At 41.8% G+C, this 72,089-nt stretch overlaps 1 long non-coding RNA gene across 1 annotated transcript; it reads right to left on the reverse strand.

The window, feature by feature from the left end:
* Positions 1–18,831: 18,831 nt before the first annotated feature.
* On the reverse strand, positions 18,832–35,883 carry LOC135455614 (uncharacterized). Its single transcript, XR_010442354.1, has 3 exons — positions 35,776–35,883; positions 19,973–20,008; positions 18,832–18,876 (listed from the first exon to the last, which is right to left on the reverse strand). It is a non-coding gene; the product is annotated as an uncharacterized LOC135455614 (long non-coding RNA).
* Between the last annotated feature and the right edge of the window lie 36,206 nt (positions 35,884–72,089).

The raw sequence follows: 72,089 nt of genomic DNA on the forward strand, positions 1-72,089 counted from the left end.
GCTTTCCTCAGTGTAAGTTTTTGTGATAAAATAAAGCAGAATAAAATGTTGCTTCAATGTGTGACTGGATTTACATCCTTCAACAGGAATCCTTGTGGAACCCTGGCAATCTGTCTGTGAAAATAACCCACCCTGGCTTTCAAACACTCAAGTACTGGTGAGAGAGAAGGAACTCCAGTTCTGGAGGCAATGCAAAATTACCAGTACATCAGAATAAGGACACAACAGAAATGAAAATGCTCTTTTATGAACAGGACACAATTTGTGTCTTCTCCAGGCAAATACTCCTCTCTGGTGCCTCTGGCAGTTCCTTAAAGTGCTGCAGCTCAGGGCTAAATCTGGACACCCTCAGCAAGCAGAGCAGGGGTGCTTCACCCCAGCCACCTCACCTGAGTATGGCACAGGTACCTACACGCAGCAAAGCCTCTAAAACAGGGAAATTCTTCCCACAGGAAGCAAAGCCTCCTTTGTAAGAGCCTAAATGAGAGATGTGGGACTCCAGGCAGCTCTCCACAATGCAGTTGATTCCATCCAAGCTATTACAGCAGTCCAGGGTCATGGGTGACAGAGCTGTGCCCACAGCTGTCAGCTCCAGGCAAGCCTGGAGACCCTGAGTTTAGGTTACAATGCTTTATAGACTTTAATTTTGGTTACAATGCATTATATACTTTTCTTTGCTGAGCATCTTCATACAGCAGAACCAATCTATACCTTAACTTGTATCTGTAGCCTATCACAACTACTGTAATTGCCATATTCATGTTACTGTTCTCCAATCAGTAAAAGTCAGTACATGACAGTTGAAGCTAGAAGTTGTTTCTCAGTTTTCTTGCAGTGGAAAATTCCGAGACCTTTTTTCTACTTGCCACATTTGCTGCCTTGTTTGCCTGTGCTCTCTTTCTGCTTGGTAAAAACATCTTGTTTGGGGTGGGTTTATCCTTTGTTCTAAGGCATAAAACCCCTTCTAACTCACACACCCTTTGTCTCCTTGGTTATCCAGTGAGACTGGCTCAGCAATTCTTTTCTTCTATATCAAAACTTGCTTCCATCTCTATTCCTTCATCAGACTCTACATTTAAAAATCTTTCTGCCAAGCACACACAAATCTGTGAGACTTTCTTGTCCAACTTTCATCCTTCCCAACACTCCTTGAAACAGGGAAATTCTTCCTACAGGCAGAAAAGCCTCTTTGAAACAGGGGAATTCTTCCCCAGTGGCACCCTGACTGCAGATGTACAAACAGATCCCAAGGTCCTGTGGTGCTCTAAGTGCAATGAGAGGACTTTTCTCTGGTATAATTCCTCTCAGGGTGTATTTATTCAGAAATTTTGGGATGTGAAAAATTCTGTGTATGAAAAAACTCCTTCATCACAGATGACTAATTCTTAATTTTATTACATTAACTTCCTAAATACGATTACCAGTAATGCATTTGCTCTTTTGAATTAGAATCTCTCTCAACACCCAGCCCAATTCTCCAGTGAGTGTTCAGCATTCATGCACTGCTGCTGATATGGAAAAGCATTTCTAGTATTGCCAAGACAGAAGTGCTTACTACCAAAGAAATGTTTCAAAACTGTACTAAAATATTCTCTGTAGAGTTGACAACAACGTGTTAGGACTAAAGAAAATATTACATGTGCCATAAGTTGAATTAAAACTCAAAGATAAGCACAAACCTGAACACTCAGTTTCCTACAATTTGAGGTAAAAGCATGACTTATAATCAAACACATCTGGCAAATGACACCACTGAGATTTGTCACCCTGAGGAAGAGTCTGTAAGGACACATGTTGTTAGCATAATGCCAAGCTTCCTTTAAAGTGGGTACAGAGACATTCTTGAGGTCTACAGCATAATTTTAAAAAGTTATATCTTTTACAGTCTCTTTTACTGTAGGTTCTATAAACTTACTATCACAATAAATGAGCAGCCATCATGGATTAAAAGACCACTCTAGTTTCAACTCTCATAAACCCCACTTTAATAAACCCCATTACCTTGTAATTTATTCTAATGTGCTATGGACTTCCTTTTAAAACCACTTGCTTTTCCTTAGACATGTCTCAATGACTTTTGGTTTAATTCTTGGATCAAAAGCCCACATAGCTCAAACAAAATCTTTCCATTTACCTCAGCAAAGTGTATCTGTCTCTCCTCTTCAGAAGCTGTGAGGAGCTGGGTACCATAACAGCATTTTCTTTCAGGGAAAGCTTCAGATGAAGCAATGGTGTGGACTGGATGCTTGAAGAAAGCAAATGAAATAAATTCTGCACTCCTGGTGATCATGAGGGACTGCAGCACCAAAGAGGAGACATTTCTGAGCAGCAGGATTAGTGAACTAACATCAACAGAGGTATCCTCTCAGATCTGTCAAAAACCCAGTGTGGCCAAGGCACAGCCCAGCTCTGGATGCCCCTGCCCTTGAGGCAAGCACAGCCTGGATGTTACAGCTCAACTCCTCCTGTAGAAGTCAAGCCTGTCTGGTTTCTGTCCCAGCTGGAAAATGGCTTAAAACTTTTGTGATAAATGCACATTTCTGGAAGGAAAAGTTAAAAATTTCCCAAATGAAAGTGCTGTGAGTGGAGAACTTCCATAGGGTGAGGTCTGGCTGATGGGAAGGGAATTTAAGAAGAGACAGAATGCAAAGGATGCATTATGGTTACACAAACAGCATACAGAGAAAGGAGGCTTTGTGCAGGGTAAATCAGTGCCTGTGCAACACTGAAATATGAAATTGAAAGCCTCGCATTTCAAGTGTTTGAAAGGCTCCTCTTGTCTCTCCTACCTCACTTCCAAGTGCACAGATGGAGTCCCACCTCATCGGCTCTGAGGCAGAGTTTGACACTGAAGAGTTCCAACTGTCAGGGCTTGTCCTGGTTTAAACCTATTTCCATCATCTGCAGATTTCCTTCTCCCCAAAGATAGGTATCAGGTTTCCTTTAATTTCTGCAGATCACCTCATCATTTCATAATGCATCAAGAGAACAGAGAATGCACCAAAAGACAGGCCTAAAGTCTTCCTCACAATTTTCATTTACCAAACTTTGCTTTATTACCACCCTCTTGATGACTGAGTGTCTTCCACAGACACCACAGGCAGCCACACTGCCCAGGTGCACTTGTCAAATTCTATCGGAAACCTCAGCACATTGTTTTTGCCAGTGCTCCACTATGATTATTTGACCTGTGCAACATGAACCAGAGCACTTGAGTCACAGCTTCATCAGACCTGCACCTTTGAGGATTCAGCTGTGACCACAGATTTCAAGCAGCAACAACTGCCCAGCACTGAAGCTGCTCAATTATTCACTAAAATCCAAAGCCCAAACCACACAGCTCAGCCACTGGGCCATGGCTGCCCAACATGCTCCAGAGATGTCTAAAGAGTCTTTTGTCACAGATCTTTTCTTCAAGTAATCATTTATTCTTCTTTTCAAAAACAAAGTGAAGAGATTGAAAGTCTCTGTCTCCCTTTACATCACGATTTTCAAATCTTCCCTCTAACCCTTTCCCAAACTCTCCAATTTGCCAGGATCCATGCATCAAACTTGGGCACACATCTCTGCTACTCAAATGAGAGCACTTGGAAACTAATCAGCACAGTTTTGTGGAGCAGTTTTCCCTTTTTCAGCTCTCATGGGCTGCACACACTCTGTTTGTCTGTCCTTCCTTTGAAGTGGGCTTGCTTTGGTGGGAAGGAAAATAATGTAAATGCCTGCTTTCACATGGAGCTGAATTTGTGCTTGCAGTAGATACTACAATTCCATTACCTCTGCTCCCAAAATAAGGTGGTTTTAGTACCTGGGGATAAGGGAAGACATCAACATAAAAAAAAAAAAAAAACCAAAAAAACGTTGTCTAACTTGAGAAAATAAATTAATGCCCTCTGATCCGTTACAGGCCAGACCACTGATGGCATAGCTCTGCTCTGGCAAGAGTCTCCAAGAGCTCCATGCTCAGGGGCAGAGGATGCTGCATATGATGAAGAGGAATCTTGGCTGTGATCACTTTGGAGAGATCAGGTTACAAAATGGAAAATCTCTTTCCAACAGGCAGCATAATTCCAGTTGGCCATTACATCACAGAACTTCCAGGGATTACAGGCAATTTTAGGAGGCAACTGTGCAGCTGACATCTGGCTGTGTTTCTCAGGGTGATCATTCCCTTCCTGGGTTCCCCTTCAGAGCTGTGCATGAGCAGCCCTGCTTGCTGGTGGATGCTGCTGATCTCCAGAGCCCACATGGTGCTGTCCCAAATCAGAAATGCCACAGCAATCAAATCACCAGAGATATCTGTGCCAGGAATCACATCATGCACATTTTCCTTTCCCACAAAGCACATTTTCTATGTGTCTTTCGTGAGAATTCCCTCTGCACTGTCACTGCCAGAAGCAGCCAGGCTTATGACTGAGCACAGCAGAGCCCAGGCCCACAGGCTGCACTGACATGAGCTGGAAATGCTTTAATTGCATTAAATGCTTAACTCCACTCACTAGGATGGCTTAAAAAAAAAAAAAAAAGAAAAAAAAAAAAAAAAAAAAAAGAAAAAAAAGAAAAAAAAACCACCAAAAAACCTAACCAAACCAAAAAACCCAAAAAAACCCAAAACTAAATGAAACAAAAAAACCCCACAAAGCTTGCAGGAGAGAAAGCACAAGAGGAGGTTAAAACCAAGCAGTAATTTTAAAGAACCATAGCAATCAGTGACAGCTGGAGTCTCCAGGTGCCCATGTGGTCAGCACTAAACCTCTCCTCTTCCCTGTCTCAGACACAAGCATTTTCACACTCCCCCAGCAATGCAGTAAATGAGCATTACACTCATTACATGAGTGCAACAGTGAAAAACAATGAAAGCAGCTTGGCATTTTATAAGACAGTTCAAATAAAAATTAATGGTACATGTAATAATAATTCCAAGTGTATTTTGTTTCCATTTACATCCAACTAAGAGGCAATTTTTGGTGCATTTGGTTTTACAGCTCTGTGTATATGCAGCAAAGTAAAAATTCCGCACATGGGAAAATAAATAAGTGGCTATATGACTGGTTGACAGCAAGATTTGTAGAGCTAATTAGTTCAATGAATAGGAAAGGCACTCAAAACTAACAGCTCATCAAATAGTTCTTCATACAAGAGATATCTGTCACCCTGCCTGTAGTGAATAAATATTTTCACTGTCTCCCAGAGATCAATGCCAGCATAACCAAATAAAAACAGAACTAAACAAAACACTAAGGCCAAAAGAACCTGACACCCAGGCTTCTCAGAGTCTCTGTGGACAGGATGACCCCAAAATGTGTTAGAAAGTCTCTTCCCAGCCTGGCAGCCAAAGGAGTCAGGATTCTTCTGTTCTGGTTCTCAAGGTTGTTTATTTTCTCTTATCTATAACATTCTTTCTCTGACCCGTTGAGATCTGGCCAGCCGGTCAGTCCATGGCACACTGACACCCTCAGGGTGGTGTTATCTTTTTATACTAAAAACTACCTGCACTTTATTTACAATAACTTTCCAATACCTATCACCTATGTTAGACAGTCTGTCTCTACTCTAAACCAATCCAAAACTGACACCATCACAGCAGAAGATGGAGGCCAAGAAGAAGGAGTGTTGCAGACATCTTTTCATGAAAAATCCTTTCCTTAGGATTTTTCCTCCTGAGAAGCTGGGAGGCCTCAGGAACAAAATGTAAACATTGATTATCTGCTGCTGTGCAATGCAACAGGTGCATCTGTGATTGGCCTGGCCCATGTTGGATGTTTCTAATTAATGGCCAATCACAGTCAGCTGGCCCAGACAGAGAGTCCAAGCCACAAACTTTTGTTATCATTCTTTCCTATTCTATTCTTAGCTAGCCTTCTGATGGAATCCTTTCTTCTATTCTTTTAGTATAGTAAATCAGCCTTCTGAAACATGGAGTCAGATCCTCGTCTCTTCCCTCATCCTAAGACCCCTGTGAACAAGGTCACAGAGGTGGACCCTTAAAGAGGTTGGAAAAACTTCTCCCCTTCTTCAACATTAAAAATCAGCACTCCCACATCCTGAGCAGCTGCCATTGACATAAAACCTAAAATCTACAATGCAAAACACCTTGAAACTGGTACAGGGTTGACTGAACTGCCTGTCCTGGCAGCCAAGGGCTGTCCTCAGTTCACTGTCCCAATCCAAAAACTGTTGTAAAGCCAGGCCAAATTCACACACCTCAACCTATTTCAGATCCCACTAGAAAGGAAACAGAAGCTATTTATTTATGTTTGCCAATTTTCTCACACCACAACATGTGAGTTGAGCCCAGCACCTCATTGCTATTAAGTGCCAGGAGGTTGTGGCTTAGCCCCCAGACTGGAGCATTTCAGATATCCACAAAACAGCTCCTGGGTGTAAGAACTGTGTGTGCTCCTTTTGGGCACTGAGTCCTTCTTTGTGTGGTTCTTTGCATTGTGTTGAAAATTATGATTAATTAGGAAGACAGAGCACATCCCCAGAGCACACTGTGGAAATGGCAACACCTTGTGTAGACATTTGAGGTCAACTAATTTTCCATGAGGGTTCTTTGCAGAAATGTTGCTTCATCAAACACAAACAGGTTCAAGCAAGTGCTTTTGTGTCAGGGGACCCAACGGGGCCGTGTACTGCAGATTAAGGAAACAATCAGGCTTTGAACTAATAACAGATGAAATGATAAAAATTGTCAGTGTTCTAGGAAGGCTACTGATAACACTGTGTCTCACTTGGGTTTCTAAAGCCCACAAATATCACCTTATTCAATACCTTTGTCTAAAAATTAGGCTCTCAGGGATAGTTTTATTTCTCAGAAGGGCTTGTATGAAATATATCATAGTAAGAGACAAACTAAGTTACAAGATATTGTTCTGGGCAGAACAGTTAGTTACAGTTAGCAAGTAAAGAAAAGAAAGTACTTGTCTACCTGTATTTTATAGTCCTTGAGGCAGAGGAGAAACTAACATCCTAAATAACAAAGGTGAAAAAAAGGAGAGGAAAAATAAAGCAGCAATGAGCACACACCTGAAATCAACAGCAAGGACCCAAATCTCTCATCCTTCTGGCAGCAAGTACTGAGTGGGACAGAGGAGGAAAAGGACAAACTTAGGAGCAGATGGTGGGAGGGAATCCTCCCACAAATACCATGAGACAATGAAACTCCCTCAAAAGGAGTGGGAAAGCTCCTGCAGCTCCCAGCAGCCAATACCAGCAGCACTGGCCCTGGTATGGAGAAATGTAACACTGTTAAAGAGCCCAAAGTGATTCATGGCTTATCCAATTTTATTATTGACAGTCAAGTAAACCATCGGATCCTCTGGCAAGCGATGTTTCTAATGGATTTGAAATTGTGATATAGCTATTATTCAATCAGCTCAGTTTTGCAAACTACATCAATATCTGAAACTGTTCCAAGAGACATAATGAGACCGTAGCAGTTACATATTTAAAAGAGGAGAAAAAGTAAACCATCTGTTTGCTTATGTCTGGTAATAGAGAACATACCCTTGCCATCTCTTTTGATTTTGACACTGTACTCCTTTGAAGAACTACTCTGAAGAAAAATGCTCAAGCTGCAGCTGACTTTCATCATGCTCCCCAAATCTTAGTTTTCTTTTAAAGCAAATCATTACAATTCTCTTCATCTTTTTATGCCTGTAATCTAGAGTTCTAAGCACACTCTTGGATATAGAGGCCATTTGGGACAAACATAAATTGATGGAACATTGGCCTTGTCTTCTGAGCATTTCAAAATGATGATACATCATTTCAGTATTTGAATTCTTCTAAACCTGAGGCATGATAGTGAATAAAAGCAGAACTGAGCAAACTCACATCTGAACATTTATTTGTGATTTAACTTTGAGCATTTTATCAAATCTTCCTTAACAACAAAGCAATACAACAGGAGCATTTCCAGTGGGATATTGAAACTGGCTCTTGAAAGCACAGTAAAAAAAAGGTTACTCATAGTTTCTACTTTGCTTTCCTAGTGCTGACCCAGCCCACACTCAGTTCAAAAACCTTTCTCAGGTTGTCTAAGGTGACCAGCATGATGAAAGTCCACATTCACAACTAATGTAATTCATGACAACTTGTTTGTACTCTGCTCACCCTCCCATATTGAATTCTTCTTGTGTGTGAAAAGGTGGCCATGGCCAGCACCACAACTGTAATTAAGGTTCACAGACTTACTATTTCCATCATAAAGCCCAATTTCCAGGGTTTAAGAAGTCAGCAGTTCCAACTGCACATGTTAGCAGCAGAGTCACAGGTTGTTCTTATCTATTTATAAAAGCAGTTTAAATCCACTCAAATATTGCTGGAGATCTATAAATCATGGCCTGTGTGTTCCTCTTCAGATGTTTAGAACTTGAACACTCTGAACATGAAATTCTCCTCTGGAGAAAGCAAGCAGAGTTGTTTTTCAGGGCAGGCATTAAAAACACCTCTCTACCAAACAAATTCAGGGCTTATTCCCATTGCTTCCTGTTTATTCACAGCCTCCAGGATTTCAGAAGTTCAGTTCTGTTCTGTTCTCTTCAGTTCCCTTCTCTCAGAAGTTCGGTTCTGTTCTCTTGCAGGGGAACAGAATGTCACCATTGAGCAGGAAATGACACAAATTCACCAGAAGGCTGGTTTGCACAACAGCAGCTTTAATATGAAAATTCTCTTCTTTTAGGTTTGACACATTCTACTTGATTGGCTAATTAACAAAAACATCTTTCTCACAAACAGTCCTTGAGAAGAACAGAAAAACAGAGTAGGAAAACACCACCTGCAGGTTGTTTATACTAACAAGTTATCATTGTTTCCCTACAACTCCCTAAAAAGTCTTACAAGTCCACTGTGAGAAAACAAATCCTGTTTTCTTGCTCTCTGACCAGGCTGTCACATCCACAACAGAAAAAGATCTTTACTTAGTTTTGACACAAGTATGCAAAATTCAGAAACATGGTAATTCAGGGTGCACCAACCTTCATAACCTGATTGTGTCAAGCTCTTAGAACAGGCAAGAGCTGTAAGATGTGCATTGCACAGCTCTCAGGGTCTGTGCCTGGGTCCTGGAGCAAGAGGCGTGGCTAACAGTCTCTGCCTATTTTGGGGAAGATGAAACAGGAAAGCCTTACCAATATGATTGTCTGGCAAAAGATTTTGAGAATATGGAAACTGTAAGCGAGATTGAAATGAAAGCAAGCTTTGAGATCCCTCAGTTACTGAACAACTGGAAAACAATGGTGTGGCCAGCTGAAGGTGATCCCCTTTTGATGGAACAACACCCTCTGCTTGCAGACAGGCCCAAGGGTCAGAGCAGACCCTACAGCTTGGCAGAAGGGGCCCAAAGAGGAGTTTTTAGGGTTTAAAATGTAACACAGTGTGGTAATGTAATGATTCTTATAGGCTGTATGTAAATGCTATAACATTTGTATCTTGTACTAGATTGGTTAGTGAGAATGAGAATATTCAGCACAGAAGATTTATGGCATTGTAACGGGAACCTCGCTCTCTTACCCTTTTACTCTCTCACCCTCTCATCCTCTCTCCCCCTCTCTCCTCTGGGCCCTGCTCTGAGCTGTGTTTGGCAGCTCCCAGCAGGGCCCTGCACCCAGGCCCTTTGCAATAAACCCCAAGTTCCTGACCTGGCTGCAGAGATCTCTGCTCTCCATCCATCCCCACCATCCTGCCCCCATCACTCCTACCTGCCCACACCCAGGGCTTTGTTCCCCTGCCCCAGCACACAGCAAGAGGCACATGCAGCTGTGCTGAAGACAGATGCCTGTTGGAATTCCAAGCTCCTTCTTGCTCCAAGGCCAGGGTGAATAATACTCAGGAGATGTTTTTGAAGTCTCACTCTGAAGTTTATTATCCTTATCTATTACAAACTTACAAAATGGGAGCTCTCTCTAACAAGTAAAGAAAGTGCCCTAAAATGGTGTCTGTTCAAGGCTATTTAAGCCCAAGTTATCCAATAAACAGTTGACATTTATATTATTTATGTTTCTAACCCAATTATGATCACCTAAAACCTGCAATGTGGACATCTTTCACCCAATTAGAGAAAACCACCCAGACCCCTGAAGAAGAAGGAAGAAGGTGCTAAAAAGACATCTAACCCACACCCAAAATTCTCCATCTTGGCTCCCATATATCACCATATACTAAAACCCCGAATCTAAGTTTTTTCATCCTGTGAAATCACACAATACTATCCAAACTACACACACACTGTTTCTGTGCTATCACTCAAATTTTGAAGCCTTTTCCAAGTCAAATGAGGTGTTTACTTGAGGGTGGCACCCTTAAATTCAGAAAGCTCAAAGCTGTCAGCCATCAGAGTTCCAACAGATGCCCACACTGGAAAGCTCTGAGCTGGTACAACCTAACAGAACAAGCCCCAAGGAGGTGGGAAAAGTGGGAACCATTCTTCCACTTCCTCCCTGGTGCAAACACCAAATCTGCACCTGGTCCCCCAGTGGCCAACATTCTTACAATGAATGCAACCAGCTTGCTACTACTTCCCTTTATCACTGAATTAGGAGACAACTACATCACAAAAGGAAAAGGTGTAACTTGTCAGTTTGAAAAGTATTTAAAAATGCATAAAATTAGGTAGAAATATTAAATGTAATACATATATGTGCAGAAATAGAAAAGAAGTCTGCAAAATGGTGATAATCCTTGGTATCCCAAGTATCCAGCTCTGCTCCCGACACAAAACACACGAGCATCCCTCACAGTGAGGTTCTGGCATTGGGGGAGTCACTGACAGGTCACCACCCAGCAAGTTTGACTTACCACACTGCCCAGATCAGCTGGGCTTTGGCTGCACAGGTTGTTCTCAGTGCTGAGAGAAAATTAACTGTATTCTGTATCAGAAACAGTACAAGCACCTGAAATGAAGCACTGGACGAGATATGTCTGATTTTTTTTCCCAACAAAACCATTCATTTATAAAAAGAAAAATAAAGGAAAACCTTTATTTAAACCTATAAACCTTCATTTATGATGCTTTTTGCACCATAAAGCAACACTGAGTTCTTAACGACTGGAATTTTCAAAGCAGCAGCAACACAAGTCCCACAAAAATGCAACAACTTGGTGGAGTAATTTCTGAAACACCAACTCTGGAAGAGCAGAGATAAGGGCAGATTTTGAGATAGTGAAAGCCAACACAGACCCTTCCACTCAGGCTGTAACATCAGCTGGGAGTTGACAGGTTTCATCTTTTCAGGTGTCAGAGCTTTGGTCTCTGCAAAAAGGTGAAGTACATAATCCTCCTGCACAAAAGAGAAAATTAATTAGTTTCTCAGACATGATAATGAAACCTCAAGCCCTGAAAATGCTTATCCTCACAAGTGAGTCCATCTTGTCCCAGAGGTGTCTCAATGGCAGTGTCTGTCTGTACAAAAGTCAGGAGGCTTGGGAGAGCTCAGCACAGCTCAGGGAGGTTTTGTCCAGCTGAGTTTCTGCTGCTTTACCCAGGCAGGGCAGCCCTGGGCAGCAGAGGGACTGCACCTGGACCCTTCTGCACAGAGGAGCTGCAGAGGAACCCAGAGTGAAGCTGAGCCCGTGGGAAGGAGTTGTGGGCTGGCCCAGAGGGAGTGGAGGCAAGTGCAGCAAGTGCTCTGCAGGTTTTGTCAGGAAGGCACAGTAAAAATCAAATATCCCAAAACAACAGAGAAACAGTGCTCAGATTCTGGTTCATAAGATCATGGAAGAAAGAAAAAAACAGATCAAAACACTACACTCTGTATTTTTCTACAGTTATTACAGAGGCAGAACTTACTATTTTGGAGTAACTTTCACTACCTTACACTACTCTGGTCTTCAGATTACTTTAGTTTGGAGCAATTCCTGTAAACAAAATCAATCCAAACTGCTAGAGCCCAGCACTAACATATCTACTAGGGGTTGAGGAAAGCCTTCTGCAGTATGAAAAGGAGTAAAAAGTGATCAGTGAAATATTTCAAGAAGAAAAATGTTCAGCCTTGGTAGTGAGATTCTTAATATGGTAACAACCAATACTGCTGGTATGAGCAGCATGTGTGACCACCATCTACCTACAACATGACTTTTAGTCTTCAGTATTTATTCCACACTAATGAAGATTTAAAGCATCTTCTATCAAGCCAGTCTAATTAAAACAGTAAAAAACAAAATTAAATACTCAAACCCAAGGATTTGGCTCTCCTTCCCGCATTGACACCTTCTCTTGGTTATGATTGCAAAAGCCAACAATGATGAAGCTCATCAGAACTGAGACAGCGAGCAGTCTAACTTACTCCATCTTCACTGTGTTATGCAATGTTCAATATTGATTTTGATTCTGCTAGACTTCTATTGGAGTTATCTGTTCCAGCCAGCTGCCAAATATACCTGCTCAGTAATGTGTCCAAATTCATTAGCGATTTTGTTTTAATAATATTTCATTTTCAAGTTTAATTTTATCCACACATTAGCTTCATATTACTTATGCAAATAAAAGCTTTATGACTATATTAGCAATAATTCATTATCATTCCCTACTGGCTTAGTGAAGGAATTTGTAACTTTGGAGTACATCCAGAGCTTTTAATTGAAGATACTAAGGGAAGTCTACATTTAGTTAGAATCATTTGCACATACTAATTAAATATGATTAGCATAAGTCTCTCAATCTCTTTCCAGGCTCAGTGATTGATTGTCTAGGATAGGACTTCTCCTCGAGCTCTGTCTGAAGGATACTGTATGAAGATGGAATCCAGAGAGCACCCTGGGGAAGTGATGCCTAGAGAAGGCTGACCTAGAACAGAGGCTGGACTGAGCTAAAGAATAAAGCAGGGATTTATTAAAAGGATTTCCTCAATGGATCCACCTTGGGCAGCCCAAGAACCCAGCCAGGGCTACACCCAGGATGAACCAAAATGGTCCCAAAATGCACAAGCGCTCCCAGGGTCTCTCCCTTTGATCAGTTCTGCTCCATTTGCATCTTGCAGTTCATTGTCCAATTCCAGCTTTAGCCCATGCAGTCCCATCCTGCTTGTTTTTCTCTCTCCAGCCCACAGTGTTTGTGCTCTTGGGCGTGAGATTTGGATCATTTGTCCTTGGTGCCCAGCTAGAGAAGGAATTGTTTTGTCTCTCTGCTCTGTGCAGGAGATCACCATCCTCTCATATGAAGTCCAGACCCACACATTAAAGCAGCACAGAAAGTGAAAAATATAAAAGCTGAAACCTGAGGCATCAGAAAGAGGCTGTGACTGCTGGAGCTGGGATCCAGGAGAGGAAGGTGATCTATTTATTGGAAGTTACTCTTTCATCTTCACCATTACAGCAGAGGTAACACTTGTCCCTTCCTCATCTGTCCACCCCTCACCATCTCTAAGCAGTGGAAGACAGGAAATCAGTGGCTCTAGCCAGGGTTATTTTTCTCCCAGGGACTGACTCCAGGTGATAAGTGGTAGCAGGTAAGGAAGGAAATACCCAAACTGTATGATCTGGTTGCAAAACCTAAAATGTTTTAGTTACTGTGACCAAGGAAGACTGTCTGGTGCAAATTTTTTCTGTTTCATTACATGTTCATAACTGGCCAGAGGTAGGGATCTTATAGTGATTAATTAAACAAAAGAGTGCAAGCTTACAGAATGGATTGTAACTACCTGTTCCCTATTGCCACAGTGGTCCTACAGGGCTGCATCTTCTAAATTCCAGTGTTTCCATCTCCCTTCCAAAGACTGAACCCTAAATCACCTCAAAAAACTTATTAAGAAAATTGCAATGACTATATTCCCTTCTTTGTGCTCTAAATTATCTCCTGTTGGATCAGGAACTGTCTGCTTTAGTATGTTCCTAATCCCATAAGGACTGTGGGTATCTCCCCATCTCCTACAAAAGATGTTTTAATTGGCCAATTATATTAGTAAAAAGCAAGCTAATTTCTAGGCTAAAGAATGGCATGGCACAGATATTAAAATCAAATTAGCAAGACATAGCAGTGTTTTCCTCTGGCATGCAAAAGTGACCTCCTGCCCAGATAATCAGCATTGTGTTTGGGTGTGATCTGGAGCAGTGAAAAGCACACACAGTGCTGAGTAATGAACACGGTGACAGGTATATGAACTTCCCTCTACTATCTCCAGCCCTTTTAATTTGGTTTATTGGTAATCCCCATGTGTCCTTTCAATGTATGCTTTAAAAAACAAACAACAGTGTTTGCAAACCAGGAGCAAAGCACAGACAATAAAAATAGAAGGGGGAAGGAGGGAGGGAGTAGATCTTACAGCTCAACTTTACATTGACTTCTTCCCTCAAAATTACAAGTTTACATCGAAGGAGAGAATTAGAATGTTTGATCCAGGATGATGGGCACTTTTGATTGCCAAAAAGTGAAAGCTGAATCTTTTAAATTACACCTAGAATCTACCTTCTGAGGTGGAAACCAACTGAAAAACCATTTATTTGGGCATTGAAACCAGACATTCCCAAAACAACTAGCTGCTTTGAAAAATGTATTTCCACCTTTCCTCCCAAAGAAAACAGCAGGCTGCTCTTCCCTGCCCTGCTCCCAGAGCCCAGCTGTGCTGCACACTGAGCTGCTGCTTTGAAAAGCAGCATGGATTTGTCTGGATAACACTTTTATCCTTCAAAGGCCGGGGCAGCAGAGCGCCTGCCTTGGCAAAGCTCACACATCAGCTCTGCTTAACCCCTGAACTCCACAACCTTATCACAGCCTGTCACGGGTTCTGAGTGTAAAACCACCTCTGACCAAAACAGGGCCAGCAGGGCTGGGCAGGGAGGAGGTGAACAGGCAGAGATGGGCTCAGGTGGCAGCTTTAGGGGCTGGCCTGGCTCCTGTGGGGCAGAACATTCTCTGCTGTGCCATGTACTGCAGCAGCTCCAGCCCCATGTCAGGCTGCACTCAGGCTGGGAGTAACTGCTCCTCTCACAGCCCACAGATGCCCTGCACTGTCACAGACATCTTTTATGGAAAATCCTTTCCTTAGGATATTTTTCTTCTGAGAAGCTGGGAGGCCTCAGGAACAAAATGTAAACATTGATTATCTGCTGCTGTGGAATGCAACAGGTGCATCTGTGATTGGTCTCATGTGGTTGTTTCTAATTAATGGCCAATCACAGCCCAGCTGGCTCAGACATTCTGTCTGAGCCACAAGCCTTTGTTATCATTCCTTCTTTTTCTCTATTCTTAGCTAGTCTTCTGATGAAACCTTTTCTTCTATTCTTTTAGTATAGTTTTAATGTAATCTATATCATAAAATAATAAATCAGCCTTCTGAAACATGGAGTCAGATCCTCATCTCTTCCCTCATCCTAGGACCCCTGTGACCACTGTCACACTGCACTGGCATGACACACTCTGACCTGCTCTAACACACAAGGGGAATCATTTCCCTACATAAAATTGGAGCTCTGAAAAGTGCAGTGCATCCACATATCTGAACCCACATTTAATCTCTTCAAAATTACTGTAAGGGAAGGATTAGAAGGCTGCAGGGATCATTTCTGCCTCCCTGGCAGAAATGTGCCTCATGTTTCTGGCTGTATTTACTGTGCTGCTGAACAGAGATTCAGAGAAGATTGACAATCCAGAAGAAAGGCAAACGAAATACAAAGCATGTCAGTACTCTTCTGATGTTGCTGCTGTCAACACTGCTAGTTCCTCCTCTGAACAGAATAGAATTGTACGTATTTTATTTTGTCTGAAGGATCATAATGTCTTTGTACAAGTTTTGATCCATAATTTTTTCTCCTTACCTCACCTGGTGTCCCACTCACTTGCTACCCTGAAAAAACCATGCACTGGATTAAACCACATGATCCATCAGCTAAACAAAAGATTGATGAAAATCTCAGTTTGCCATGTGCTTTCTGACAAAAAGGCCCACAGGAATATCCATGTACTTCCATGTATTTTGGGAACCACAGATACTCAAACCCATGACCCAGGGCTCACTACATTTGCTCCTGCTGAATACTTGGCATCAGTGCCTTAATTGCTTGTGCCCAAAAAGAGACTAACATCTCTCATGAAGACCACCACATTTTTTGTATATATTGAAATGAACTTGTAATTTATTTTGCCATTTCCTACAGTAAACAAAATATTCTGAAATAGCTGTTCAGTAATTTTGCAGAATTTCATTCAAGGTGCCTGCTTGCCACTTTCCCTTCAACCCTATGATATTATTTCTACAATCACTCACCCAGAATCATCTTCAGTTCCACAAGGTGACTCCCACATTTTGGTTCATTTTTGTTCTTACAGTTTTGCTCCTCCACTGAGTCAAAATGGAGTTATGGACACCAAAACTGAGCTTTATGGCACCTAAAGCCATGCTCAGACAGAGGGAATGCTGCTGGAAGCCCAGTGGAGGCAGTGATTCCTGGCTGTGTTGGAGTCCTGTTTCTGAGGTGATGGAATCCTCTGGCAGGAACAGAAGGGGTGTTTCCAGCATTTGGAAACAGAATGTAACATGATGTCTCAGTTTGAAAAGGCAGGTGTCTGCTAAGGAAGGCAGCAGCCTTCCTTGAAATGGAGAATGTAAACCCACTCCCTCTGAATTATTATAATTTTGAAATTAAGGGGCTCTCAGCCAAAGATATGGGAAGAGGAATAACAGTTCTTTAATAGGAAAAATAAAAATACAAATGCAAGAGTACAAACAACAAAACCAACCCACAGCCAGAGTGAGAGCAGTCCCTGCCCCCTGTGTGCCAGGGCGGTGTCCCAGCCCCATCCATGGGGGCTCAGCCCTCCTGCAGTGCCAGCTGTGGCTCTGCTGCAGCAGGGATCCTGCACAAGGGGGGAGTTTTCCTCTGCAGCTCCAGGGCTGCTGCAGATGGGCCTGGGCTCCCTCTGGCCATGCAGGGCAGCAGAAAGCTGCTCCTCTGGCAATGCAGGGGGCAAAGGCTGCTGTGCTGGGCCAGGCTCAGATTGGATCCAGGTAGGAATGCTTGGCTCCTCCCCTGGGCGGAGCATCTCCCCATGGGATGCTGGGATTGGATCAGCCCTGCAGGGACACTCAGTGGCCATGGACAGCAGAGATCTCCTGGAGGGAGGGTTGGCCATGGGAGAGATAAAGAAAAAACTGCCCAAGGACAGCAGAGAACTGCCCCAGATCTGACAGAAGGGGATAGAACACACATCCAGTTAAATCTTTCAGCCTAAGACCCATGAGGATTTCCCAGCCCACCAGCAGGGTTTGCCCAGTGATCCTCACACACATCCAAAGGCGCTGACACTGCATAACTTCCCTGCCAGCACCTGCAGCCCTCTGGCACACAGGTGAGCTCAGGTGAGAGCACACTGAGATGGAGCTGTGCCACTGCTGCCACCTCCACCAACAGATGGACATGGGGAGCACTGGGGAAGAGCCACAACCACTGCTGGGCTGAGGAATCCAGAGTGACCCCAGCACTATGCCTGTGCTGCTCTTGGTAGCACAGCAATGTCCCTGTCACCATGGGCCTGGGTCACTGCCATAGTGAAGGATCTAACATGGGGTGCAGGGTGTGTGCATTGGCTCTGGGAAATCCCTTGGGGACCTGCAGCTCAGGTTTGTCATTAGCAATGGCAGCTCCTGCTGCAGCGTGGCCAGGCCTTACTGGGGGGAAAGGGGTGTGGAAAAAAGCAGGGATTTGTCACAGACATATTTTATGAAAAATCCTTTTGCCAGGATCTTTTCTCCTGAGAAGCTGAGAAGCTTCAGCTTCTGTATGTTTTGCTGCTTTGGAATGTGATTTGGAGAACTGTTTACCCAGCATGTGAAATTGTTTTTACTTGATGACCAATGACAGCCACCTGTGTTGAGGCTGTGAGCAGTCACAAGATTTTATTATCATTCCATTCTTTTTCCTCGCTAGCCTTCTGATGAAATCCTTTCTTTTAGTATAGTTCTAATATATAATTTTCTTTTAATATAATATATATAATAAAATAATTATTCAGCCTTCTGAAACATGGAGTGAAGATTCTCATCTCTTCCCTCTTCCTGGGACCCCTGTGAACATCACCACAGGGATTCACCAGGCCTGGAGCAAGGAATGCTTGTCACCATCAGAACAGTCCTTTGGGACTTATGGCACTCATCTGGGGCTTGTGCACCTCAGTACAGGACTGTGAGAGGAACAGAGACACAAACTGAGAGCACACCATGCAGGAGCAGTCAGTGGCTGCTCTGCAATCTACATTCTGGTGCCATGGTTTTGGGATGAACTTCCCTCCCCCAGTGTTTAGCTACAAAATGTATGAGTAAAGAATGCTAAATTATATGCAAGTCACATTAAGAACAATCAGTGGCATGTAATAAGGAATCTAATAGTTCATAAATGAGATGCAAATTCATTTTTATGGGTGCACTATAATAAGCCAATTATTTCAGAGTTCTTCAATTATGCAGTTTCAAAAAGCTGAATTGCTTTAAATTTTTTTAAGAAGCTTTAGGTTTTTCTGTAGTGTACAAAGAAAAGGAAATATATCTGCCTTGATAGCAACATTAAATAAAAAGCAACCAAAAATCAAAACCCAGCTCCCAAACATGATGCCAAGCTGCAAGCAGGAGCAATACAAACAGAAGAATAAGCCAGCTGGCAAAGCACAAGTGCAGCAGACATGCAGACATGGAGCTCTGTGCTGCCCCAATGCAGGTCCTGAGAGCCCAGCCTGCAGCTCACTGGGGTGAGTGTGAGACAAGCACTGGGAATTTCCAGAGCTGCAGGGATTCACCAGGCCTGGAGCCAGCAGTGTCACTGCCATCCATGGCAAAACAGTCCTTTGGGGCTCATGGCACTCAGAAAATTAAAGGACATCTTTTTCCTTTGAAAAAAAGACTCACTCTGAGATGTTCTTGAATTCTCCTGCAATGTTGCTCTTTCAAGAAACTGGATAGAAGAGAAAGTAGCTGTCGGTTTGGTTAAAAAAATACCCCAGCAAACTAGGAGAGAAGGTCATGTAAAGGCAGAACTTCTCTCCATTGTGCACTATGTGTAAAAAAGGGCAAGAACCCAGTCAGATTCCCTGACATGCATGATAGCACGAAATGCATCCTGCATGACTTTAAAAGATAGAACTTGTGAATGCCTCATCCCTGGAGGAGGTCAAGGGCAAGGATGGATGGAGTTCTGAGCACCCTGGTCTAATGGAAGGTGTCTCTGCCCATGGCAGGAGGTGAAAACAAGATGATCTTTGAAGTCCCTTCAAACCCAAACCATACCATGGTTCTATGATTCTATTGTTCTGTGGCTCAATTCTGCCCCAAGTTTGACCCAACATTTTTTTCAAAGTTAGTAAAGAAGCAAAGAGAGGCTTAAGAAGGCTTGAAGGAAAAACAAGCTACACAAGCCTCAAAGGGGTGAAGTGTTGCCAGGTGAACAATTTGCTTAGCTGGTACAGAAAAGGCAATGACAATTTGTCCAAATCACTAGCTATGGAATCATACAATCAAACTACAGCTAACATTAACCAAGAAGGGAACAAAACCCACACTTCATTGATCACAATAATCAATCACACCAGTTATGCCAACTTTTCTCTATATTTGGAAAGCAGCACTGAGTTCATTGGGTGGTCAGGTATAACTCTGTGGTCAGCAACCACCAAAGGGACCTCTGGGACAAGAAAAAACCTGTGCCAGTGAGAGGGGAAAGATGCTGATGACTTTGGGGAAATGATTATCATATGTATGTTCCTTCTGGGAAAAACAATTAATATTTATGTAAGCTACAGTATAGAAACACCAGCCTTGCCTGTATTCAGCATCAAGATATTTCAGAGGAAATTTCCTCTCATGCATCCAGGGTCAAATAAAGAGTGTCTGCTTCTTAATGCTACACTGCTGTTAAGGAGTTTTATTTTGCTGAATATTTGGTAACAAAGCCACAGCAGGAATGTGAGAAATATATCAACCCTGGCTTAACTTTTCTGGGTATATAGAGGCCATATAAAGAATAAAGCTATTCTTACTGCTGGAATACTTACACAAGCTTCTGGGCACATGGGCTTTTCTTTTCAGATCTGAAACAGAAGCAGAAAACGTGAAATCCTCATTGTGTGATTGCTCTCCAGTTAAATCTTTTTTGGAAGTGTGCTGCTTCTGATTCAAATTCAGCATGCTTCCATGCCTTAAGCACAGCAGCCAGCCTAGTAAAAGACACAGCTACTATTTGGTTATCTTGTCTTAGTACAAGTGCTCCCAAAAATATTTAATGGGTTTCCCTGCCCTCACAGAGAAGCCCTATGGTTTCAGGATGCTGAAAAGCAGGAAAATTCATTTTCCCCTTCCTCTCTATGCCCAGTGTAAGCTCCTATCAGTTTTGCTCTAGGTCTGTTGTCTCTGCCAAATCTTCTTGGCAAAAACATCCCAACAGATCAAGTGTCTGAGTAGCAGCAAAAGAGGCAATAAAGATAAATTATAATATAGTCTTCCACACTGCTAGAGTTGCCTAGAGATAGTACAAATTCAACATCCAGATATAGAATCAATTGTTTAGCTTTAAAATTGCTTTTAGACTAAGGTTTAGAACAATGTACATCAGAGTTTGAACACCTTCCTATAGAAATCCACATGTGTTGTTTGCAATGGAAAAACAAAGGCCACGATCAAAATCAGAAATATAAGAAAGTGCTGTGACACATCTGACTTCTGGATCAGGATTTTTGTGTCTAGAGACTGTGCAAGATTCCAAGGTGGCTTTGAAGAAGGAAATCACTGAGCAGAGCTGACTTGAGTGCCAGAATGTGCAGCCAGCTGACCTTCCAGGACAGAATAATTTTAATAGTATTCTGGCCTTATAATGCTATAAACTATATCATGAATACATACATCAGTCTTGGGTAAGAAGCTTAATAATAAATTAGTTAATTTTTTTTTCCTTTAGCCAAAAGCCAGTACAAGCCATAGCTTTATTTACAAAAGGTTAAACATTTCTTTAATTGGATTGCTGGCATTTAAGTGTGCAGCAGAATATCCTTCAGCAGTGTCCCTTTTATTTGTGAGTGGAGAAGTGCCTAGAGAAATGCCAAGGGAAGATTTAATTTTAATAAAAAAGAGAAGCTTAAGATGCCTTTGGAGGCTTATGTTACATCTCAAAACTACCATGAACTAATGAATTTAATCTAAAAGGTCCCCAACCACAGGACTGAAGGGAAATGGCAACCCTGGTGTAGCTTGACAAAGCTGACATTCTGTGTGTTAGCAGTGGTAGTTCTGTGCTTATGTTCTCTTATGAATACACACACACATCTAAAGTCTTTGTGATTCAAAATATATTTTTAAATGAGAAATATTATTGCCCTACAGCATCCTAAAGAAAGTTCAAAGAACCATTCGTGTCAGGAACTTGCAGATAAATAGAGGGAAAGGAAAATCCTCAGTCCCTCCTCTCCTGAGTCAGTCCTTTGGAAATCATTAAACACTGAAATTTTACTGCCTGGAAGAAAAACCCCTTGAGAAAAACATCCCTTTGTTGGCTCACACTGGGGCCAAGGAGAGGAGCCCATTCTGCTCAGTGCTGGAAGCTGAGTGCCCTCAGCCCCACCAGCTCAGATTTTATCTCACAGTTATCAGACACAGGGTGGGACTCTCCTGTGCATTTACCTCCCTAGAAAGGCAGGGTGGGAATTTATGAGTTAAAAAAAGAGGGTCTATAAATTACACAAAAGACCGGTAACTAGAGGGACAGGTTTCATTACTGGCATGTGTTACTTGATGGTCAGAATTAAAAACAGCTTCTAGAAAGTGGATTGCATTCAACTTTCCATTTAGGGGAACGGAAAACAAGAAACTATTTCAGGGACAGCCTCAGTTATCTGGTAAGGTAAAGCACAATGCCAAGTTTGCACCAACACAGCACGGCACCATCAGATAAACTATCATCAACCAGATGCCTGTACTTCAACATTGCATTTGGCCTTCCAAAATGTGATAATTGCAGCATTGCCTTAATGCTACAATGGATTTGAGAGCCAGAATTACCTATTTCACTGCCACCTTAGACAGCATGAGTCTCAAATGCTTGTGCAATGGTTGAGCTCCAACATTCAGAAGCTGAAGAGAGAGAAAAGTGAGAACTGGAGTGTCGAGTTTGTGAGGTTCCCCAGGACGAGGTGAGAGATGAGGAATCTGACTGCAAGTTCTCAGAAGGCTGGTTATGTTATGTTATGTTATGTTATGTTATGTTATGTTATGTTATGTTATGTTATGTTATGTTATGTTATGTTATGTTATGTTATGTTATGTTGTATTATTATATACTAAAACTACACTAAAGAAAGAGAAGGATACAGACAAAAGGCTTAACAAGAATAAATAATAACTCACGACTGACTCCTCAGAGCCTGACACAGCTGATGGTGATTGGTCATTAAGTAAAAACAATTCACATGAAACCAATCAAACATGCACCTGTTGGTAAACAATCTCCAGCCACATTCCAAAGCAGCAAAACAGGGAGAAACAAATAAGATAATATTGTTTTTTCTCTGAGGCTTCTCATCTTGCCAGGAGAAGAAATCCTGGCAAAGGGATTTTTCAGAAAATATGACAGTGACACTAGAGAATGTGAGCAAGGAAGATTTTGTGATGTGTCCTGACCTCTGCTGGGGCCAAGGGCAGCAGCCAGCCACCTTTACCTACTGGCCACCTGTAAGGCTCCAGATCTCACTCATTAAGTCTCTTAAAAGGGCTTAATATTCTTTTATGTACCCTGATTCAGACACACAGGAGAAAATACTGACTAGAGATTCCTCAAGAGGTCTAAAGAAGAAAATCTTTACTGGCAAATCAGAAAATCAGAGAACTCTGGCAAATTTTAAAGCAATACTCAATCAACATAAAGCACTTCACAAAGCATTAACTTAGCAAAGTCTAAGCCCATTCAATTTAGCAAACTCCAACTCATCCAATTTTAAGTTAATCAGACTTTGAGAAGAAGAAATTAGAAGAAGAAAGAAAAAGAGAGAAATAGAGGAGATTTTTTTTTTCCATAATTCTAAACCAACCTATTTGTTCTTTAAAGAAAGACACTTATTCATGCAGGGTTTATCCTCCTGTCCTGCTGCAATTCCATGGCCAGCTCACAGAAGACACAGCTTCTGCTTGTGGGACAAAATCAGCGAGGGAAAAGAACAACCACAGCAACAGCAGCTTTGGTTTCTTCTATTCTGTGGCCACAGATTTGTTCTTTGAGTCACCATTATTTGACTCCAGTCACCACACTCTGTACTGGATTTTTACATCTAATGAGGTTTCAGGCTGCTGCTTTTCACTATTATCCTTAATTAAGTTTTATTGATTACTGGGGGACAGCATCAATGGAGAGAACATTACAAACAAATGGAAAAGCTGCCCAGAAGCTACTGGGAATGTTTTCATGTTTTAGAAAAAAACACACCCAGTGTTAAAAAGTAGCACCATTGCCTCTCCTATTCAATCCTTGAACTGCCTGTGAGATATTCTGATATCCTGCATTCTATTTTCACCTCTAACCCAAACAGTCCCTGGCTGAAAACCTGCTGGATGTGAAGACTGAACCAGCTGAGCCAAGAGCTGCAGGCAGGAGGATCTCACATTCTCAGCTTGATGTGGGCAGTGAAAAAGTGTTTATTTATACAGCCTCTCTCCCACACAGGCAGCAGGAACCTGCAGAAAGCTGAAGGAAAGGTTGGTGGAACTCAGCAGTTATTTATCTTGTAGATTTTATAACCAACTCAATCATCTAAGAGTTAATGGTACAGAAGTCACCCAGCCAGGTAGCATCCTATCAGAGCTTGTAGAAAATTACCAGCTTAGAAAAACTGATCCATTATTCTCATTATGGTGTGTTAAATTAAAATGCAATTAGTATTCTAAATTACTTAAGATCCATGGTTTAAATCACCTAAACTATAAATCCTTCATGGCAGCATATGTATTATCAAGGTAATGCTGGAGTAGAAAATAAGGGATTTGGGGTATTTAGGATACACAGGATAGAAGTACCTGAGAGACCGAGCTAAATAAAAAAAAAATATCTGCTAGTTCTTAAATGACCATTATTATCTAGAGTGGCTGTTTAAATGGAAGCAGGGTGGCAGCAGTGACCTGCACTGACATGTGCATTTCCATGGACAGTGTTGTGAAAGGAAATGAGTCTGTTTGCAAGCCAGGAGCCCATTAAACATGGCAATCTGTTAACATGTAGGCCCCAGCTCATACTATCACAGAAATCTTCAACTTCTTCCAGTTCCTTTCTAGATACAAATTGCAATTTCCCAAGACAGTTCAAAGTAAGCAAAGAGCTGCTGCTACTCTGCCTCTACCACCTTCATCTCTCTTCTTTATTCCAAAGGATTACTTTTACCATGGGATATTCTATGCCTTGTAAAAATACCCTTCAAAGACAGTATGTTTGAACTCTTGATTTCTTGATCATAAGATTCCCTACTGTATTGCACAGGATTAATGAGTAACTGCTTTTTATGAAGAACAAACACATAACAAAGGGTTGTCTATACAGGATGGGAAAAAAAATTCCTTAATTTCATATAATTTATGATTGCCTTTTGCCATGAATAAAATGGATCTCTCCCTGTGCACCTTAGGAGAGTTCTACAGTCAAGAGTCAAGAAAATAAAAACATAACACCAAATTTCTCCTTCCTGCAATTACACTGATCTACGACGGATTCTCTTGTCTCTGCAATTCAGAATGATCAGTCACTACAGGAGAGAGATTTAAGTAAATAAATCTACCACAAACTGAAGTGCTTGTGAAATGGACCAAAATCTGTGTCATTATCTAGATTATTTCATCCACTTCTACACCCTTTCCTAAGCTTCTGGTTATCTTTCTGAAGAAAAGAAAGCTTTTATTTCACATTAGTTATAGATTGTAGATAGATGTGTTCCTTCCTGTGACACTGTTGGATAGGGATGATGTTACAGGGATGCAGATGAGTGGGAATGGGCTGACCCTGCTGGTGTTCCCATACCAGCATTCATCAACTGTGGTGGGAGAAGCTCTTGTAGGAGAAAAGACAACACTGAGCACTGGGCACTGAGTAAAGCCCCCAGGAGCAAACCCACAGCCATGCTTTGGTTGGGGGCTGGGATTTAGGAAATGTATTTTCCAGACAAGTGTCCCTGCTGAGACTGAACCACACAGCTGCTACCACTGACCACACAGGAATCCACACAGCAGCTTTCCCTTCTCAGAGTATCCCTACAACATGACAAGAACTGTCAGTAAAGACAGTAAAGAGAGTGTATCACTCTTCATTTTCTGGTAGCTGGTTGTATGGTGGGGCCTCCTCAGAACATGTCACCTTCTATTCAATGATTTTGATCCAAAATTTTCACCATCAGGCCAGTCCATGGTGACTCCCAGGATCCCAGGGTGGTTGGGATTTCCTGTTCAAGCTCTCTGTGTGATCAGTGCTATCCACACAGTCCCTGTAGTATCAGTGTGTGCTGCAGGGCCTTTCCCTTTGAGCACCCAGCCCAGCACTGGTAGCTGGGGTGCCAAAAGCAGCTCTGCTGTGGTGCCAGTCACTTCTGAGGCAGCTCAAACCCCTTCATAAGCAGGCAGTGTCTCTATCAGTTGTGTGTAGCTGATATTTCATATTCCCAGCTCCAGAGCCCAGGGGTTGTTCTGGAATCTCTCCAGGTACCTTCTGCCAGAGGCTCCAGGAAGGACCATTCTCCCCAGCTGTGGTGCAGAGCACATCCTTTGCATCCTGTCCTGTCCTGATTGACCAAGGGCTACTGCATGAACAATCTCCTGTTATTTGTTCAAAAACGTGTTGTTGCTCAGGACCCCACCTAAAACCATTCTTCCATGCCATGTGATAGAGAAGGTTTACAATCCTCCACCAAGAATCTGAACCATGCTCCTCTCTTGCTCCCCTGCTTTCACCTCCCCCTCTCTGCCACAGCAGGATGGAGAACTGGAGGCACAAAAGGCAAAAATCACAGGTTGAGGTAGGAATAATTTTCTAGGGCCATGAGATAAGAAAATTAACCATAACAGCAAAAACATTAATAACAAAAGTGTACAAAAGAGAGTGATTGATGGGTCAAAATGCTCACCAGGAACTTGCAACCTGACTGCAGCCACACTGCCCCAAACCAGAGCCCTTTCTTCTGCATAAAGGCTCCCTTCCTTTGCCCCTGGCAATTCTGTGAGGTGGTACAGAACAAACTCTGTGTGCCAGCCATGCTCCCTGAGGCTGCTGCCAAAACTAACCCTGTCCTGGCCAGAAGCAGGACACCGGGATGCAGATGGGCTGAGAAACCTGAAGTAGCAGCAGATTGTTTGTGCTTTGGAGATCACTGCAGTGTTCCAAGGACTCATCCTCTGCTGTTATCATTAGGGACTGCAAAGAGAGAACACTGCTCACAGCTGATACCACAAGTTCTGACACCTTTCCCAGTGCTCCTGCACTGGGAGCGCTGTGTCTGAGTGCCACTGAACAGGGAACATTTTGTAGCTATCCACATTACAAGAGGCAGCAAGGCAGAGCTCAATCAGGCATGGACAGGGAATGTTTTCCAGCTGGTACTGCTCATGCTCATGCCTGGGTGATTGTGTTACATTTCTCTGCCCTTTGTTGCTCTTTGTTCAGAGATGGTGGGATGGAATTCACCATATCTTTAAACTGTCACTTAGTGACACAGCTGCACTACTCATGTGCTTATCTTCTGGTTTGCAGCTTTTTTTCCCTCTGCTTTGTTTCTCCTACAATGTACATGTATTAACAGCTTTCTCATGAATTGGCTTTTTTAAAACATGTGCATTAATTCCTAAATTACAATGTGTCATATCCTTTCAACTGCTCATGAATGTCTTTGTAACTATGGTATTTTATGGCAATTTAACTCTGGAGATTACAAATAAAATTATCAGCTAAAAACAGAATGATTAGTAAGCCAAGATAAATGCTGTAAATTAATCATCATTTCATACATTGTACCAAGGTTTTAAATTTTCATGTTAACATAGCAGATGCAAATTTCTGAGGTGAAAATAGTTGTAGCAATTGTAACACTACAAACTATCAATCCTTAAACACAAACAAAACACAGATGGGAAATTTTCAGCTAACCTTTCAGTGCCAGGCACCCTCACAGAACAACAGCCATTTTTGAGCAGATATTTGCTAAATGGCCACACTTTGACAGTTACTGTACTTTGATTTTCCAGTTCCAGGTCAAGAAGGGTGCTGGTGACCCAGCACATACTGCAGGCACAGCTCTCCATAGTGAGATGTGAAAGAATGAAACTGCCCTGTCTGCAGAGCTTTTTTGGGACAGGACATGCTGTACCCGCTGAGTCCTGCAGCACTTGTCCCGAGGGACAATTAATCCTCCTTTAATTCAATCCTTAGATGTAAAGAGAACATTTTCTTCTGCAAAATAACAGGGGGAAACTTTCAATATTTAGAGAAACAGAGGTGTACCCTGACATCCCCTAGCACATATACAAATATAATCCTCCTGTGTCCACATACAGATGCACACACACTTGCTTCACATTTTAAATTATCATGCATTGACTCAACTAGACAGAAAATGTGCAGGGTTACTCCCAGACAAAGATTAATCTTCCTTTGATATATTCAATACTTCACATGCTCCACATTATCTGGTGAGTATATATGCCTTGCCTTCAAGAATGTGATGTACTGTGCCATACATCATCATCTAATTTATTGAGTGTGCTTCTGCAGCATGCACTGCACATCCCTGCCCAGGGTCAGGATCACATGCCAATCTGCAGTCTTGCTTTCCCCAGCCCTGGGACTCCTCCAAGTGCCACAACTGCTGCAGTGTGTACAGCCAGCCCTGTTCACACCACTCACCTGCACAGCCCAATCTGACTTTTTTCTGAACACATGTACAGCCCGCATAAGGTTAAACCAGAAACAACCCATGACACTCATTAAAGGCAGTAGCTTGGGAAAACCATTAAGTAAGAGGAAAGATTGATTCTGCTTCCAGCAGAAGCACTGGAACAAGCAAAGCTGGATCTATACACTCAGTCACTGGCATCCAGATAGACTCTCCTGGCTTTATTTAACAGGATGAAAACCCACTTGGGGCAGTTGAGTGTTCCTTTTGACACTGTTCCCCATTTGTATGACAGCTGTCTTTTAAATATGAGGAATTGAGAGACAGATGACCCTGACTCACCCAAATGAGCCTCATCTTCTGAGAGAGTCCCACAGAAATGGAGCAGATCTCTCATTTTTCTTGCTCCTACCCAGATCCTCTCAAACACCCACTCTGCTCCAGTGCTCTTCAAGTCACAGGCCAAGAGATGCTAACAGCCAGTGTGGTGAGGAATGGGAGGAGGGAAAAATGAGCAGATTCAAAGATCTGTCCTCTCTGTGCAGTTCAGTTTGCTGTAGAAGACACGGGGCTTCTGCAGAGAGGCAGCCTGGAGTAAACATCCCATGAAGTGCCCTGGTGGCCAAGAAGGCCAATGGCTCCTGGCCTGGATCAGGAATGGTGTGGCCAGCAGGAGCAGGGAGCTCATTCTGCCCCTGCACTGGGCACTGCTGAGGGCACACCTGAGTGCCGTGTCCAGCTCTGGCCCCTCAGCTTGGAAAGGACATGGAGGGGCTGGAGCACATCCAGAGGAGGCAACGAGGCTGGAGAGGGGCTGGGAACACAAACCCTGTGAGGAAGCCCTGAGGGAGCTGGGGGTGCTCAGCCTGGACAAAAGGAGACTCAGGGGTGAACTTATCACTCTCTGCAGCTCCTGCTGGGGCTGGGCTCTGTCTCCAGGCAGCACTGACAGACCCAGAGCACACAGCCTCAAGCTGCAGCAAGGGAAATAGAGGTTGGATATTAGGAAAAAGTTTTTTACAGAAAGGCGATAAAGTTCTGGAATGGCTGCCCAGGGAGGTGGTGCAGTCCCCATCCCTGGGTGTGTTTAACAAAGCCTGGATGTGGCACTGGGTGCCAGGGTTGGGTTGAGCTGTTGGGGCTGGGTTGGACTCGATGATCTTGAAGGTCTCTTCCAACCCAATGATTCTGTGAATTCTCTAAGCACAGAGCAATTGTCACAGAATGGACATCACCCATCATGGTGTGGCTGAAAAAACTGACTCCTCACACACCTCCCTTTGGTGCATTGCTGAGCATTGCTGTCTACAGCTGCACTTAAATAGAAGCATGTTGCATAAATATTGATACTTGCTGTGATTAATATTGCTATTTATATTAGCAATGAATTGGGTTCACATAAAAATAATTAGCACAGCATGCATGGGTCCTATTTGCAACTAATTATATTACAGTTCATTTCACCAACAGCAATGTGTCACCAAGTCAATAGCAACCAATGATTAATACAGAGAATGTATTATTTTAAAATAATCCCTGGGTAACTACCTGTGTTATTATGAAATACTATTAGGAAGTCTCTGAATAATTGCTTCAGGTGAGTTCCTGACCAGAGTTAATAATGCTAACATAACTTGTAAATACAAGGATTAAAAAAGTGTTACTCGGTGGTTTTGTTTGTTCATTTTCTGGCTTTTATTCTTTTCCCCATTATTTCCCTTAGCACATCCAGACTCAGGGGTGACTGGGCAGATCAAAGCATCAGTTCTACCATCACTCCCAGCAGTGTGATCACTCACTCCTGGAGCAAGGTGATGTCATTCAAATCCCCCATAAGGGAGCACCTTCAGCCACTCTCCCTTCCCCCGAGCTCTGGATGTACTTTTACAAAACAGCTCAGAAAACAGACAGACTCGGGCAACTGTGGCCTGTTGCCACATTTTTCTTCACAGAGAAAAGCAAGACATAATTTTCCTCAAAAATGTTTCTGGGTTTCACATTCTCTGAACCTCAGAAAAAGAAAAAACAATTCTTATCTCATTTACTGCTCCTGTCTTGTTCACAAGTAGAATGCATCATAGAAGACTGTTTACCTAAAAGGAAATGGTAATTAGATTCTGGTGAGTTTTGATTCACTGACCAATTGAATCCAGGTGTGTGTGTGTGTTGGGACTCTTGGCTGACAGTCGCAAAATTCTGTGCAGTTGTGTGCTTGATAGATTCAGTTTAAATGTAATGTAATATAGTATAGAACAATATATTATAATATATAGTATGTATTATAATATAATATATAATGCATAATATATAATGCATAATATAGTCATAATTAACCTTCTGATAAGATGGAGTCCTCCTCATCGTTCATTCCTCTCCCTCACTCAGGGCAAAAATATCCACTGTAGTGGCCCAATCACACCACCCAGGCAGCAGCATGAATATAACAAACATGTAATAAAGCCAGCAAAATCCTCCCCAGAGCCCGCCTCCTGCATCTGCCCAGCCTCACTCATCTCCCAGCTCCCCTGAGCGAGCCATTTAGCCAGGCTCATGGCCATCTGGAAAGGCAGGACACTGCCACTGCTCCAGGACTCACAGGCTAGCAGGAGACTTTGTTTACTGGAGTTTGTGAAGAAAACTGCGATTTTTGGGATGAAATGAGTTGTCATCGGCTCTATTCTGCAAGATGCTAGCTCTGGCCAGGATCCAGGAAAGCACTTAAGCACTTGGTTATCCCTTAAAAAAGTAGAACAACTTTTCTGCTAACTGTATCACAGAAAATATATTTAAAAGAGCTTTAAAAGGAGCATAGACAAAACAGGGCAATGTAATACAATTGTGTGCTGATTCCAAAGATGAGAAGAATGCTTTTATATTGCTCTCAAGAGCAGACTTCTCACTTTTGGCTTCTGGTGGCACCTGCAACATTTAAAAAGATGAAAAGGGCCACATGTCAAAGCTGGAATAAAAAACTTTGCATTCACAGATCATTTTAAGAGACCAAATACAAACTTCTCTTAGCTCATCACTTATTAGTTAAGACAAACTGGGATGTAAGTTAATATTTCTTGCCAATATCTGTCAAACCCACCATCAGCTAAGGAACACTAAATATCCCCGAGTAGGGCGTGCAGCCATCCATCAGTGTTTGTTCCACACAGAGCAGCTCCGTGGTGTGCTACTGCCCCCGTGTGCAATAACCATTCCTAACAGCCATCCCAGAGCTGCCAAATGCTGCCCTGCTTCATCCTCACAGAGCTGGAGTGTCAGGGAGGAAACATCCTGCTGCTTTGAACTGGAAAGCCAAAGCAATATTTCAGCTCAGGGATGACTGACTGCTCACCTGTCAATGACAGGACACTGTCCCTTCTTGATTATTCTTCAAGAACTTCACAGATCTGGGACAGATATTTGTAACAATCCTGCTGCAGCACAGAAAAAAACGGATCTTGAGACAGCTGGGGTGAGACTTTTTTTGAAACAGCTCAACTCTTATTTAGGTACAAAAATACTCAAAATTTGAAAGTTTTTAGTGCATTACCTGAAGTGCTTTTGAAAAATGTATTTGGCAGTGTTACTTCATGAAGAGCAGGCCTTTTTGGAAAAAAGGGAAAAAAAAAGAAGAGCTTTTAAACAAGATGCTGAGAGTGGTCCAGGGCTTGGAAGAGCTCTGGAAATGCCTTAATGGTTGGTACAAACACCAACAGGAGAGAACCCAGACAACTCATGACAGGATCAGCAGAAACTCTGATCAGCCACTTTGTAGCAAAGGTTTCTCTCCTAGCAGAAAGCAAAAATACTTTCCTGTCCTGTCAGACTTTTCAGCTGCTGCTCACCCAGTGATCTCCATTTGCAGACACAGCTTAAAGTCAAAATCCTGACAAGGAATCGAAAAATCCTCAAGGGAGAAAAATTCAGTTTTGTTATTTCATTCTTTTTCAAGCAAAACCAACACCCCTAGTTTTAAATGTTGATAACAATGTCAATAATAACAAGGCCCACATTGTCATTTTTTAAATGTTAAAATGGGGCATATTGAAATTCATCATGAAAGGAAACCACTGCATAAAATCCACTTCCTTCTCATGCCAACAAATTCAGTTTTATAATCAGAAGGGCTTGATTAAAAACAACAAAATGGCAAAAATTCTCAACAGTTGTACTTGGTCCCTTGAGAAATGAGCTACTCAGCAAGCACTTTGTTTAGTTTAGGAGAAAGATGAACTGGCTAACATTTTCTTCTCCTGCTTTCTAAACAGATCTTTCTGCCATCCAACATAAATGAAAGCAGAGCCCAAGGCTCCAAGCCTGCCCTAGCTCCACTGCCAGCACCCATCTCAGTGGCCTTGTCCCCAGCACTGGCCTTGCAAGCCAAAGGGCCAAGGGAACAGGGACACTTCCCACCATCAGAGCATCTCTTGGCTCTCTGCCCTGGAGACTGGCATAAACCATATTCTAGATGTGCCAAACGTGGTTTGTGCCGATCTCCCAGGTGAAATCCCGCTTTCAACACGTTCTTAGGGAGTTGGGAAGCAGCAGAGCAGAAGCCAGCTGTCCTTCTCTGCCCTCAGAGCCAGGATTTAAGAGCACTCTGTGCCATCCCTGGAGCAGGAATCCTGCTGTCACAGCTATCATTGCACAAACAGGATCAGACAGGGCAGCCTGAGTGGACAAGGACAAGTGTCTGACAAGAAGATGTGCCCCTGATTTTTCTCAGAACACAGGAGAACCTACCTCTCATTCTCAAATCATAGGAACTTGCCTTTTTTGCAGCAGAAGTTGGGGACTGAGGACTCTCCTGTTTGCATTTGAGATCCTTTTCAAAGGGGAACTGGACCACTCATCTTTCAATCAAGTCCATAGAGCCCTGGGCCTCCCTTGTTCTAAGGGAGCCACCAAAACAACCAAGCAAATGACAGGTGATTTGATTTACCCACAAGCTGTAGAGTAACTTACACTGGCAAAGGAAAGCTTTTAGGAGTTGCACTGGAAGGTAAAAAAAAAAACTATTATTTTACTGAAATGGCCTCATGTTCAGGCTCAGGCCATAGGGAAGATCTTTAACAGTGTCAGCATTGAGCTGGGTCTCTGGCACAGTGCAGGAGCTGTTGTGTTTGGAGCTAACACTGTCCCAGCCCAGGCTGCAGGTCCCCTGTAGGAGGGAACAGTGTGATCCACAGGCAGGTGACAGCAGGAGTGACAGTGACTCACTGGGCCTACAACAACCATGGGAGGAGAACTCTCAGTCTCACACCTGCTACTGCCTATGCCAAAGGCATAAAAGACATGGGAAAAAGCTACATTTTAAAATTCCAAAACAGTATCTCATTGTCTTAGGTTGGAAATGGGGGTGTGTTCTATCCCCACCTGTCAGAGCTGGGGCAGTTCTCTGCTGTCCTTGGGCAGTTTTTTCTTTATCTCTCCCACAGCCAACCCTCCCTCCAGGAGATCTCTGCTGTCCATGGCCACTGAGTGTCCCTGCAGGGCTGATCCAATCCCAGCATCCCATGGGGAGATGCTCCGCCCAGGGGAGGAGCCAAGCATTCCTACCTGGATCCAATCTGAGCCTGGCCCAGCACAGCAGCCTTTGCCCCCTGCATTGCCAGAGGAGCAGCTTTCTGCTGCCCTGCATGGCCAGAGGGAGCCCAGGCCCATCTGCAGCAGCCCTGGAGCTGCAGAGGAAAACTCCCCCCTTGTGCAGGATCCCTGCTGCAGCAGAGCCACAGCTGGCACTGCAGGAGGGCTGAGCCCCCATGGATGGGGCTGGGACACCCCCTGACACACAGGGGCAGGGCATGGTCTGACTCTGGCAGAGGTTTGTTTTGTTTGTATTATTGCATTTGTATTTTTCATTTACCTAGTAAAGAACTGTTATTCCTGCTCCCATATCTTTGCCTGAGAGCCCCTTAATTTCAAAATTATAATAATTCAGAGGGAGGGGGTTTACATTCTCCATTTCAAGGGAGGCTCCTGCCTTCCTTAGCACACACCTGGCTTTTCAAGCCAAAGCACTCATCTTCTGGCCAATCTCAACCTTAGCAAGGCAGTAATTCAAACAGCAATGGGCTTTGCCATGCCCTTTCCAACTAGCAGAAATATTTATTTATATTCCCATTTCACTCATAGAGACTGTCTTTCAAGACAAATTGAGCCTTTGAATGTACAATTAAATTCCCAATGAACAGGACAGACAGAGACAGACAAGTGATGATGGAGAGCAGCAAACCCACCAGGTAGAAGCAGCTGCACAGGGAAGGTGATGGGAGCTGCAGAACATCCCAGCCAGGCAGCCCATGGCTCACACACACATAAGGAAGGCAGATGATGTATGCTTCCCCACAGAACTTCACTAACACATTCAGCTTTGTGAAAATATGCAGCCTAAGCATTTTTCAGTTTTGTTTGTTTGTTTTGGTTTGGTATTTTTTAAATAAGATATTTTCCACTAACAAAACTGATTTTTAAGTATGGAACAGTCATTTGCCAGGTTTTCAAAGCCATCTGTTTTCAAAGCCTACCTTCCTTGTTGTTTACCACAGGCTGTCTATCTGTTTTAACAACCTCCACTGGGATTTCACATACCTCATTATGCAAAATCACTACTTATGCATTCACTCCAGCACTTGTCTAACTAATCTGCACTCACAACACCTCCCACAGAAGATGCACCATCCCTCTTCAGAGGCTGCAGATCAAAAACAATAGTAGCTGGTGTCATAGCAAGACAAAACACAGCCTCCTGTGAATTACTGTTGTGATACAGGCCTAATCCACGACTCCTCAGAGCTGCTAAAGTATAATAGAAAAATACCAAGAGATTTTGTATCATATACACAAGATTAAAAGCATCTATTTTTAATGTTGAGACTTGTACTTTTCTTCATCAAGAGGATTCTAAGCATTTTGATCTCCCTGGCAATCTGATGAGCACCCTCCATCTCCTCTGGAACTCCTCATGCTCCACTGTTTGGTTCACCCAGGCATCCTTTTCTTGCCAGATTTCCATCTCTAACAGCAGCCTCACCTTGGACAGAGCAGCTTCAAGGTTCACAGCCCTCCTCCTCCACCCTTCCTCCAGAAAATCACCGGGACATTGACAACATTGACTCCCCAAACTGCTCTGGAGTCCAGGTCCATGTGGGACCCTTTTACCAGCACTGATAAAATCCACCACATTCAGAGCTTGCTAGGGGATGTTTTACTCCACACATTATTAATACAAGGCTATAATGTCTGGTGCTATTATGGCTGTGTCACAGAACAGCCTCAGGTAGGTTAAAATACAGACAGAAAAAGACAGGCATATAAATTTCACTATTGGCATATTAGATCCACCATATACACTATTTTCCAAATAATTATAAAATAATTATTAATAATTAATTATTTAATTGCTAATTTATTATTAATAATTAAATTAAGCAGAATCTATTAATATTATGTTCTTTAAAATAATTCTATAGCTCATCTTCCTCACAAAACACAGCTACTATCTCTCTTTGTCCATATGCTGCAAAAGTTGAGAGCTAAGTGTGAATGCAAAACTTGCCATTCTTACGTCTTTAAACACATCTCTGAATCACAGCTGCAATGGCACTGCTATGCTGAGATGTTATCTAAAATTCAGAAAGACAAAGTGACTTTAAATTATATTTATTTTACATGGGGAGCAAGGAGAATTCCTGTTTAGCAAAGCACAAGAGTTTGAGGCTTGCAACAGAAAAAAGTGAAATTTCATGGTTTAGTTAGGATTTCCCAGAAAAAAATCTAACACATCAGTTATATAAAAGCTTTTCATCTACAAAGGCAAAACCACTTTTTGGGTGAAGTAAGCATCATGTCACCATCCCATTTCATATCTAAGCAGACAAGAGATTGGAAATAAAACCAGGGGACCTGAACCACATGTAAGCATCCAAACCCAGCACCCTGCTGCCCTCAGCTCCATTTCCTACCCTGGGATGCCACTGGCTCAGAGCCTCCTTGGTGCCACTGCCGTGGCCTGACACACCCAACAATTCCATGCTCAGGGACTGCCAGGATCAGTCAATAAATGACATAGACTCCATGCATTCACAGAATAAATAATAATCTTTATTAAGAACCCCTTACTTTTATACCCTAGTTTGCTACAGGTGGACTTGATTGGTCCTTTAATGAAAACACCATCACCATTGGCTAATTAAGAAACCACCCTTTGGTAACAAATCTCCATAACATATTCCACATGTTCACAACAACAGGTGCAGCAAGTTACAAATTGTTTCTCATTCTTTTCTCTGGTCTTCTCACAGCCTTTCCCAGAATGATGCCAGGGTTTCTCTTTGTGGCACCATGCCAGGGCCTCCCTGCTCAGGGTGCCAGAGGGGCTGAGGGCACACACTGCCCACTTGAACAGAGCTAGTGAGGGGTCTGGCTCTGATTTTATCTAAAAATGCACCCTGCAGAGCCCAGACAGCATTGCCACAAGTCTGTCAATATCTTGTAAGAGCCTTGGTCATACCAAAATCAAAATGGGCTTTTGTGGAGTGATTGCTCATGGAGTGGGACTCCAGAAGAGAAATCTCTGTAATGGCCATGCTTGTGTCTTGCAGCATGACAGAACAAACTCCCAATCAGTGTGTGTATTTCTTTGTGTCTTTGCTTTCCTGTCACACAAAAGGGAAATTCCCCTAAACACTCACTCTTGCAAACCATTCTATAGTTAAATAAGCTTGTATTTATAAACCATCTTATATTGGAAAAGACTGAATTTATATAGCTGCATTACCATTTTTCTATGTAAGAAAGAAAAAAAGATTCATTCAAACCTACAATTTTGAAACACTAATTAAGTTTGTATACACCTGTATGATACATCTTCACTACATCATGAACTACTGTTTCTTTTCCCTGTATTTGTTTTACTTGGCTAGTTTGTTGTTCTCCACAGTGCAGTTTCAACAAGTACCTGCATTTTGCCAGGGGAACACCTCATTTACTGCTAGCTGCCAGCACAGATGTTCACTGGAACAGCTCTAAATGGTTGATCTGTCCTGAACACTTATGAAATGTGTCAGGCCCATCACTAGGATTAAACTCTGTCAGGAACTAGCACAGGAGTTGGCAGGTATGGATCAGGATTCTGTTGGGGTAGGCACTGGGTAAATGCAGACTAAAGAGCATGCCATGTACAAAGTTGTCCAAATTATTTACATGAATGCTGTCTACAAAAAGGACCAGATTAACTTTCAGCTTTGTTAAATCCTAGTTTCACTGGAAACAAATCCTGTTTCTACACAATCTGCTAGAAACAGCAGCCTAGCTATCCAAGAAGCACTGTGATTTCAACAGCTGAGAACAGAGGTTGGGTGGCCCTGGGGAAAAACCCCATTATTTTGGATTACAGCTTGGATAATTAGCACAGACACATGAAATGTTTTCTATTTAAACTGATACACTCTCATCAGGAACAATTCTATTCCTCACTGTGCTTTTCCTAACACCACAAAGTAGCAGAAACCATCTTATCACTGTTCTTAAATATTCCTTGTTACCTCACTCCTGACATAATGTGGAAAACTGCTAGAATGGGAATAGAAACTGCATTAAACATAAACCAAACAGAAACCTAGCTGATGGAGAAAAACATTAGAGAAACAAACATCCCCTAAAAAATGAACTGTGCTGTCAGGAGCCCCACACCTGTACTGTCAGAAGGGTTAAAGCAGCAGCTCTGGGACACTGTGGAGGTGGATCCAGTGATGCTGAAGGCTGACCTAGAACAGAGACTACAGGGAGCTAAAGAATAAAGTAGGGGTTTATAAAGAGGTTTCAATAGATCCACCTTGGGCAGCACAACCCAAAATGGTCACAAAATGCATGACTGGTCACAGGGTCTGTCACTTGTATAAGTTCTGCTCCATTTGCATATTGGAGTTCATTGTCCAATTCCAGCTCCAGCCCATGCAGTCCCACCCTGCTTGTTTTTCTCTCTCCAGCCCACGTTGTTTGTGCTCTTGGGGCTGAGATTTGGATCATTTGTCCTTGGTGCCCAGCTGGAGCAGGAATTGTTTTGTCTCCCTGCTCCGTGCTCAGAGCTCACCATCCCCTATATGAAGCTCAGACCCACACACTAAAGCAGCACAGAATGTGAAAAATAGAAAAGCTAAACCTGAGGCATCAGTGTTGTCAGGAGCCTCACACTGCACTGTCAGAAGGGTTAAAGCAGCAGCTCTGAGACACCATGGAGGTGGATCCAGTACCTCAAACCCTGACAGGGCCTCAGGGTGGATTTATCCAAGAGGCAGAACCTCTCCTTCAGGCTGCTGGTCCAGTGGCATCACCAGCTGCACCCCTGCCCCATCCCTTCAGACCAGACCCCGCTTCTCCCCTGCCCTGAAGAACCACCTAAGGTGCCCATCAGCACAATAGGGGTGCCAGAACTAACACATTTTGATTATAAAGTGGCCAGAGGCGGGAGAAGCATCCCTGAAGTGCACTGTTGGCACTACAGCAATATAACCTCTTTTTTTAAGAGTTAAATGTGGGATTTCTGTCAACATTTACTTAACAAGACCTCACCCCCATTTTCTCTCTGACCTCGAAAGCACTCCTCATTCCAATATTAAAGCATCACACTAAAACAAAATATCAAATGGTCCAAACTACAGCACAGAGGATGGATATAAATATCAGTCTTTTTGATTCTAATGGAGCTTGAAATTACCACCACTTTTCTCTTTCAGCACAATTTTTCAAAGAGTTTAATTTCTATGGGACAGGGACCACTTCCTCCAAAAAACAGTGTGAGGCTAAAAGATGGGTTTTGGCTACTGCAGAGGTGATCAGAGAAGCCACCAAATCCTGCCATAGCAGAAAGCACAGAGAGTATGCAAGAAATATTTAGTCTATCCTTATAAATGGAAAGATAGTTCTCTGCAGTTCTTAGCCATTTGCAAGCAGAGTAATCTTCAGTACACCAGATGAAAAATCTTCATTAAATAATCAAATGGTAACGATTAAGCTATAAAATGCAGTAACTGAACAAACTCCAAGAGCTGGGATTACAGATCAGTTTCAGAATTAACTCTGACAGCAACCACTGGGGAGAAATCATACTAAAGATTTTGGTCATTTCTGGGTTTATCCTTGGGGCTCCCTTGACTCCCAGGACCACAGGGTCTAACAGGTTCAATCCTACTCTGTATATATAGAGTATATAGAATATATATACTCTGTATATAGAGTATATGTATATATACTATATATATACACTATATACTCTATATACAGAGGAAAATGTATATATACTCTGTATATAGAGTATATAAAATACCTGCCTCTATTCTGTATATTCAATCATAGTATCACAGAGTTGTTAAGGTTGGAAAAGGCCTTTAAGATCAAGTCCAGCCAGTAACCAGCACTGCCAGGCCCACTACTAAGCCATGCCCCCACCTATGTGTATTTCTAAAACTTCCAGGGGCACTGACTCCACCACTGTCCTGGGCAGTCTGTGCCAGGCTGGACAGCTCTTTCAGTGAAGAAATTTTCCCTAAAATCCAATCAAAATCTCCCCTGGTGCTACTTGAAGCCATACCCTGTAGTATCTACCACTTCTTCCCAGAGAGCAGAGCCTGACCCCCTCAGCTGCCTCCTCCTGTCAGGGAGTTGTGCAGAGCCAGAAGGTCCCTCCTTTTCTCCAGGCTGAGCCTCTCCTCATCAGACTTGTGCTCTAGACCTTTCCCCAGCTCTGTTCCCTTCTCTGAACACACTCCAGCCCTCCAATATCTTATATCCTTGTACTCAGTGTTTGCATTTGCAAGATGATAGTAGAAGTTCTTCTAGCTATTATTATCTGCTATGGTGACCCAACCCACAGCAGCATTATGACACCTCTCCTACAGGTATCTGCAAAAACAGGACATGGGGAAAGTCTCAAAAAACTGAAGAATGTATGGAGCTCAAGTTTCATTGAACATCAGGATTTCTGCTCCTAGGTTAGATTTTTTTTTTTAATTACAGCCCTGAAGGACTCCTCTGCCCTAAAATGGTTGCCAAAGGTTTCTCTGGTCCTGCACAGCTCTTCCAGCCAACCTAATCAATTCCAATTAATCAACCATATGAAGTTCAACAATGGAAAGTTCTGGATTCTGCACCTGGTTTGGGCCAGCCCTGGGTGTGGGTACAGTCTGGGGAAATGTGGGAAATGGACTTGTAGAGAGTTCTCAGGGCCTGACAGAAGGCCCACACAGTGTGCATCCATATGCATTACCTACACACAAATCCATTTCCCACAGGGAAGGAGATGCTGGACAGCAGCACCACACAAAGGAACCTGGGGTCCTGCTTGGTGCCAGAGGGATCAGAGCCAGCCATGCCCTGGGGCCAGCAGGGCCATCCCTGTCCTGGGGCTCCAGGCCCAGCAGGGCCAGTGGGGCCAGGCAGGGATTGTCCTGCTCTGCTCTGGGGGCCTCACCTCCAGTGCTGTGTGCAGGTTTGGGCAGCAGAGTGTGAGGAAGAAATTAAACTGTTGGAGAGAGTGCAGAGGAGGCCATGGGGACAGTGAGGCCATGAGGGGAAGCTGGGGAGGAGCTGCTGAGGGCCCTGGGGCTGGGCAGCCGGAGAAGAGGAGCCTGAGGGGACTCATTGCAGTGAGGGGAAGAGGAGGGGCAGACACTGATCTGTGCTTGGTGTGACAGTGATGGCACCTGAGAAATGGCCTGAAGCTGTGTCAGGGGGTTAAGGCTGGATGTTAGAAACAGGTTCTTCCCCCAGAGGGTGGCTGGGCACTGAACAGGCTGCCCAGGGCAGTGCTCACAGCAGCAAGGCTGGCAGAGCTCAAGGAGTGTTTGGACAATGCTCATGCTCATGGTGTGACTCTTACGGATGGTGCTGTGCTGGGCCAGGAGTTGGACTCAGTGATCTTTGTGGGTCCCTTCCAACTCAGCAAATTCTGTGATTCTGAGGGGAGCAAGAGAAGACCTGCTGCTCACCCTGCTCCACTGCCTGCTGTTGGGGAAGAGGAAACAGGAAAGCCTTATAAATATGATTGTCTGGCAACAAATTTTGAGAATATGGAAACTGTAAGCGAGATTGAAATGAAAGCAAGCTTTGAGTTACCTTAGTTACTGAACAACTGGAAAACAATGGTGTGGCCAGCTGAAGGTGATCCCCTTTTGATGGAACAACACCCTCTGCTTGCAGACAGGCCCAAGGGTCAGAGCAGATCCTAGAGCTTGGCAGAAGGGGCCCAAAGAGGAGTTTTTAGGGTTTCAAATGTAACACAGTGTGGTAATGTAGTGATTCTTATAGGCTGCATGTAAATGCTGTAGGATTTGTATCTTGTACTAGATTGGTTAGTGAGAATTAGAATATTCAACACAGACGAAGATTTATTGTATTGGAACGGGAACTTCACTCTGTAACCTCTTTTACTCTCTCTTATGCTTTTACTCTCTCACCCTCTCATCCTCTCTCCCCCTCTCTTCTCTCAGCCCTGCTCTGAGCTGTGTTTGGCAGCTCCCAGCAGGGCCCTGCACCCAGGCCCTTTGCAATAAACCCCAAATTCCAGATCTGGCTGCAGAGATCTCTGCTCTCCATCCATCCCCACCATCCCACCGCCATTGCTCCTACACCTGCATATCTGGGACTGGCTTTGCAGGATAAAAATCTCAAGTTAATATAGTTAGGTAAACTAATAAAAATCCACAGTATTCAGCAATCATTCTTCCCTGACAAAGTTTAAAACCAGGGAAAGTGCTTCCCAATTTCTCTTTGCAGAGTATGGTCAACCAAAGCTGAAGACTCCTGGATACATGGGGGCAGGGGAGAAGACAGAAATACCAGCACCAGTAGGAAACATTTGTGTGCACTGCAGGAAACCTGCAGTGAAGGGTACAGCTCACTTGATGTGCTCATTTTTAATACCAATAAACATTCCAGCTTTCTAATAGCCCTTCAGAGTCCTCTGGTGTCAGAAACCTGGCAACAAGACAACCTGTGATGTGTTCATCTTTAAATCTTGACATCATTGGAATTTATTAATCAAATGTGAGTTTGGAGTAATATTTTTGCTTCAGTCTAATTCTAGAAATCAGTGGTCTGAAACTGTCAGCATTAGTATGATTGACTCCTTTTATAACCTAACTCTCAGCTACATCAATATTAAAAGAAATGTAATTTCTAATTTAACCTAATTTTTAAAGAACATAATTCTATAACCTTTGTTATATAATATCTTTTTATTTTACTTCAAAATCATCTATTTTAAGTAATAAAGTAGGCTAATATGAAAGCCTATATTTAGTTTACCCTTATTTTTTTAAAGCAAAAAAGCCCTTTTTGCATAAATGGAGGCAATCAGCCAGCTTTGGTCTAATTCCTCTGAATTCAAAATAAAAATCACCCCAGGAAAAAAATAACCAGAATACATTCTATGCAGATGAGCACTGAGGGCTTTGTGTAGGCCAGGGGCTGTCACCACAAACCAGTGTATGGAGTTCTCTCAGTTTTAGAGACTGAGCATATTCATGATTTTTGAAAAGCCAGCATTCTACCCTGGGATTGGAAGCTGTATGTTAGCTGACTTCAATGAAAATATTTAAGCTTGGGTTTTAAATCAAGCTCCAGCTCAAGCTCAGATTCCTTGCTTCTAAGGTTCTGGTCCCATGTGAATATGTAATGCACCATGAAAGAGAACAGGGCAGCAAAATCAGAACATATGTGATCTAAGAGGCACACTGCAACCATTTAAAAATCAATTATCTCTTATCAAAATACTAAAGGGAGAAAACCTCCCACTCTAAACCTTAACATCCAGACCCCTTATCCTAGAAATTCAAAACATGAATGCTGTCCTTTTTTAAACCTTGAAATATTTTAAAACTTCCTTTTAAGTTTGTTCTCCTAGCTATAACCTTTGAGTTAAGGTGGCATCCCTAAAACAGATATTTAATGAACAAAACATGAAGTTCAAATTTGATGAGAGGGAAGGTGTTGCTGGCTAAAACCAGGACATAATCTTCCCTAAAATTCAGAGTATTTCATCTAACATCAGACTGAAAGCTTTCTATGATTTATGAGCTTCAAATGATTTTATAAAATTTTCTCTAATTTATCCTATTTTCAAATGGTGGGGGAAAAATCCTCTTTTCCATGATAAAATATAGGCCTATTCATAGAATTTTATAGGATAACAACCAAAAAATTAATCAAAACCAAACTTCCATCAATTTACTCCTTCATCTATATAGGTGCACTTTTATGCTCACCACCTACCTTATTAATTCTTGTTTTTATTGTCTTTTTCTTCCCTACAGGTTCCCAAAAGATTCTATCCCCTTCAGAATACACATGAAGTAATGCTGATGTAGCACCACACATGGTGACTAACACCACAGTGAGATCAAAACTGAAACATGGATGTGTGGACCAACATTTTGACTTTTCTGTTAAGCCCACCTTTATAAGCATGCAACAAGCATCAGGATTTATACTACTGGGATTTAAACCTGGAGAGATTCTTGCTGTGTCTCAAGTTGATTTACATATAAGTAATATTTTATTTACTTTAGAAAATGGGTCTTTTGCTCTATTTCAACACTGGAGGGGGTGATGCAGTTTTTAATTAGTTTAGTGGTTTGATTTTTTCCTATGTCAAGAAAACAAATAGAGCAATATAAAAATAATAGCAAAACAGCTAACGTGGGGGTCTATAATGTACCCATAAAAGAAGCACTTTCAAAGCACTTGCAAAGTTCCAGCCACATGATTCCCATTAACTGTAATGAGCACTGGACAGATAAATTCACACATGTTGCTTTGAAGATTTATACTAAATTGGCCTCATCTTTGTTAGCACTAAAGGAATACTGATGCTATACAATATAAAAGAGAAGTCTTTCAATTTGCCCCCTGCAATCTTCTTCATTATCCACAGAATTCTCCTGTAGCCAGTCATACCACAGATTCATAATCTCTCCAATTTAACAGACAGTTAAAAATATTAACTATAGCACACCAGTCACTCTCTGTAGAATCAAGTGCTGAAATGCTCCTTTGTTTAAGCACAGGCCCAGCTAGTTCTGCTCTGCAGCACATCAAAGGCCTGAACAAGTGGAACAGCTCAGGGAGAAAGCTGCTGCTCTAGAAGCCAATCCATAATACCTTGCCAGGTCTTTAATTGCTATGCATGTACATTTGGCTTGAACTTGTGCTGCTTTGAAGTGAAGACATTAGCTTCAATTAATCCCAAAATGACCTCAAGCTATGGGCTTTGGGAAAAAACAAAAAAAAAAGAAAACCAGAAAATGGCAGAGGACCAATGTGAGCTGCTTGCCCTTTTATTTCCTTATTTTCTCCCTTTCTCTTCTTGTCTGTTTAAGGATAGGGTTTGGTATTCATGGATATTAAACAGAACATGCAAATGAAGCCTCTTCTCTGACCAGAAGAGCCACAGGCTGCACAAGCTGGGGACTGCCCAGTGCCATCCTGCTGGCCCAGCACATGGGGCACAAAATATCCTTCATCTGAGGCTGCCATCCAACATCAACCACTGGAAATCACAAGGACAAAACCCCAGAATCCATGGGGTTCTTCAACTATCCAAAATTGTTCTTCAACTATCTTAAACTGTTCTTCGACTAAAGGACTTTGGAAATGGAGATTTACACAAGTAAGCTGTTGGAATCCAAAATGCAGGGAATTCTCAGAACCTGTAACTCAAAGCTCAGAATTAAATACAGGATTTGATCTGAGACCTTGGAAAAGGCTTCCAAACTTAGGTGCTAGAAGTGAGAATGTGGATTTATAGTTTAAAGCAGAGACACGTTAAGCTAAGTAGAGGAAAGTTTAGAGTTTTGGTTTGTGTGTCATCACGTGATTGGCTAAGAAGGCTTACACTGAGTCCATGAGATGAAATATCTAAGGATTGGGTCAAAAATATAAATATCCTTGTTGGCAGTGTTTTATTGGTTAATAAATTCTTAAAAGGTCCTGTAACTAGAGGTCTTGTGACCTTCTGAGCCATGTGGTGAAGATGTGAGCCGAACTCACCTTTCCTGCCAGTGTAGAAGATAAGAAAAATAAATTGTATCATCTAATGCAACTCAGAGATCCTGTCTCTAACCCATTCAAAATTAAAATATTTACACCTGGAAAAACAAAATCAAACCAAAAACAAAAAAAAAAATAATAAAAAAAATAAATAAATCACAATATCCTTGCAATTGTACATGCACAGACATGACCATTTGGAAAAATCTCCACACGACCAGACACACTTCAATTTGTTAAAACAGAAGGAGGAAGAATGTTTTCCTGAGATCCATCAGCTGTGGAAAAACATAACTGTACCTTACAGACAGTTTCCTAAACAACGCACATATGTTAAATTACAAATATACATTGCCACTGACTCTACCAGCAAAGTGCTCCAAAGATTCTACTATAAACTGCCCTAAAGGCTAAAACCTTTTCCTAAATTAAACTTTTCCTAAGTATTCCCCCCTCCTTCAGCCCTTTCTCCAGGTACATCACAGACACAGCTGTCCCCTGCCCCAGTGCTCATTCTGAATAAGCCCAGCCTCCAGCTCAAACTCAGAACCCCTCTGTATTTCCTGCAGTTGCTGCTATATTAACCCATTTGTCTTGAATGCAGGTGACCTGACATGGGCCAGGATTCCAGGCACATTCTCATTTCTGCTTCACACAACAACAGAATAAACACCACAAAAACCACCCATGTTTTGCTGTGTGGTAGAATTGCTCTGATGTTCCTCTTCAGATACTTCAAAATTACAAAACCCACCTTAAAAATTAAATCCTTATTACTAGCCCTTTATGATTCATGTGAGTTTTATACTAATATATTTAATAGCCTATTATTTCATCCCATAAAACCAACCTCTGGTCCCCGTGTAATGTTCTGGTCTTTTGCCCTATTTGAGAAAGCTCCCAAGCATTGCATTGCCAGTAAGTAATGCAAGCACCTTCCAAGCCATTCCTGCTGGGATTAGTCAGTCACACACTGCTTTGGGGGGATTCCAACTTAATGGACCCCCAGCCCAACACCAACACAAAATGGGGCTTTTCTAGCTGGTTTCTTGTACCAGTTTCTAGTTTAACTAACAATTTCTCTCATGGTTTGCAGCTAACATCTTCATGAAATGCAAACTGATTGGATCTTTGATATTCAAAATCCATTCATGGCTTCAAAAACAATACTAGCAAGACCTTATGGTCAATGCTACTTTATTTATTTAAATGACATGCTTTGTTGCATATTAGAAGAAAGCAGCCTTTCATGTTTCTCTGCTCTTGTGAGAAGACTGATTGCTCTCTCCTTAATGAATCCTGGGTCTGCAGGTGAGGAGCCCAAGCATAGGCTGGAGGTAAACCAAGCCCTTTTTCCCACTATGAAAATGTTCTGCTTTCAAAGCTCTGCTACTCTTGGTCAAAAGCTCCAAAGATGCAGTGACTGCCAGGGAAAGGTTTTAGAAAAACAGGGCAATTTTCCATCCCAATGAAATGCAGAAGGATAGAATGGAAGTGACTGGTACCCATTCTCTCAAATCCTGGCAGGGGCAGGACCTCTTGGAGCTGCAAGAAAAGAGCCTCAACTGGATCCCAGTAACTGATGTAATCTCAAAAACTTGACTCTGACCATTCCCATCTTCTTCCTCCTACTCACAAATACTGAATTCCTAAACACCTGCATCCATGGAAGAGAAATACCCAACACTGGTCTAACTTGCCATCCTTTATACAGCCAAAGAAAAAGCTCAGAGCAAAGACTACTCATGTTGGGCTGGACAAGAGCACTTATGGGTGGCATGGCATGGATTTTTTTCATGTTCCATATATTAGCTTGCATTTTTTGATGTCCCACATATTAACTGTCGTTTTTTTGATGTCTCACATATTAGTTTGCATCCCATGAAGCAGCAATGCTGCCATATCCATGCTGGCTGAATGCTGTGAGCCCACACAGTTCAGACAGAGCAGGGGAGACACAAACAAGCTCTTGAGCCAAGAGTTCTGACTCTGCAGCACAGGAACTTGGATCCCACAGTCCTTCACTTCTCTGCATCCATGTAAAATACCAACAGCTGTATTCCTTCTCTTTCCAAACCCTGCTGTAGTGTGTTGTTTGGATGCAGCTGCATCTTGGAACCCAAAACCGGGTTAAGGATCCTACTATGCCAAATTCACCCACAAAGAACAAGAAGATATTACAAATATCTTCAAATCTACAAATAAAGATACTACAAATATAATGTCAAGCAATTTTGAAAGAAATGTAAAAGAAATTTAAATTAGCCTTACAAAAATACCTAACCTTTGGAATAAAAGTTTTCAAGTCATTCTACATTTAAATGTTTGAAAACAATTATATAAAATTATCTTGCCCAATCAGACAAAGGAGCTGATGCCACAGCTCTTCTGACTACATCTTCTTCAACAGCAGAAGAAAGTTCAGTCTGAGCAGAATTCCCTTGGATTTACTTCAGTCAGGAAGTTACTGACACAGATTTCTGGTTTAGTTTACAAGACAACTAATTTCCTAAGTTTAGTGAAGTATTTTGCATTTCCCATTCTGCTCTTCCCATTAACTTTAATATGTTGCTGAGGAAATGTGTAGTTTACCAATCATATCATCATCAAAATCCTTCTTTCCCTAAGCACAAATTTAGTAAATCATACCTGTAATTTAATTCTTAATCAAGAGATCCTTGAGCCTGACTCCTGAGACTCACTTAATGGATTCTGTTATGCACAGTATCAAAATGAAGCTGCTGTATCTTCATGCTCCTGTCTTCTGCCTTACCACCATTACAAACTTAAAATAAAATACTACCTGGTTTTTGTGTTCCAGTTGGTTAAGAAATTAATTTCCAATCAAAATATTGGTCACAATAAGAATACAGACAGCCTAAATGGTTCCAAACCTCAGTGAGCTCTGTGTTTCTAATGTTCTGTGCCCAGAATTGAAAGCAGAATTTGGTAACAAATTTGGCTTTGTCATTGAAAGCAAGAGATGACAGTTTACCTGTGCAAATTAAGTCTGGGAGGCTTATAAGGAACACTATCCATCCCCCAAAAAAATCACCAACCAACCAACCATCCAATCAACCTACCATATCAAATTGGAGTCTGTGAACCCTACTCACCTATTTTTTAAAGGCTATTTAATTCTGTTTGTCACTGCATAAGTGAAATGCTTTCATTTTTTAATTTAAATTGTATTGCATTGAAAAAACATGCATGTGCACTTAATTAAGCTTAGAGACTGAGGTGGGAAATCAATTCAAAATAAACCAAATTATTTATTTCCTCCCTGAGATTTCTTTCAGCAGTGTTGGGGAAAAAACATCCCAAAGTTTTAAGCTGACTTCAGGGAGGGAGCTCTCCTCAGTCTGAGGTGGTCTGGGATAAGAGGCAGCATGAGCCAAAGTAGTCCCTGTGGAACGCAGGCACAGGAAACTCCACAAAGCCCTGCTTAATGAAACAGCTTGGTGTGAAGGAAAAAGGCTTTGAGTGTGAGTGCCAAAGCCTTGTGTAAACTGACACAGCAGGATATTCCTAGGTCTGATATGACAATTCAAAAATCAGAATCCTGGTGATACCATTACATTACAAATCCATGTTTTACTGACAGTCCAGAGAGGGGAATAACCTGCATGGGAAGGGAGCTTGTTTCTGTGATCTAAAAAAAACAAAAGGAAATTTTAAATGAATAGGCATGGAAAGTGTTTTGTATACATAAAATTATATTCACACCTACATATGAGAAAACACAACACTGCAAACACATTTAATATGACTAAAAATGTTCTGCCACAAATCTAGACTGGGTGATCTCTTATTAGGAACAAAAGATTTTGTATAACTAACAAAAGATTAAATCTATTTAATATTGATGCTTTCTCAATTTGAAGAGGATGCACCAAAATAAATGAAGTAAATAGGGAGAGCAAGTTGTTCCTTTCAATTACTATTTTCTCTTAGTAAGCAACTTATTTGTATAAAGATTTTAAATAAATAAAGATAAAACATTCTCCTTTCCAGACTGGCAGTAACGTTGGAAATGATCCCACATAAATAACATTTCCAAGTGGCAACATGGACAAAAGCAATCAGTACCCCATGTCTGTGTGCAGTACAAAGTGAACATTTTAATGCAATCAATAATCCCAAGGTAAAGAGATGATGGCTGCACAGCAAGACTCAGTAGGATATAGATTTCAGGTTGCAAGTCAACAAAGATGTAATAACTCAGCCCAGCTGCAGCATATTCCTCAGACACTACTTAAAAGCTCATTCACCACCAAGGAACATTCTCAGGAGCAGATCAAACCACTGAAGGATGATTTTCTCCATGTGCCACAGAATAAATAGCAGAAAATACCATCACTGGAGCCCAAGTCATGTGAACTCTAAGCCACAGGAGCTGCATAAACCCTAGCAAGCAAAGTGACACATCCCTACCCTGCCTGAGGCTCTGAGCAGGAATAACTTAGCACAGAGCAGTGATCATCCCTAATCAGTGACCACAATAACATAAACACACATATTATCCTCTTTATACACCCATCCCCAGTGAATAGCACCCAAAATATCAAGCAGCGCCTGACACATAACTTGTGTGTGAAATTCCACCAGCATCTGAAACCAAACTCTGTGAAGCAACCTTCACTTACATGCAAATACATTTCAGACAACTGGGAATTCTGGATGAAAAATAAAGGTATCTAGTCAATCGCTTTTCTTAAAGTAAAATAAAAAGATGCACTTAAGTTATTAACCTTTATCCACTACACTTCAGTGAAATAGAGTATTTTTCAATGGAAACTCAATTTCATGGAAAATTTAACTCATTGGAATGTATCTCTCTCCTAGCATCTCAATACCTTGGAGATTCAACCCAAAGTTTCTCACCAGCCCAGCTGTACAGGAGTGCAGGCCTGGGACACCCCTATCACAGCACATCTGTACAGGGTGCAGGACACCCCTATCACAGCACATCTGTACAGGGTGCAGGACACCCCTAGCACTGCACATCTGTACAGGAATGAAGGCCTGGAACATCCCTATCCCTGCACATCTGTACAGGGTGCAGGCCTGGAGCACCAGGCTCTGGCACATCCCAGAGCTCTGGAGAGATCCCAGAGCCAGGACAAAACTGCAGAGCCAGAGGAGTGGTAGCAGAGGGGCAGAGCTGGGTCTCACCTGGCTGACTTGCACCACCACTGCACCAACTCCAAGGATCCAAACTGCCCTTTCCATGACTCCCTGCAACACACAGGGAACCCTGGGCTGCCTCCAAACACCCATGGGGAGATAAAGCATTTTACTCACAGGGTACTGACGTTTCTGCTGTGTTTTATTGGATGACACAAAGCCCAACACAGGAGAAGAGTTAACTTTGCAACACCAGAACTGACTGCCTGCTATTTAACCATGGAGTATCACAGGATAAGGATTTATCCTGAGCCTAGTAATAGAGTAAAGGGCATCTGAGTTCAAATCCTAATATGCATATTGACTGTCCTTCAGCACAGCCATCTTTCCTTGTGTTAACTCTTCTAATTTCATACATTATGGCTTGTAAAAGAATCAATATTTATTGACCACTGCCTTGGCTCCCTCAGTCTCTTACCAGTCCCTCCTGCACTGGAAAATGCCACATCCTGGTCCTGGTGTGAGCTCCCAGTGTTCTTCTGGGTTTTCAGTCCACAGCAGGTTTGAACAGTTCCAAGAAAAAGAAAAGCCACAGTCCAGGGAACTTCACTACCTCAGCTATTAAAAAATCTAAGAGAAAAAAAAATTTAAAAATCCTAAAAAGCAAAGGAGAGCTCTGGCCCTCTGTCTGTCCGTCCACAGAGAGTCCAGGAGAAGGAAGGCTGAACTCTCCTCTCTCTGGTTTTGAATACAGCCCCTTAGACACTCCACTGCTTCACCTTCTCACTCGCGCTTCACTCTCAGATCTAGTTTTAAAGGTGCAAAACTTATTTCTAGGCTAAACAGATAAATGGGGATACAATCCAGCATCAAGTCACCCTCGGACACTCCCTTACACAGATGAACCTTCAAGAGTACAATGAAGAAAAATAACCAAAAATTACTCAAAACACTGACAAACAACCAAATCAACCCTCTTCACTTTTACTTCAGTCCTATAAGATCCTTGTATTACTTGCTAGAAAATCCCACAGCCTCAGCTCACTGACTGCATGGGCTACTGTTTACAAGATTATTAAAAATATATAAATTCCCAGTTTGCTAGTTTAATATCACAATTTAACCTGTCATTAGCTAAGAGGGGCAAAATAACTTAGTTGACTGAGTAAATTTGATTACCTTTGCCCCTTGCTGATGAATGTAAGTGATTCTAAAAATTAAAAAGCTATTAGACTAGTGAAAATAATTCTGAACAGTAATCTCTTGATACACTATTTCCATGTTTAAAGATCAGCTGGCAGAAGCATGACTGCTAATACAGGCTGCCTGAAAATTCAAAACTGGAGATAATGGTCAATTCCTCCACTATTCTTGTCTAATTAGAGAGTTCTGCTTCAGTTGAAATCCATTTAAGTGAGCAACATCCATGTATTGAAAAGAATGATAAAGAAAACATTAGGTCAGAAATAAGAATCTTTATGATGTGAGTAGGCAATTACAGAAGCCATCTCTGATTTTCCACCTCCACCTCTTCTATTGTATTTTTTTCTCTGTCAATACAAACTGTGGCAAGAATTGACATCAATAATAATTCCCCTCCCCTCCACTTTTTCTATTTTTTAAACTGTTAAAAACAATGGTCTTGTGAGAAAGCACAAACACCTGCTCTCTGGAAAGGGTGAGGAAAGAGCAAATATTAGCATTCCCTCTCTACAAAACTGGTAGCAGAATGTGCTAGAGTGCTGTGCCCAAAGGAATTGTTGGTTTGCTGTAGTTTGTGGACAGCCAATTGGCAAACCATAAATTAGGTCAAGTTTTCATAAAACCAGCCCTACATACACATTCATGAATAAGAACAAGTGTCTAGTGAGCCAAAAACATCTTCTAATGGCCATTATCTGATGGTTGAGCACTGAACAGCCCCAAAAATGAAGTAAAACATTATTATCTCCAGCAAATTTGATGAAGTGAGCTTTTGCCTAGTGCTCTGGGTAAGACTGGGTAAGAGCAAAGGGCAGGCAAGCCTGGCACCACCACCAAAGAAGGAAAATGTTCAGAAGTTTGTCAGTATACTACCTAAAAATTGATAAATAGAGCCCTAGAAAACAGTTATTGAAAAGTCAGCACTATGAAGCCCAAGGCTACACTTTTACATCTCTGTAATTCCTTTACCTTCCAAACCAATCAAAAGCAGCATGGAATCTGTAAAATCTAACAATCCCACAGTGGTAAGAAACCCTTTTCCATGAGACACAGTTGCATCATTTTATCATCAGGCAGAAATACAACCCCATATGTGAATAATATTGGGCAAATACACGAAGTTTTCTTGTGCTTTCAAGAATATGTTATTCTTTTTAGTTTGATGTATCAAAGAAAAGCATTTTAAAAGTTCAGGGAATTTTGTGACTACTGATGGGCTTTTACACATGCTGATAGTTAAAACAGGGTCATGGTTGTATCCCTTGCAATGGCACAGCCTCTTAACAATTTCCCTTTCTTCCTTAATCACACATAGTTAACAAGAGCAAAGTAAAAGTTAGAATTTCAGGCATTTGCAATGTTTCCTCAATAGCCTTTCATTTCTACTTGGGCTGAAACTTGATCTATTCTGAATAATGGAAACAATGTTCAAAGCATACATCCCCCCAGCATTACACTCAGTTAATGGTCCTTGACTTGTGATATTGTGATTTTTATACTGCATATAAAGGTCTCCTTTAGGTTAAAAAAAAGAAAATGTGTCTTAACATTTGAAGCAAAGCCAAATAATGCTGTACTGCTGGGCAATTTTCAAAGCCACATTAAAAGAGGATCACAAGAAAAAGAGGCATCAGTACAAAACCACTACATGGCTCCCTTCTCTGTGCTCCAGGATTTTGTTAAGATACTCTTTTAATCCAGCCATTTACTGCAACAGGCTTTATAACATATTAAGTATTATTGCCTCCTCTAACTGACAGATCAGGTTTGGTGAATCTTGACCCTTCAGTTCCCCAGAAGCCATATTAGACTGTTACAAAAGCGTTAAGAATATTGTGACAACCATACCAAAAATGTCTGTTTCCCTGATGGATAAATTCTTTTTTGGAGGGTGGATGGTTCAAGAAATTCCTGCACAATGTGAGCATCATGAGGGACCTAAACCACAAGGAGATTCTCTCTGACATTTCAGTGTCATCTCTGAAGATGTGCTCAAGCAAAGTCTTTCCCCAAACCACCAAGGCTGGCACAAAACAAATCTCAGGACACCCCTGCTGCAAGGACTCTGAAATAATGAAATGAGATTTTGCAGGAAAGCACCAATCTCAGCAGTTGATTGCCTCTGATGCTTGTCTGACTCACCACCTGTCCTGCCTTCCCTTCCTTTTGGGTCAAGGTCTTTTATGGTGACATAAGAGCATGGCAAGGTGAAATTATTGCTGTGAGCACAGGGGTGAGGCACAGTCAGAACTGACCCCCAAAGTTCTTCAGTGCTGAGGCTTCACCACCTCTTGGACCACAGAGACCAGGAAAAGTGATCTGAAGCCCAGAAGTGGAGGAGCTGTAGTACTTATCCATCAAAGGGCTGAGAAAGAGCCTTGCACAAACCACAAGCTTTAGCAAATCTGGAGTGGTTTTCTTCCATTTATTTTAATTCCTTTGATTTCATCTCCTCTGGGAGTAATTAAATACTTTTTTCCATATCCTAGTATCATTGGTAAAACTCATTAAGGAAATTTTAAAAAGATGAAAAATCAAATATCTTGCTTATCCTATCTAAATTTACCATAAAACACTTGACAAAGTAATTTTAAAATTATAAATGAGGATCATTCAACTTTCATTTTAAAATTATAAATAAAAGAGGATCATTCAACTTTCTTGAAAATCATCATCCCTCTCTTCAGTCAGTCAGCATCAGCTGATCTCCAGAAAGGAATGTCTTTTCCATGTCCAGGATCTATTTTTCAGATCACTTGGCTGGGTTAGCTTGTGTTTCCTCACATCCCTCCTACTCATCCATCTCTGTCTCAGACATAAAAGAGAACAGATAAAAGCAACATTTCCTCAAGCTTCAGGCAAAGCAGGAAAAGGAACTTGTGACTGGCCATTTGCTCAAGTCATGCAGCAGCTTCAGCATCTGGACCAGTTCATAAACGTGTAAGACCTACAGATGATAGAAGAATTTGACCCTTGAGCAGCACAGGAACTCCAGACAGAGCCCTGAAAGAGGAATATTGGCCTCATTTGCACTGCACTGAGGTGCATCGAGGTATCCCACGCTGCGCAGCACCAGCCAAGCCCCATCCCTGCTCTCCCCTTGTCTGAGACCAGGAGCTGCCCCAGGACCCCCCTGCACCAGGCAGGGACAGGCAGCACATGGGCAAGGCCAGGATGTTGCTCATCTCAATAAATTCCACAGCTCCAGGAGCCCGTGGACAACCGGCCCCTAACCCAGGATAAAGCAGCCCAGGGTTCCAGAGGAGGTTCCTGCCAGAGCCACACACACCAAGGCACAGGCAGCACCACAAGGCTGAAAATGCCTTTTACATTTGAAGTGAATTAGGGCTGGGTTTGCCCTTAAACCTAAAGGTCAAAAATCCTTATCCAGACACTGTATTCCAGAGCCTGGAAACACAAGTTCTGTGTTCTTCACAGCCTAGGTTACCTAAACTCAGAATTGATTCCACTGCTTCCCTGTGTGTGCATGCACGTGTGTGCATATGTTTAATACACACATTAAATTTTAAATAGATTGCTTTTAACTAATCACATCAAGTGGCATTTGTGCAATGTAAATATTTGCTTTGTTCCTTCAGCACTCTTTCAATTACACAGAAAATTTCAGAGAAATAAAATTACAGGAGGCCAAATATTAAAAGGTAGGGAGGGAAAAGAGTGTGAGACTAAGCTTCAAAGGGAATTCTACACTTTGATTTCAGTTTGCATATTCCAAATGCTCACATTTTGCTACACAGATGTCAAACCAGGAGGCAGGTAATAAAGCAGGTTTCTTTAAGACTTAAAAAAAATACATTTAAATGATCAAATTAAACCATATTCCAAGCATTGCAGAAATAGCTGACATATTATTAGTTCTTCCCTAAACGTTATTGAACCATCTCTTTCCATTGTAGCAGGGGTCTGTCAGCTCTGCAGGGCCTTGCCAAAAATAAAGAAAGGATGGCAGCATTCCCCATCTGCTGATGAGTCCAATCTAAGGGAAGACAAAACACTGATTTTATTTACCTCTGTTCCAATTATTGTCAGGCAATACAAACAGTCATCATGACACACAGCCAGGTTTATTCATGTGCCCAGCAAGCCAGGCCAGGCATAATAAAGAGATTACACACTCTGTTTGGAATACAGGCAACTTGGAATGGCTTTTATTGAAACTTCAGCATGGGAAATATTGGGTAGTAGATTTAGGTATCACACAATCAGAAATATGTTTGGCTCCAAAACACAACACATGGCACCCTCAGAGAATGAGGGTGACTATTATTACAGCACAACAGGCTGCCTTTCTCTCCCTGCCAAAAGAGAAGCTTGGAATAGCACAGAGCACATGGCACTTTAAACTTGGAGGAGAGAGCCTGGAAAGAGCTCACAGAGTAGGAAGGGAAAAAAATTTAAAAGTACTGTGCCCCTGAAAGACAGCTCCTCATAAACCACCACCAGTCTCTCTACTGGAGTCACCCTGGAAGAGAAAGGAGTATTTAACATCAAGAAATGGGACAGAAGGGGCAGAGCTGTGCAATATGTTTGCTGCAATAATTGAGGTACTATAGTTTTTTCAAAATTTAAAGTCTTTTTAAGACAGAATGGAAAAGAAATTACAGCAGACATTACAAAAAAATGAAAGTTTGAATCTTTTTAAATGTAGATTAAGGCTCTGTTGATAAGTCCAGCCAATTTGCTGTCCAGGGCACTCTTGCCCCACTTGGCCAGCTGAGACCCTAAATTGCCAACAGGCCCAGTTCTTGAAGGTATGCCCAAAATCATAGAGCCCAAAACCTTGAACATGGCACCAGCTCTGCAGCAGTCATCCACCTGGTTCACGTCCTTTTTCTCAAATCTTCTTCTCTAACTAGGAAGATGGAGCAGACCCTCATTTCCTGACCCTCTGAACATTTCTCCAAGGGATATAAGGTCCCTCTTGATATTTCCAGCACCACCCCTCTGCAGTGTCATGTTGTCATCTTACTATGAAAATTCCATACCTTTTGGTGATTTCTCATGGGTATCTCCTTGCAGTACTGACTCCTTCACAGCACAGCCAACAAACTCCAGCTCTCTCCTCGACCAGCTAACCCACTCTTCTATAGCACTCATCCTTATTAGACACAGCTGTGGCCTGTTAAGGGCAGGAGTGTTCCTAATCTTTGATAATTAGTGCAGCTGCAACTCCTCAGAGGTGAGATTACCTTCTGCACTATCTTTATTTTCTTACATTCTATCCCCCCTTTTCTTTTAATTACAAAGTTGCAGCATCTCTAGAAAGATATGTTCAAGTAAATTGATATTATAACATATTCACATATCTCACTTAGGACTAACAGTTATATTCAGTGTCATTCACCCCTGCCTGAAAGAGTGGGCAGAGATGAGAGTCCACAGGCTTGACCAGCCTCAGAGCCTCTTGTGACAGCCTGGAACCAAGCTCCCAGCAAGCAGACTTCCCTGGAGACTGTCTGGGTGGCAAATGGGGCCTCTCAGTAGAAAGTCTCCAATTCCTCACCCCCTTTCTGGGGGCACCAGTTTAGTGGGGTTACATGATCAGATTGATTTTGCATGGTTGGCCCTTCCTGGGACTTCTATTTACTCTCTCCCTCCTCATTCTCCAGCCCCAGGACTTTGCATCTGTCACATTAGGACATTTCAGGAAGGAAAAGAAGGTTCCTCCTCCTGCCCTAAGCAGAAGTGAGAATCCAATTTCCTTTTCTTGTGAGTCAGTTGAGTCAGTCAGCCCAGGGCTGGAAGCAAACTTATCTTCCCCATGACACCCATGTGCCTTCAGACCCCAGAGGGACCGTCACTTCTCATGAAAGTTTTGGTCTGGGCAGGTTTTTCAGCTCCTGGGTGGAGATGGCCACACTGGCATTGCACCCTGTGATCCTCCCTGTGGAATGTGCCAGGCTCAGTGAGTATCACTGGATACTTTAATTCAAAAATGTCATCCAAGGTGGAATTATGTATCATCAAGGATTTTGTTTTCAGTCATCATATTTGACCACAATCCTAGGCAATTTGTGAGATCTTTGGGCTTCAGCTTTGTGCCCTCCAACAAAAGAATAATTCACATTAACACCATCTCCAGCCAAGAGACAGCAGAACTCAGAGTCCCCTGGGTCCTAGCCCTGGGCACTTCTGTTTCAGCTGGAGAGTATTTACACTTTTCAAATGTGCACTGGAACCAAGCTGTGAAACATCCTGAAAAATCTGGTAGGCTTAAAAGCTCTAAGTTTGGAAAAGCATGAATTTCACTCTAATTTCTGATTCTTGGGAATTATCCTTCCAAGCAGCAAAGTAATGACTGCTCCTGATTACAATTCAATTCCTGATAAAAACCCTGCAGAATACCCACACATACTTGGAACAGAAAAGGGAAATGCAGTTATCTGAAATTCTCCATTCATTCAGAGCACAATGCTGCTGAAACCTGGGCCTAAAATGTCTCTCACCAGTGCTCACAAGCTGGTGTTGTAATTGATGCCAAAAATTCAGCAGCTTTATCATATGCATTTTTTCCTACTGACAAAGTATTCCATGGAGCTATATTTCAATTCTGATTCCATATGTCACTTCAATTTCTGATCATAACTTGAACATAAAAAAAAATATAGCCCATCTCAATGGACTAATAAAAAAGGATCATTTCTTTTTACATATCAACATTTATTAGTCTCAATCATTTCAGAAATATAATCATTATAGTCCCTTTTACTGAGAACAGCTCCCCACACACACTCATCCCAGGGGCTCCTCTGTACAGATGTTCTTTTTCCTCTTATTTCTGAGGGTGCTATGTTGTTGCACAGCAAAATCAGCCATCATGCAGTATCAAGAGAAAAAGTAATTAAAAAAAAATAACTGGGGGTTTTTCCTATTCCCCAATACCCCTTTTTAAAAATATTACTGTTATTTCCTTCTGTCTTCCCCAAATAAAAAGTCAAAGGCAGGAAAGGTTTCAAGTCAGAAGGAATGATTGGGTTGACCATCCTGAACTCTGCATTTCCCAAGTCTTTGGTTTCAGGAGAGGTTGATGAGTTTAAGCAGAGCAGAGCTCCCAGCTGGCTCAGCAAATATTCCAGAAGCATACAAGGGCCAGGCTGGAAAACAGCAGTACTTAGGTTAATCTTGGTTTTCAGAATCACTGATCATATCTCTTTGGTTTATAGTCTTTCAAAACCTTCCCAGAAAAATTGATCGATCCTTCCTACTGAAAACCCAAGACAGACAGGATGCTGTTTTCAAAAAGACTTTTACAAATCCCATCAATACTGGAATAAAACCAGAAAAAACAAGGCAGCTTTATTGATTTACACATTAAAATAACATATGCTTTTCTGTGCATGTGCAGTCTCCCTTAAGAGAAAACTGAACTTCTAAAGATAATCTAATATTGAGTCTATAAGGGTTATCCATCAGTTCTCTTTCCCTCTTTTTTTTTTTGACAGCCACAAAAATTAGAGATAACATGGTTAATTATTGTAGAATGAGGTAAAAATCACTTTCTGGACTGAAACATGTAGTGCAAACAATAACTGAGCACCTTGTTAACTACAGGTCATTTAAGTCCAACCTGGAAAGTGAACACGTGTATGGTTTCTGCAACATGTAAAACATTTAACTGAAAATCTTCATCTTACTGAAGACACTGGGGCCAATTCCACTGCTTCCATTTAAACACTTTTTCACTCAAAATTCATGTCCTGGTAATTCAAGCCATCTCAGCTCAAAACAATCTTATCTCAGCAGAAACTGATCCAAGTATTGCATGAGTCAGAACAGAAACAGAACATGGTTTCCATTTTCTGAGGATAACTTTCCAACTTTGTGAGTCAAAGCAAAAATGTTTAAGAATCAAACTTAAGCTATATCTTAGTTTCCCTGTACACTAAAGCTAAGATAACTACATAGTTCTGCTTCACACATTGCTGGTACCTCCAAAATTCACATCTTCTGCAGGAAGTATTCACAAAGTACATCATCCTATTCCCTATGAATCTGGAGTAAAGAGGACTGGAGTAACTTCTATGTGCTACATACACGACTTGATTAGAAAACATTCATCAACGATTTGGTTTGAGTTTTCTGTTAGGGTGGTTTGGTTTTGTTTTGGTTTGGGCTTTTTGGTTCTTTTTGTTTTTTTTTTTTTTTTTGAACATAGGTTCAGCAAGATTTTGAAAACTTGAGGTTAAGGCAGATATGAGTTATGAATATTATATTCATAAGAGTATGAATCACCTGATAACCAGCTGCCAGGTGAAACACCAGAAAGTGGATAAATCACTCGTTAGTGGTCCTACAAGCATGGCTCTACCTCAGCATCAGGCATCTCCAGGAAACCAGGAATGCCCAGGACTGCACTGGGCAACCCAGGACCAACCCAGAGTGGGCTCCCAGCCCTGGTTCAAAGGAAAAGCCCCACAATCTCCTTACTCTTCACAGTTTTGTCCATGCTGGAGACACAAACTGCAGCAGTTCCTGACTCACAGCAGGTACAACGTGGAGCCCTGACCTGCCCTGTGCCTGCAGGATGGAGGCAGTACTGGCAGTTCTTACACTTTACATGTCACAGGTTCCATCCAACTTAAATTTACACTGCCTGTGTTTAGTAGAAGATGCAGCACAACTACTCCAACACATAGCAGACTACTCAGCTACATAAACACTGGAACAGACTTTGGCAGCAATCTTGTCAATCTCCTGTCAGCACTCTGCCAAAAGCCCTCCTGCAGGAGCTCCTGTGGTGCCACACGTGTGCTGGCAGCTCCTGTCTCTGGTCTCCACAGGCTCTGTACCATGGCTCAGCCCAAGCAGAGCAGCATTCTGTGTCCCCTGCAGCCCTGGCACTGTGGGCACACAGCAGATGCTCCCCCATCACATCCACATGAGCCACTGCAGCACAGCAGAGCTGCTGCCCGAGCTGAAGGCAATGCTCTGCAATGAAATTGTGTTTGCCTTGCCTTGAAGGTTTATGAGCAGGCCTGTGACCACAATGCAATTTAAAATATCCACAAATTAATGCCCTTTGCCTGGTGACTCCTGGTCTTCCCATGGAGCAATGGCCTAAGGAAAGAAAGGCACTGACAAAACTGCCTGTCTTGGGTTGAAAGATGTGGGTGTGTGTTCTATCCCCATCTGTCAGAGCTGGGGCAGTTCTCTGCTGTCCATGGGGCAGGTTTTTCTATCTCTTCCAGAACCCATCTTCCCTCCAAGAGATCTCTACTGTCCATGGCCACTGAGTGTCCCTGCATGGCTGAGAAAATTCCATCATTCCATGGGAAGATGCACCACCCAGGGAAGGAGCCAAGCATTCCTACCTGGATCTTTAACCAGCAAGAAGAAAATGCTGAAACCTCCTCTCCAACAAAGGAAAGGAAGGAAACATGAACAAAGAATTAAATTAAGTCAGTACCATCCATTTTCATTTTTCTCTGAAGGTCACCAGCGCTTCTTACAGCTTCTCCTGGCAGGGAGAGCTGATCTCTGAGGGCTCTGCAGGCCCCAGGAATATCTCACCAAATTCAGCCACTCTGGAGCAGCAGCACTGCTGTGACACGCAGGTTTGCTCCCTGCTAACTCTGCCAAGGAATTGCTGGTTTCTGACAGATGTTTCTGTTTAAAGCCACGAGGAACCGTATGGATCATTCCACCTCAGCTGTCTCAGGAGCCAGCCCAGTAACTCCAAGAGCCAGAAATTTGCCAGGAACAAATGAAAAAGCTAATTAGATCAACAGACAAAACTTGGATCAGGATTAGAGGATCTGACACGACAATGGGATTAGACTAGTTACAAGACATAACAAGGTTTGGCTATTTATCATTTCACAACCAATTTTTGCTGTGACAAATTAGCATGAAAAATGCAGATATGAGAATATCCTTGTTTCAGTTTAGTGTGTGCTCCCTACTGATGCCAAGCTCCCCAGAATCAGTCTATTCTCTGAGAAAAACCACTGCAATAGCAAAAGAAAGTAAGAACTGGAGGCATAGTAATGGAAATAAAACTTTTAAAATCCTTACAACCAGGTGCTGATAGTTTTAAGCATACAAAAAGGCAAATAAAAGGTAAATAAATCATTGCAAAAAAACACAGTTTGGAGCTATGTGGAAAAAATAATGCAGATAAACAGCTGATTCTTTGCAGCTGGATAGATTTTGCAATGACAGTGTCTTTTTTTTTTTTTCATTCTCTGACTCAAAAAGCCTAAGAGATTACAAAGTTATTTACAGTTTATCACTAACAAAACTGCAACACCAAGCAAAGTAATTAAATAATGATACAGCTTCAAATAGAAACATTTCTCCATTACAAATAGGTCCCATGTAGAAGCACCTGTAATAGGAAGAAGAAAACTTTCACAGCAGAAGAAATTCCAGCCTTGACCATCCGAATTTATTGTTTCAGAGCAATAGAACATCAGCTGAATGTGGGGGAGTGCTCCAACCCAAGGTGTAACTGTCTAACAGGATGGACATTTATATTTTAGCACAGCAGCCAGGCAGAAAAGAGTTGGGCTGCAGCTAATACAAGTGGAACAGCAATGAAAGAGAGAAAAAAGCTGAGTTTTCCTCTCAAACTTCTTCATCACATGCTAAACTTTAATTGAAATTAGTAATGTATTTAAAGGACTTATGTTAGCATCAGCATTGGTCAGTGCTGAGAGCACTAAAAGCATAGATTGCAGCAGAAATACTTATTCCTAAATACATTGCTTAATCCTTTCATACATGTTTCAAAAAAAACCTGCTCTTTGTCAAATTAAGTACAGCTTTTTGACACAATTATCTTTTTACCTGGAGTTCTGGTAGTACTGATATGAAAGGAATCTAGATACACATCAGTTCTGGTTTAAATCCAACATTTAAGAAATAGATAAAAAAAAATCCTTCTCTCAAGCTCATCTTCCAGTAAATCCTATTAACAAAAGATATTCTGAGATAATTCCAACAAGGTGTGAGCATCCCTCCTTTCCTCTGTGACTTTTGACATTGCACATCATCATGCCAATGAGCATCCCTGCCAGTGTTAGCACATATAAATGCCATAATGCTACAATATTTCTATTGCTCTTCACTAAATACTCAGTTTTCTTCCTCTATTTTTTTTCCTAAAAGTAAATACACACTGCAAATAAATCAGCTGCAGAGAGGATGGAAAATATGAGAGAGGAGTAGCATTTAAACAATAAACAATGGTGCTTTTCTGTAGTACCTGGGCGTCACTCATATTTTCTGGAAAAATCCCTTGCCCAGGATTTTGCTCCTGGGAAGCTGAGAAGCCTCAAAGAAAAATGAAAACAATGATTATCTGATTTGTTTCTCCTGTGTTTTGCTACTTTGGAATGTGTTTAGACATTGTTTACCAACAGGTGCTTGTTTCATTAGTTTCATGTGAATTGTTTTAACTCAATGGCCAACTGGGGCCAAGCTGTGTCAAGGCTCTGGAAGGAGTCACGAGTTTTTCACTGGTATCTTTTAGCCTTCTGTCTGTATATTTTTCTCTATTCTTTAGTATAATTTAGTATAGTATTCTTTTTTATAATATAGTACCATAAAATAATAAATTAACCTTCTAAAAACATGGAGTGAAATTCATCTTTCCCTCCTTCATCTGGGCAAAAATACAACATCTGGGTTCTTGTCAATCACTAGTAAGTGTAGCTTGAGAATTACCCTCTTTATAGAGAGCTGCATCTTGCACCAATGCAGTTCTGGGGCTGCAGGTCTCTGTCTCTCTGCACCTGCCCTCTGTGCTGTGAGGAATGCCACCCATTGGCATCTTAGCTGCTTCTGATGCTTAGCACACAAACGTCTTCATCATAAAAAATAAAGTCGTCTTTTTATAGTCATTGTAACTCATGAGAGCAAAAGCTGCTAAGAAAGGCTTCTCCAGTTAACAGCTTAAATGTGACAATTTTAGCAGCCACATATGTACCCAGTATGGTTTCATTTCCCCCATAGATAGTTTTTCTGATCCTAGGTAGGCAAAGCACTCATTTGTCCTGATTCTGAACCAGCGCAAGCTAGTCTCCTTCAATCTCAATTAGCCAGTAGGAAATTTATTTAGAAAGCTGACAGGAACTATTTGGGGGATTAATGATCACTGATTTATGAATATTGAATAGCATTTCAATAATCCAAGCAGAGTGATCACTTGTAGATGAAGCCAGTTCTCCCAGCCATTATAATCTGTGGCAATCACTCAAAGGCAGTTAAATGATTCTGATTTATGACCTTAACCTACAGGGCCCAGTACATTTGCTCTATCAGTGTGTAAATTCTAAAAACGCAATTCCCTGCACCTCTAGAGAGCCAATTTAAGTCAACATTATGCATGAGCTGAGCATGCTTGAATTCTCAGATCTCTTATTTCACTCATTAAATTTGCACTGAACATCTTGCAATTAAAATTTCATATAGATTTTTTTCTTATGATTGACATTTGGCCTTGGCAAAATGAGTTTAAATTTTGTTTCTTTAAAGATTTAGAAGGAGATAGATTGATCTAGACATTGTTTTCTGCAAGATGATGATGATGGAGCACTAAAGCTTTTATTAGCATTTTGAAAAGCCTCCCTTCTTGCTGGAAGACTGTCTACCACTGGTAAGTGAAAGCAATTCAGCAACCACAGCCAAAGCTGCAGCTAATACAGCTCAAACATGTTGCTGCAGCCCATGTGACCCTTTCCTGTTTTTAGGCCAACATCTTTAACTGGGGTGGAACAAATTGGGCCTTCCAGTACAAACCAATATGTGCTCATCTGCAATGGATAAACAGCAGTTCTAGAATGTAATTTTGAAAATAAGCCCAGGACAACTGGAAAGAGCAGAGAAGTATGAAAGTGATTTCAAGTCCTGATCTGAAATTAACTGCTTGGATTGATTCCATGCTCGATTTGTGGTGCTGAAATCAGACAACTCATTTTATCTCATGTTCTGTCCCTCAGGTAAGGAGTTCAAAACCAGTGGTACCCTTCTGTGATCCCATGTTTCCAGCACACCTGCAAGAGATGGATCACACAGCAAGGAGCTCACAGTGCAGGGAAAACACAATGGCTGAGGGGAGAAGAATCATTTATGCCTCAATACACCAATGGTTTCTGAGGACTGGAGAGTTAAGTGCCCATGGACAGACCGTACTACACAGGACAGCTCCAGGAAACACAAGATCTTTTTGCAGAAAAGCAGCTCCTAGCACAGTGACATATCAATTTCTTGTAAGACTTGGATTATTAGGGTCATGCCAATAACAAATAGCTATGCATGCGCTCCACAAGACATGCTAGTATTCATCTTGTACCTTATGAAGCAAATCAAGAGGAAAATGTTTCAAAAGCCTAAGAAGCTGACTAAAGGAAGCACCCCCTATGTAGGAGAAACATGAATACACATTTACAATCACCATTTAGACACATTGGCTGGATTTGGATGGAAACTGCACCAAAGATAACATTCTAACTGCTTTCCCAACCTGCTCGCCAGGTTATTCACATTTCAGTGCAGATACTCACACCCACAGAGCTGGAGCAGCACCCATGCTGAACCTGCAAGTGGTAAGAGAAGGCACAGGAGCGCAGACTGGCAAACAAGCACAAGGAACAATGCTTAAAGCCTTGGTTCAGCACTCAGATGAGGTCCGAGTCACCAACACCTTGGGGGCTCGGAGCTGGAATTTCAGAAGTGTTGTGTGATTGATCCTACAAGAGACGACCTTATAGAGGAGGTTCACGGTGAATGTAGGATTATTAGAAGTGAAACCAGGTTGATTTCTGTCAGGGGTTAGAGAAGTAGATGAGGATGGCTGTCTGTCTTCTTCTTCTTCTCCCATCTTCTGTGTGAGGCACTTGGATTGTCTTTACTAAAGTCACTGGCAATAAGGTGAAGTTTTTGGGGAAATGTATATTGTAACACTTTGTATAAAGATAGTGCGCCGAGGCTGGATGGCTGGCTGACTCTGAGCAGAGTTGTCGGGCGAAAGAATTTAGATAAACAATAATAACGAGACCGAGAAAGAATGAAGCCTTTCTGTTCCTTGAAACGCGCTGCCAGGCACCCGCCTTTCAGCATCAACAGCGAAAATTGACAAAAGCCCACTTACCTACCACTTCCAGTTTAACCAATCTCCATTCCATCCAGCTGAGCAGTTTATAAACAAAGGAAATAAGCAAAAATTTGTCTCGCTAAGGGAAGAGATCAATGGCTACCTCTATTCCACTATATAGCTAAAGGAGAAATCCAGTGTACTAGCCATGAAGAATATCAATCTTGCAGAAATGCCCATGGCATATTTTACTGCAGAATAGTAAAGTCTTTATAGTCGCAGCATAATTACACTAACACACCAGTATTTTAATATCATCTCTCTGAAATGAAATTTTGTTTCCATGTCCAGTCAATAATTCTGTCTCATCTCAGTGATGAATAGAGCTAAGTGAATAATTGTTATGAATAATTTATTCACTGCATTTCACCTTTCATCTCTCTTTGAACATTTTGTGAAATTCTGCAGGTGTACATTACACAAAACAATTCACTAATAACTCATGCTTGCAGACCATGTATTGACAGTTCACTGAAAATATTCAGACTGATTTGCCACTTGGTTACATTTACAAGGTGTTGTAGCTGCTCCATCACTGGCTAGGCTCAGCTCAACCAAGCTGCACTCGCAGTTTCTCAGACAGCTACAATTCTAGTTCAGTCTTAGTTATTTAAGTTTGCAATGTACATTATGGTTAATTTCTCCAACTTCAATCTTTCAGCTGGAGTGACAATCACATGATGAAGCCATGACCCAGTGGAAGTTGGTTCAGAATAATCCAGAATAATAGGTAGGTAAGCATCTGGGAATGGAGTAAGAGGGGAAGAGGTACCAAAGGAAAGGCAGGCCTGGAGCTGGGAATGGAGCATTCAGGATCTCAGGGCATTCATGAGTTGAAATATGATGGGCTCTGACCTCAGTACCATACAAACTGAGAACACTCACTCCATCCAAGCTACATCCTGGCCAAGGTCTGACTCCTGCCATGGAGTCACCAGCTGAACACAGCTGCAGCCACCAGCCCCACCAAGCTGGACAGGGCAGGTCCCTGACCCCCACAGCCCCTGGATCAGCAGTTGTGGTGCTACAGAACAGCACAGGCTCTTCTGTAGTGATTGATGAGACACCCCCTCACAAGGATTGAGCACAGATGGACACAGTACACCTTTAAGATAGCCTGGCTAATACTCCACAACTGGGGTGAGGGAGGAAGTTGTTATGATTTGGTGGGGGAGAGGCTTTTGGGGTTTCTTTCTTTGATTCTACTTCTACTTCCTACTACATGGCTTTAGAGGCTCCATAGCTAATGTAACTTGACCAAAATAAAAGCATTGCATGAAGCTAAATTAAAAATACAGACTATGAATAAACAATTCAGTGAATGTTTAGTCTGCCCACCAAAGTATGGTTATTTAGAACCCACAATTCATTTTATATTGCTGAGTTGCTCTAAAAATATCAGATAACTTCAGTAAACAACTAACAGTTATATAATTTACAGAAATTGAAGTCCTCAGAATGATGATGCTCTATTTCTAACCTGTATTATAAAACCAGCAAGATTTACAGAACTGCAAAGAATATTTCTTTAGCTTCAAGCACTCATGTAATTACCTTAGGAATTGAAATGTCATCAATGACACAATATGGTCATAAGTAATTAACCACCTAATTAGAATCTAGAAATCAAAAGTAATTAATGTTCAGACAAAATTGTCCTTCACAGCTGGATTTCAGTAGTCCATGAACCGAAGCAATACTGAAATTGGAAGAAATAAAGAGACACTGAACACTTTTTATGGGAATGTGCAATGCAAAGCAGAAAGAAACAGCAGGCTTGGACCCCCATGCTGATTAGTGTTGAGTTTAATCAATGCTGAGACGGCATCAGCAAGAGATGGCATGTGTCACTTTGCTGGGTTAGAACTAAGTCAGAAGGAGAGAGATGAGGGCGATTGGGAACACCAGAGTTCCTCCAGGACTGGAAAAGTCTTTGTCTTTTCTGAACACACACAATTAAAGCCAGACAGCACTAAAATAAGGTGGAGGGAGAGGAATGCTTGAAAAATTTCAAATATTAAGTTGAAGAAGTCATGTTTGTTCTCCTGTCCAGCACTCTGTATTTGGTGAGGAAAAGCAGCAGCACCTCGTTGTGTGGCAAAGCATTCCAAGATTTAAAAATCACAAATTTCAGTTCATCAGGGAGAAATCAATGTATTTTTAAGTCCTATCAAGCTTTCCACCAAAGCACGATCCACTGAAAGTTGTCATATTCTTGATTTAAAGAACTGACAGATGAGTTGTTACTGTCAGTTTATGGGGATTCAGAGACAATGCTCTGCAGCAGGTTAAGACAAATTATTGTGAAAAAACCAAATGAAAAATGTACAGTAGCCTGACTCTGAGTTCAGGCAGTGGAGGGAGCTCCCAGATTTAAGTCAAAGTGCTAGAGAATTATTACTGTCCAAATTTACATAGGCCTTTCATTAATATTTATCATCATTAATTCTAAACCTTAGATTAACAGAGGAACTTCATTTTAATTGCAGGGTAATATTCTGTACTTGACAAAGGCATATTGGATGGGAATCCCTGAAATGTGTGTGAGGCCAAACCAAGGCCCCAGTCTGTGTTACAGAGACCCAGAGGCACATTTGCACATCTGAGTACTTGGTGGGTAACACTGATGTCACAGGTTTTAAACTCCTGCACACATGAGCTCCTGAAGAGATAGGTTAGGACATGGGTTGGACTCAGTGATCTTTAAGGTCTCTTCCAACCAAGTCATTCTGTGAATTCTGTGACTTTCTAGGTTTTGCTAGAGGCCTCTCCTGATGGGCCATGCAGGGACAGTGATGTGTTCTGACCTCCCAAACATGCAGAACTTTTCATAGAATAAGAGCCACTGACGACCTCTTCTCCTTCAAATCCTCTCCTCTTAGGAAGCACTGGCAGAAGGCACACATCTGATTTTTAGAGATGCTACATACTTATTTCATGTCAAGTTTTTCCAGTATTCCAGTCAATCTCATAGTCTCTTCATCTCCTCTCCCCACCTGAAATAATGAGAGTCCCATTCTTCATAATTGTTGAGGTTTTATAGCAATTCCTACAGAACTGTTTTAATCTTTCAATACAAAATAGAACTGTCTGCTATAACTACCCAGAATGATCTTTTGTATCCACTCAATACCAGATTCAAGCAATCTGAAACTTTAGTGCACATCCTAAAAAATCAAGGTTTTGTCTCTCCAGGTGTGTTCATTCACAAACCATTTGGAGACAAGCAGAGAACACAGCATTGATCTCTGATTATGTTCCTGCCTTGCCTTTCCCACCACCCAGGCAGCAGCCCCAGACATTGGCAGCCGTGCTCTGGGTGCACAATGAGGCTCTGCAGTGATTGCAGATTCTTCCTGTTAGATCTGGGTATTTCTCAGTTGTCAGACTACTTTGCTAAGTTTCTGTCTGCTCATTTTTAATCACCACTATAATTTCAATCTTCTCCACCTACAGTGGACCATAAATTAAAAATATGAGCAATATAATCAGGGGAAGTATTTATTACAATGTTTTTTTCTGATTTGAAATGCCCATGGCTTGCCATGCTGACTGATGTTCTTTGGTCAGTAAATAATGCCACCTGCTGAGCCAAGTATGTGCTCAGAATGAACATACACTCCTAGGTGATTCACAAAGTGCATTATTTTCCCTTCCAGTTCCATGCTTTTCCTTTCCTTAAAATTTTCAGCAGCCTTGTCTCATTTTTAGGAACAGAGAATGCACAGACCCCCCACAGATCTGCACAACTACTATTGCACAAGCTAATTAATCCAGAATTTGTCCTCCCACCCAGCACAGAAGGCATAAACAAGTATTAAATGAGTTACACTCCACACTGATGGAAATCCAAAACTTGGTAAAACTCACTGTCTCTTCATCCCTTCTGCTGAACTATACCACACTCTTACTGGGGCAGGAAACAGGAGCACAGTGCTTAATAAGAAGAGCATGGTATGGAAAGGGTAAGCCAGGTGACTGCAGCTCATCTTTTTACCCCACTATTTCTTATTCCACAGAATAGGAGTCACTGAGGGTGGAAGGCACCTCTGGAGATCACTTAGTCCAATCCCCCTACACCATGCTCAGCGCTGTGTCTTGCTGGGTTTTGAGTGTCTCCAAGGATGCCCCTTTCAGACAACCAGTGTTTGATCACCCTCTTACAGTAAAATAGCTTTTTCTTAGGATTAAATAGAATTTCCTGTACTTCTGTTTGTACCCACTGAAGACCTATTTTGTGTATCTTAATCAAACCTCTCTTTTTAAGTGACTTTTCTTAAAACTAAATATGCCAGGGGTCATTATCTGCACCAAAGGGGAATGGAAGTAGTTCCATTAGGATTTATAAATCCACATCACACCAGCCAGCACAGATCAGTGATCAAACATGTTGTACACCATGAAAAGCTGCAGCCCTGGGGAGTTTCTCCTGCCTCCTGGCGATCTTCAAGAGGCATTTGCTGCTAAAGACTTTGTCATTAGCTGCTTTTAAGTAGTCCAGATCAATATTGTTCCTCAGTCAGCTCTGGGTCATTTCTTATTTGCTATAATGGTCAAAAAGATGTTTAATTACATCACCTGCACATGAGCAGAGGTGGATTACAAATGCTACTTGTTTTCCAGTGCCATTCTAGAAGCAGAATAGAAGTGACAAGAAAACAAAGAATTATAATGAAAGTGACCCTAAAGATATTAATAAACACTTATCACAAATTTTCTCCAAGAAAACTTGGTTTGTGATGATTTAACTGTTCTGCCATCACCAGGTATAAGCAGCATTGGAATATTAATTGTGCAATTTTATGCTAACCAGGAACAGTGAGGAACAGAACTAACAGATTCACTAAGGACTCTTGCAAAACTGTACTGCAAGTTCAGAAATGCAAATTCAACTGATTATCACATATACTAAGAACTGTTGATTTAAAGTTATCAATTAGAAGAAAAGCATCCACACTAGTTTCTTATATGAAACAAACAAAAAACTCCCTAAGTTCAAGATATGTTTTACTTTACAAAGGGCAAGTCCTTCATGTTCTTCACTTTTCTCACTGTCCTATTTTCTTTTGTTGTTACTATTAACTACCTATGGCAAAACAGAAAAGAAGAAAATAATTCTGCATTAACTCTTCAATTTTGTTAGGAAAAGACTCTCATCCCAAAAAGCCTTACAAAAGAAGAAAAGAAACAGATCTGAGTCTAGTAATAAATTCATATCCCCAAGTGAGACCAGGAAAATAATTTCTTATTATACATTAAATGTCATTGGGGTTCACCATGCCCATGAAGGCTGTGAACCACATGGATCCAGAGGACAAAAGGAACAAGGCCATGCATGCACAGATTTCCTCTCAAACATGCTCAACAGGCTTCCCTGGAAGGTCTCACATCTCCCCACTCCCTGCCAAGCTTTTCTTTTTCTCCATCTGCCTTTTCTCTATTAACTAATTTTTCTACCGTGAAAAGATTCTAAGGCTGTTCCACTTTTAAATAATGAAATAGAAATTGCACAGTTTTTTAAAACACAGGGCTAACATAATAAAATTGATTTTTCTTTGGGGAACAAAACTAAAAAGCAATATATGCTCTTCAGCAACAAGTACGAAGAGGAAGTTATATAAATAATCAAAGCTTTCTGTAAACTGGGTCATTTTGTTAATTATTCTGTTAATTTCTACTAGAGTTAAAACAGAAAAAAAAATTAATTCCCCTATCATGAACAAAAAAAAAATATCCAGACTTCTATAATATTCACAGATTAATTAAATCAAATATCCCAAACTACTGATATTATGAAAAAGTCATTTGGAAACCTTCTATTCAATACTGTTGGATGGCTGACTCAGAGAGTCTGACACAGCTGGCTGTGATTGGTCATTAAGTAAAAAACAATTCACATGGAACCAATCAAACAATCACCTATCACATTCCAAAGCAGCAAACACAGGAGCAGCAATCAGATTATTATGGTTTTCATTCCTCTCTGAGGCTTCTCAGCTTCCCAGGAGAAAATCCTGGGCAAAGAGGATTTTTCAGAAAATATCATGGTGACACTGCTGAGTAAGGATCACATCAGCTCCCTGTTTCCAGGGTGAATTCACCCCACAGCAGCTCACACTTTGGACAGTAACACCCTCTAACACCCCTCACTTGGGACAGACAGGACAGACTCCACTCCCACCACAATTTCTGTCAGAGGACCCCAGGCACTTTTCCCTGGCAAATTCCCAGAGCCAGCTGCTGTCAGGTTGCACTGAGCAGGAACCCCAGCTGGGATGCACTATCCAGTGTGCAAAATTCCTGGGTTTTGAGTACGTACCAGCTAATCATGGATACGAGGAGTCAGCTAGACACCCAAGTGTCTATTGTCTGGGTAACTGTTCCTATGATTTGTAAAGAGCAGAGGAGGAAAGGGACAGAATCACAGAAGAGTAAAGACCATGTTTTCTCTCTCTCTCTCTCCCTTTGATCAAAACAATTCCTTTTAATTGCAATACACTCTGCAACTATAATGTCAATCTTCTTGGATGAGAAAAATAGACTCCCTGCTAAGAACTAAATTATCTATTTAAGTAATTCTTTCAAAAGATGCTCCAAGTTTTTAAATTATCAGCTCAAAATGTGGCATAAATAAAATACCAATAGTGAAAACCCATGTGTAAATCATGCTATTATGCAGAGTTATACCAAAAAGTACACCAAGCAACTGGAGCAGCTCTTCCATCATTTGATCTTTTTTTGGTGTACAACACACTCACAAATGATAAACTTGTTCATTCCTGACAA

The sequence above is a fragment of the Zonotrichia leucophrys genome, chromosome 19, assembly GCF_028769735.1.
Source record: "Zonotrichia leucophrys gambelii isolate GWCS_2022_RI chromosome 19, RI_Zleu_2.0, whole genome shotgun sequence".
In the NCBI taxonomy this organism is placed as follows: Eukaryota; Metazoa; Chordata; class Aves; order Passeriformes; family Passerellidae; genus Zonotrichia; species Zonotrichia leucophrys.